At 29.7% G+C, this 72089-nt stretch overlaps 7 protein-coding genes across 8 annotated transcripts; 5 read left to right on the top strand and 2 right to left on the bottom strand.

Annotated features, from left to right (window-relative positions):
* Nucleotides 1-7345: 7345 nt before the first annotated feature.
* LOC137816259 (cation/H(+) antiporter 15-like) lies at nt 7346-10583 on the top strand. The gene is made up of 2 exons (XM_068619337.1): nt 7346-8388; nt 9053-10583. The coding sequence occupies exons 1-2, from the start codon at nt 7381-7383 to the stop codon at nt 10298-10300; spliced, it is 2256 nt and encodes a 751-aa protein (XP_068475438.1). The 5' UTR covers nt 7346-7380; the 3' UTR covers nt 10301-10583.
* Nucleotides 10584-12151: 1568 nt separating this feature from the next.
* On the bottom strand, nt 12152-18224 carry LOC137815069 (putative ABC1 protein At2g40090). The gene is made up of 11 exons (XM_068618100.1): nt 17978-18224; nt 17173-17327; nt 16909-17034; nt 16700-16795; nt 16476-16576; nt 16232-16268; nt 15127-15345; nt 14587-14698; nt 13357-13628; nt 12866-12979; nt 12152-12658 (listed from the first exon to the last, which is right to left on the bottom strand). Exons 1-11 carry the CDS (start codon nt 18153-18155, stop codon nt 12443-12445), a joined length of 1626 nt encoding a protein of 541 aa, XP_068474201.1. The 5' UTR covers nt 18156-18224; the 3' UTR covers nt 12152-12442.
* A 14867-nt stretch (nt 18225-33091) lies between these two features.
* Nucleotides 33092-35772, top strand: LOC137815045 (uncharacterized). The gene is made up of 4 exons (XM_068618066.1): nt 33092-33701; nt 33887-34161; nt 35299-35431; nt 35526-35772. The coding sequence occupies exons 1-3, from the start codon at nt 33389-33391 to the stop codon at nt 35362-35364; spliced, it is 654 nt and encodes a 217-aa protein (XP_068474167.1). The 5' UTR covers nt 33092-33388; the 3' UTR covers nt 35365-35431; nt 35526-35772.
* A 1887-nt stretch (nt 35773-37659) lies between these two features.
* Nucleotides 37660-43292, top strand: LOC137815044 (nuclear pore complex protein NUP88). The gene is made up of 9 exons (XM_068618065.1): nt 37660-38075; nt 38157-38308; nt 38770-38892; nt 39558-39702; nt 39826-39887; nt 40153-40369; nt 40502-41410; nt 41803-42052; nt 42534-43292. The coding sequence occupies exons 1-9, from the start codon at nt 37809-37811 to the stop codon at nt 42812-42814; spliced, it is 2406 nt and encodes an 801-aa protein (XP_068474166.1). The 5' UTR covers nt 37660-37808; the 3' UTR covers nt 42815-43292.
* A 1954-nt stretch (nt 43293-45246) lies between these two features.
* On the bottom strand, nt 45247-50885 carry LOC137815043 (3beta,22alpha-dihydroxysteroid 3-dehydrogenase-like). The gene is made up of 8 exons (XM_068618064.1): nt 50065-50885; nt 48659-48808; nt 48277-48525; nt 46228-46314; nt 46005-46083; nt 45802-45908; nt 45585-45718; nt 45247-45493 (listed from the first exon to the last, which is right to left on the bottom strand). The coding sequence occupies exons 1-8, from the start codon at nt 50578-50580 to the stop codon at nt 45391-45393; spliced, it is 1425 nt and encodes a 474-aa protein (XP_068474165.1). The 5' UTR covers nt 50581-50885; the 3' UTR covers nt 45247-45390.
* Nucleotides 50886-64867: 13982 nt separating this feature from the next.
* LOC137815066 (chlorophyll a-b binding protein CP29.3, chloroplastic) lies at nt 64868-67155 on the top strand. The gene is made up of 2 exons (XM_068618097.1): nt 64868-65546; nt 66633-67155. The coding sequence occupies exons 1-2, from the start codon at nt 65034-65036 to the stop codon at nt 66951-66953; spliced, it is 834 nt and encodes a 277-aa protein (XP_068474198.1). The 5' UTR covers nt 64868-65033; the 3' UTR covers nt 66954-67155.
* A 1827-nt stretch (nt 67156-68982) lies between these two features.
* On the top strand, nt 68983-71832 carry LOC137815068 (protein yippee-like). Of its 2 annotated transcripts, XM_068618098.1 has the most exons (6): nt 68983-69119; nt 69198-69297; nt 70735-70778; nt 71210-71318; nt 71404-71459; nt 71563-71832. In XM_068618098.1, the coding sequence occupies exons 2-6, from the start codon at nt 69202-69204 to the stop codon at nt 71645-71647; spliced, it is 390 nt and encodes a 129-aa protein (XP_068474199.1). In that variant the 5' UTR covers nt 68983-69119; nt 69198-69201; the 3' UTR covers nt 71648-71832. The 2 variants fall into 2 exon arrangements, with proteins under 2 accessions (XP_068474199.1, XP_068474200.1); XM_068618099.1 differs by lacking the exons at nt 68983-69119; nt 71404-71459 and having other exon boundaries at nt 69126-69297; nt 71210-71351; nt 71534-71832.
* The last annotated feature ends 257 nt before the right edge of the window (nt 71833-72089 follow it).

The raw sequence follows: 72089 nt of genomic DNA, 5'->3' as shown, positions 1-72089 counted from the left end.
TCCTTCAATATTTTCCAACCTTTTTTTATTGATTCAATATTGTTTGGTGGTAAAAGTGTACTTTTTAGGCCATCACTTAACCATCTCATCCTTAATTATGTTATAAGAGAAGAACAAAACATGTGCAATTACTTCAAGCTCTTCATTACATAATGGGAAACTAAATACAAATATGAAGTTTTTTTTTGGAAAAGCTAGTGTCTTGTTAGCAATGTATTCATTGTTAGTCTTTATAATAAGGATTTTGTTTTTAGATAGGCATATGTTATTTTATAATTTAAAAGTCTATTTATTTTAGTAAAGCTATTTAAAAGTGTATTTTGGTTAGTTTTATAATTTAAAAGTCTATTTATTTTAGCAAAGCTATTTAAAAGTGTATTTTGGTTAGTTTTATAATTTAAAAATCTATTTATTTTCATAAAACACCTTAAAAAATATATAATTTTTTTCAGTGTAAGTGTATATATATTTTAACTTTGACAAAATGGTATCTAAAGCTTTTTTTTATCATGTACAAAAATTTGGTCCATATAGGTTGGATAACTCTCGAAAGCAAGAAATTGAGATCAATATAGGTGTAATGTAGATGAAACTGGTTCATGAAAGTGACAAAAAAGACTTAGTAGTAAAAAAAATCTAAATGTTTCAATTCGATTTCATTACAAGCATTTGTAATCTGAATATGAGATATATCTATTTTACCTTAATAAATGATGTGAAACTAATTAATTACGAATAAACTTTGTATAAAGATGAATGGAAGAAGGTCATGCTTGAAGAATTGAGAAGAAACATGCTTCGGAGTTGACAAATTTATTGCCTCACAATGTCATATGAGTTTTCAAACTAAAAGTGAATAACTATGATCAATAATAAGACACAAAGCAATGTTGGTGCAGAAGACTCAAAAAGAACCCAAAGGTGAATGTTAATTTTTACCATTATATTTAGTCATCTTATATTAACAAATCATCAATTCTTTAACTTTTAACTTACTTAGTTCCTTTTTTAATCCCTTATTATAAGTATTTGGATATTGATTATTGTCATCTAAATATACTACTAATTCCCATTATTTTTTTATAACAATTGAACTAGAGACACTTGGATCAAGTGAAGCAAGATTGGAATCAAGGAAAGTGTAAATAAAATGATAAATTTGAAATTTTCACAAGATTACATGCGTTGGATTTTACTTGAATCAAACTTGGACCTTCTCTTTGTTTCTTCAAGAGGAAGAAGGGTTGTTGGTTTTCTAGAGAAAAAAAAAAACCACAATTTTAAAGACCTTTGAAGCTTTGTTAGGGTTTTCTTTCAGTTATCATTTTTTTCTCTCTTTCGTATCTTCTTCCATTGTTCATCTTTTCTTTTCAGCCTCTTTATGACAATGGAAAGTTAAACCCATTTTGTCAAAGCTAATGTTTGTTGTGGTTTGAACATCCATAGTTTGATTGGAAAATATTTCTTTTGCATAACAACAGTTTTATATATATATATATATATATATATATATATATATATATATATATATATATATATATATATGCTTTGTTGCTTACCCAAACAATGTGGATTAACTTAAGTGAAAAAACTTGTAGTTTGTTGCTTACCCAAACAATGTGGATTAACTTAAGTGAAAAAACTTGTAGTTACTTGTGAATAAAAAAAGATGCAGTTAATCTATATAAGAACTCATTTTTCATGAAAGAATGAAACATATTAAGATAAAAATTCACTTTCTTAAAGAGAAGAAAATGATGGAAAAAATTGAAGTTGTTTTCTATAAGATTGATTTATAAATAGCTAATATATTAACTAAGAATTTGAAGATTGATAAGTTTGTAATTTTGAAAGAAACATTGGTTGTTGTAAACTGGAAGAACTTTTAAATTAATTTAGAATGTTTTAGAACTAATTTTTTTTTTTTATCGTAAAACTCCCTGTAAAAGTGTAGTTGGTGTACTTTTCATACAAGAGAATATAATATACACTATTTTATTTAGGTGTATATTTGTTTTAAAACTCTAACAACATATAGCTTAGTGGTTGGTTTGATCTATATTTTTAACTTTTTGATACAATTATATATGAATTTAGCAGAGAATATGCACCATTATTTTTCTCCTTCCAAATCTATGAATCCATGTGTCCTCTCTGCACCTTCTCTATATCCAAATTTGACATAAGATCTCATAGTAATTCTTTCTCCCAATTTCTCCTTCATCTAAAACTCCATTTGAGCCTTTCACCTATCCATATCTCCATCATGTTAAATTCATTTTATTTTTGTTTGAAAATAGCAAACAATCTGCTAATGTTTGTTTGATATTTTGTTGGTAATGCTTATGACATGTGAATCCAAAATTTCAATATGTCATTATGAAACCTCCAATCTTATAAAATTCTTCTAAAAAAAAATAATAATATTGAAGGATAGTGTTTGGTGGTTTGTTTATGTCTATATGTGTTTCGATGTTTGATATGTTGGTTTTTCCTGACGAGTCAGGATGAACTTCTTTGGTTGGTTTTTGGTAAGAAATAGTTCGTAGTTTTTTGTTGGGAGTTTAGAATAGGTTGGGATGAGAGGTACTATCTTATCTCTCTTCTTAATTCTTGTATAAGGGTTAGGTCATCCCTTAAGTGATCCATATTTATTTATTATTTTTTACTGATAAAAAAATGTTTTATATCTTTATTTTTCTATTCTTTCATATATTTTTCACCTTCATACATGTTCCATTGACCAACATATTTATTTTTTTCCCAAAGGATCATTCTTTTTCCTTCCCAAATAAAGTTGTTTTTGCATGTGTTAGCTTCCTTGACACTTACTTTAATATTCTAAAAAAATACATGTAATATAAAGAAAAATAGATGTCACCAATGAGTAAATAACAACCCTTTAGGGTTTGCTCTATAGGTATGACTAGGTACTTGAAAGGGTAAGAAACATAGTAATTCAATAGTTATGCATAAAAAATTACATACTTTTTTCTCAAGTCCAAAAGCACCAAATTTTCCTTTCATGTAATTACTTTTAAATTTTGATAAGACTTCTCATAGTACTTTTTAATAGTTTCCAAAAAAAAGGAAAACACCAAATATGCTTTTTAGTGTAATACTTAACTTATGAAAGAGTTTTGGCCTATTTTAGAAGGTGGAATTGTGACCTTCCCAAATGAGTTGTTTATTGGTGAAATTTTTTCAATAAGAAACCCAAAAATGTTAAGGGACTATAGGTCTATATCTTTGATGGGTTGTGAATATACAATTATAAAAAAAAACTTAGTAATTAAGGAGGCTAAAGAACGTGTCGCTAGATATTATAAATCAAACCCAAAATACTACATTTATTATTCTTAGAATTTTGTAGGTTATTAGACAAACAACTCCACATGATCTTATAATAATAAATTATATGTAACAACTTAAAATAATTTTATATTTTCATTTAATTATAATTGTATATGATAATTTTTTAATTTAATCATAATCATAATCATCTTAAAAATTATTTATTACTCATACACTAAAATCATATCACCTTAATATTTAATATTGAAGTAAAGCTGAAATTTAATAATACGCTATCTGATACTACTTACCTATTTTAATAATTTTTTAAAATTTTATTTATTTTAATAATCAACCTACAAAATTGGGTTGTCCTTCCTTCGGATACAAAATTGAATTTTTAATAATCTATTTTACACAAAATTTCATTGTGCTTCCTTTGGTACTATAATTGGGTTTTGAACCTAGTGGATTGTATGAGGATTGTTGTTTAATATTTTTCTGTGGTTAGTTTGGTTGTTCCTTAGATAATCAGATAAGTGTTTTGTGGTAGGAGTATGATAAGGTGTTTTGCTCTTTATGATAAGGGCTGAACTATCCTGAAGTGGTTCCTATTTATTTATTTTTTATTATCGATAAAAAAAAGTTACAAAATTATTCTATTTTAATTAAAAAAATCCTAATTAAGAACATTAAAATATTAGAGGGTAACATTTTTTCATAACATTCTTTTTTATTGATTATTTAAGTGTGATGTACACAATTTTTTTTAATGAGAGGATAACCTACTTCCATCACTTTCATGTCTTTTATAGCACTGACATTCATTCATTTCCACCTTCCCACCTACCTACTCATTTCTCATTATATTTTTATATTCTTAGAAAAACTGAATATCTGTCACCAATTGCTATTCACACCAATCCTTATAAAATATAGTGCTTTGTTAACTCTCTTGTGCTTTTCTTGTCACTTTCTGTAAGTTCTATTTTCAATAACTGGAAATTAATTATAAATATAGATGGTATATTATAAAGCTACATGATGTATATACCAAAAAAGTATTAAGATAACTACAAGTTAAAGATAGAAAACTAATTAATAATTGAAAGTTATTGATGAAAACAAGAAAGTTTATCACCTAACCTGTTAAATTTTAAGTATTCAAAAAACTAGTGTTAAATTAATTTATTACACATAGACATAAATAAACGTGTTTATATGATAATTCATACAAATTATAATTTTATTTTAGAAATAAAAAAAGTATTTTTAGATAATGAATGTGACTTAAACTATTATTTTTCATTGGAATTAATTATTTCAAATAATTTGTTATTTTTCATCATTATATATTTTCATATTGCTTATTATAAAATTACTCTTGTGTCCCACAATTATTTATAAACATTATATATTTTAAATTTAATTTAAATATAAATAGGGTGGAAATTGAATTATTACCGAAAAGGTTGGTGAGGTATTTATGGAACAACATAATTATCTCTGTCACGTCTTCAATCAACAGGGGATGCCTAAACCACCAATAAGGTCTTTTAACAAGTATCCTAAATAAATTAAAATTTATTTTTTGAAAATAAGTATTAAAAATTAAAATATATTACATATAATAAAACTATTAAAAACTCTAACCATTTTTTTTTAATTATTCTAAAATGTAAAAAAATAGTTTAGTATTAGTTGATTGTGTAAATATTTTTGTGATTTTAATAAACAATAACTTATTTTGGAACATTTCAAGAATTTTGTTAGAGTCGGATTTTTGTAAATATTACTCATTCCATTCAAAATAAATAAATTAATACAATTTTAGTAAAAATTATATATCGGAATATTATTAGGAAGGTAAACAAAAGTAATAAAAACCATTAATAAGAGAAATTAATTTAGTTAGTTATTTGAATAGATCCAAATTATAGGGAGAATTATGTAGTAAGTTACATTAAAACATACGTTATATATTATATATTTGGATTTGAGAAATGTTGAAGTGGTCTAAAATAAACTTGACTTTGAAGATATTGGAAGCTGCAGTCAACTGAATTGTTTTGAAGAGAAATAAAAATTAAATTTTGAAGAGAAATAAAAATAAAAATTTGAAGATGAAGTAAAACTCATTTTTTTTTGTGATTAAAAAAACAAAAAGTTAGGTGTATGGTTAATATTTCCATTAATAAGACTTTAAATCTAACTTGTTTCGTTCTAATTTTTTTAAGGATTAATTTAGATCCTGGAAATATTATCTCCATCATATAAATGTAATGAAGACATTTTAATAAACCATTAATTATATAATTATTAAGTTCCTATCCATTTATTTATATAATTTATTCAAATTGAATTTATATATATATATATATTTAATTTGATTCCTAAATTATTAAAAAATCTAATTTGATACTTTTGTCATATTGTTTAATAACATAATTGAAAAACTAAATTGATGATAATTTTAAAATTAAGATACTTAATTAAAACTCTAAGTAATATATAAACTAAATTAAATTAAGTATATATATATAGGGACTTAATAAGCAATTTAACTTAATTTTTAGAATAATTATTACAAAATAAACAAAGTTATCATAATTTATTTTAAAACAACATATATTGTCAATGCGTTGTCTATTTTTTCATATAAAGTTATATTATTAGTACGTTTTAATTAAATATAAAAAATTCCAGTAATCGAGTATTTTCATATTCAATTATACACTTTTAATTAATTAAAAAAGATTAAAAAAGATATTTTAATCCGAGGATTGGATTATGATTTGGAATGTTTGAAAATAGACTTAACTTTTGGATTGTTTTGCTGAAAATTCTCATTTTATATTCTATTACACAATAATGATAATCTGTTTCAATATTCAATTAGTGATACGAAGAAAAGTTATTATTATTATTATTGTTATTACTATTATTATTATTGATAATGATTATTATTATCTCTCTGAAATTAGTCATATTAATTAGTAAACACTTGCTAATTTAAACCGAAGTGATGTAATTATGGATTATTTTCTATATAAGTATAGTTGTTCTTAGTTGGCAGTTAAATTTAGGTTTTTTATAAAGCTTTTTGAAAGGTAGGGATTAGAAAATCCATAGGTATAACAGCTAAAACAATCGTTGAAGGTCGTTTACTTTCTTCATAGGAAATGTGACAGAAATAGGGAAACAGTTAAGATTTTGTAAGACATCGATTTCCCAACACAACGTAAACCCTAACATGAAACATGGCATTGTTGTTTCTGTTTCAACTCATCCCCTTATCATTCGGTGATTGATCAAAGGTGTCTAACTTTCTCTGCAAACAAAACCAGTGTTGAGACTTGAAAGGAAAACTCAAAGAAAGCAGCTATGGCTGATAAAGGAACGGAAGATCAATACTTGAAACGACGCGTAACTACAGGATGTTACGACGTGGATGTGTCAAATGCGAATGAAATATGGAAAAGTGAAACCGTTTTATTCTTTTACCTTCCTACCTTGGCAGCCCAAGTTGCTTTCATGTTGTTATCCACTCGTATTTTGTACTATCTCCTCAGACCCTTAAACCAACCACGTCTTGTTTCTGAGATTTTGGCAAGTGCATCATCTTCTATCCCTCTCTTTGCTTCTTTCAATGCTCCCAACTTGCATATGAACCATGCATCCATACTATATATATACATAATTACATGCAAAACCAAATTTAGATGATTATTTAGATGCTTTTATCATTCATTTACTCGATAATGGCCCGACAGCATCCTGTGGTACGATAGATTCAACAAATCTTTGATAAGATAGACTTTAAATGACTCTGATAACAGGTTAAAGAAAGAAGGAACTTTAAACCTAAGTGAATCTCATAAAACTGACTTATAATATGAGTTTTGCACCCATTTATAAAGAATAAAATATCGTATCTAACAATATTTTTTCAATCAGAATTATAGTTTTGTTTTGATAATCATGTAAAAGTTTGGATTAACGGATTATGTTATAATTATCACGATGAAACTTTACAGAAATTGAGGTTGTGCATTGTGATTAATTTGTGGGTAATTATTGTTGCAGATGGGTATTATGATAAGTCCAGAACTATTTGGATCATCAGCTTTATCTGAGGTTCTGACCCCTTTGAAGTCAATCCTAACAACTGAAACCATATCATACGTGGGACTCATTTACATGGTCTTCCTGGCTGGTCTGGACATGAATTTCGACACAATATTCCTACGAGGAAGAAAGAAGGCCACAAGCATTGCCATTGCTGGCGTTGTGATTCCAATGTTTTGTGGGGGTTTCATATATGCTCTGGCTCTAAAAATGTACAAGGGACCCTCAGAGTATTGGGCAAATTTCGACACCCCAAAGGCTTATATGTTTTGGACCTTAATTTTGAGTGTCACAGGTTTTCCTATGGTTAGTCACATTCTTGCAGATCTGAAGCTCCTCTACACAGGACTTGGCAGAGTGACCTTAACAACAGCCATGATCAGTGACTTTTATAATTGGGTCATGTTTGCAATGTTGGTTCCGTTTGCCATAAACGGTGGAAGTGCCATCTACTCGGTGCTGAGCACTATAATTTATGTGCTTTTCTGCTTCGTTCTGATACGTCCTTATTTGGTGGATATAATAGTGCGAAAAACCAATCAAAATGAGTGGGACAATAACGGGTTGTTCATTGTGGTGATGGGAGCATATGCTTCTGCAGCAGTCACGGATCTGCTAGGGACACACCCTGTTGTTGGGGCTCTGGTTTATGGAATAATGATACCTCGTGGCAAATTTACTCACTTGCTCATAGAGAGGTCAGAGGATTTTGGGGTTGTTTATCTGGCTCCATTGTTCTTTGGTAGTTGTGGCATAAGGCTGAGAGCAATATATGTCATAAAAACTCAAGGTTTGGGCCTGGTGCTCTTCATTTTGCTCCTCTCATTCCTCCCAAAGATTTTAAGCACAGTAATAGCCACTCAGTTTTATGGCATGTCTGTTCTTGATGGTTTGTCTATTGGACTGCTCATGAACACCAAGGGCATCCTACCAATATTAATGCTCAACAGTGCCTGGGACAAACAGGTATCCAGTAATTTCATTACATAAATTGTTTTTGCTTTCATGAATGAACATAGAGTAAGCCTAATGAAGATTCAAAACAAATATTGAAGTAGATAAATGTATATTAGCAACGAGGTTATAAGATTGACAAAAACACTCATTAATCAATGTTACTAACTCGACCAATTTAAAAGCAATGGACGAATACTGCAACGCAATACTTTTCAATCTCCAATCCTAACATCGCACAAAAACTACACAATGGTCAGAAAATACAAGTCTCAAAACACCAAACTGAGCATTCCAACAGAACCGCAGACACACCTAATAGAAAACATAAAATCCTTCCACCCAAATGGGCCAATGTAAAAACAATGCAAAGGAAAGAAAACAATAAACTTCATTCCTTCTTCATTACCCGGATAACCATCTCAAGAACCTGCAACAAACACCAAATCTCTTTGTTGGCTAAAGGCCAACGTTATTAGCATTCAGCCTGAAAACATAAGAGATATGCAACAACAAAAAACCATACATGCCGAATCTTAGGAACTTACACCACTTATACCCCCAACTACACCCTTACTTTTTAAATTTTTGTATCATACTCCGTTTTTACTCAGTCATAGTTCCTTTCTTACTCAATTACAGTTGCTAAATGACCATTATTTTTGTTTGGTCTCAGATTTTGAGTGTGGAGTCCTTCTCAATTTTGACAATAGCTGTTCTGATAATGACCATGATGGCGCCTCTTATCATAAACGCTATATACAAACCAAGAAAGCTATACAAACAAAACAAACTCAAGACCATACAAAACTTAAAGGCCGAAGTAGAGCTGCGAATTTTAGCATGTGTCCACAACCCTCGACAAGCCACAGGAATGATCAACATGCTTGAAGCATATCACACCACAAAGCTCTCCTCTCTGCGTGTGTTTGCACTTCAGCTTGTTGAACTAAGTGGACACACCGCATCCCTTTTGGCTTCCCACATCAACAAGTACAACCAACAGCAGAGTGGTGGACAAGCCCTCACCAAACCACAGGAAGACTTGGAGAGCATCACCAACATTTTCAAAACATTCGCAGCCATAAATGAGCACAGCAACGTGGAGATCATTGCAGCAGTATCCTCCTATTCAACCATTCACGAGGACATATACAACGTCTCACAGGAGAAACAAGCAAACCTGATTTTCCTTCCTTTCCACAAGCAATCAAACATAGAGGGCATTCTAGAGACAGCCAACACTGTTTTCCAAGAAATAAACCGCAATGTGATGAGAGATGCACCATGCACCGTTGGAATCTTTGTTGACCGTGGACTTGCATCGTTGTTCAAGGTGAACTTGCGAGTGGTTATGGTTTTCATCGGAGGCCCTGATGACCGTGAAGCCTTGGCTGTTGCATGGAGGATGTCAAAGCATCAAGGGGTGCAACTGTCTGTGGTGAGGATTCTCATGTTTGGTGAGGCTGCAGAGGTTGATGTTATGTCGCAGGTTGAGTCTCATGGACTGTTATCTGTGGTGGTAGACAGTGAGAAGCAGAAGGAGTTGGATGATGAGTACGTGAGTGCATTCAGACTGAAAGCAGTGAGCAATGAGGATTCTATAAAGTATTCAGAGAAAGAAGTTCGGTGTCGTGAAGATATTCCTGAAGTGCTTAATCAGATTGACCAAATTGGTTATGATTTGTATATTGTAGGTGAAGGAGCAGGTAGAAACTGTTTGATATTGTCAGAGTTGATGAAATGGACTGATTGTCCTGAACTTGGTGTGGTAGGGGACATTTTGGCATCCAATAGTTTTGGTTCAAGCTCTTCTCTGCTTATTATACAGCAATATGGGTTTGGGGGAATGGCGTTTGAGAACACTAATATCACACACCATCCTAAGGAACATGATTCTGGGACAGTTTTTGGGGAGCTATAGAATAGCATCAGTGATGGTTGTTTCTTGGGACTTGACTTTTGCTTGGTTATGGCTTAGGCGATAAACAACTATTTTGTAATTGTTTGTTTGAGTAGGTGAAGAATTAGAGGATTGTTGATAAGGAACGTAAATTTAATTTTCAAGAGATGTTACCTTCAGATCATTCTTTCTACTTGTCAACCTTTTTTCTCCGACAAGATATAAGAGATAAGGGTAACGGTTCTAGTAATATACAAATATTTTTATTCATATAATAACTTATAGTAGAAAAATATTATTTTGGCAACTTAGTTAACTAGACCATTTTAATCTTTCAAAATTTCATCACCTACATTTTACTAAAAAGATTATTTCTTTTTTTAATTTAGAGCAATTCAACATATCAACACTCTATATAATATATATGGTTTTGTTAGGATTAAAAGAAGAATGATATAATATATATGGTTTTGTTAGGATTAAAAGAAGAATGATAATATATTGACAACTCGAATTAGATTACAACTAAACAAATAAATAAGAGATAAAACAAAATTATAAATAGGATGTCTTTCGCTGTGCAATTGTTAAAGTAATATTTTCCTAAAAAAATATAAGTATAATTATTTTGAAATTTAACTTTATATTCCAATCATAAGATAAGTGTAGTTTATAATATTATTTAAGAGATAATATATTTGAATAGTTAAGAAAATGTGAAGAAAAAAAGAATATATATATATATATATATATATATAAAAAAGGATTATTGGGGATAGAAAATGCATAGAAATTTTCTCTGGAAGAAAAACATAAAAACCACTTTTAATTTACTTTGATGTTCTCTATTGGATGAAAAGTAAGTGAAAAAAATAGTTAATGTATCAAAATTCTACTCATTAATAAAATTAATATAAATAATCATGTTAAATAAAGTTTTAAAAGGTTAAAAGTTTACCATCTCACTAAGTAGTTCAACTAAAGAAGATAGTTTCTACTATATTCCCTTGATAACTTAAAATAATATTATTTTAATATATTTTTATTTTACTTTTTAATTTAAAATCTTAATATATTATTAAAGTTGGATGTTAAGTAATAAGTAGTGTATTTGTTTTAGGGTTGCAAAAGTATTCTTTCTATTAGGCCGATACGTTTAGAATAATGATTATTGCTTAGGACAGGAAAATATTCTTTTGAGACTACTATTAATACTTAATTTTATGATGATATTCATTGAGGAAAAAAAATATATTCTTCTATTTTTGTTTATTTTAGCTTTATTTTTTATTTCTTAGATTTTTTGTAAGTCAAAACATTAAAATATTTTAAATACACTATTTAAGAAAATTAGTTATATATTAGCTATAACAAAATATCCATGCTCCATTTTCACTTGTATCAATTTTATTCTTAAAAAAAATTCAGATCTTAATAGTAATAGTAATTATAATAATAAAATAGTATTAACATGTTATTTTAATAATAAAATATGATCAATGATATTATTATTTTTTATAATAATAACAATATTATTGAAATCATAATTCTTTATATTATTTTAGATTCACTATAATAATATTAGTTTTAATTATTATTATATAATAATAATCGATATTATTAATTATAATATTTTTATAATATAAGTATATTTTTAATATTAATTTTATTATTATAATTACTATATTTTATCATAAAAAATATTTATTAGCTATAATTAATGCTTTAAAAAAGTATTACAAAAATATTAGTCATAATAATAAATTATTAACTTCAAATATCTAGTAGAGAACTGAATTTCTTTGTCACAAATACATACACAAGGAACGAAAGCATGTAAAATAGCCATTTGAATGGACTCGAAGACAACCATTGAAACTATTGTCAAAAAGTAATCTCTATATTTCACAGTTTCCCCATAAATTAATGGGAGTTTACAACAATATTCTGCGTCACCAAATACAGTAAAACCTACATGCTAACACAAGTATGACTTGCTCCTTTACTTTCACCCTCTTCAACCTTCAAAGTGCATGTTCTATGTTTTAGAGATTCCACAAGCTCAAACAAAAGTTACATATTTGTGACCACGGACACAAAAAATACAAGAGTTTATTTCCCAAAAGAATAAAATGTAGCAAATAATGAGGCAGATCAATTCTTCTATAATGGTTGGTTAGACCAAGACAAAGCCTTTCTTAGTTGCAAAACCCACAAGGCCATCTGCATTCCCCAGAGTCGTACTTCTAGCAAAATCTTATCCAATTTAACGTTTAACCATGTTAAAAGTGATTTGCTTTGCAACATCTTTGCTTCAATGACAGCCTCCGAGGAAACTTTTCCAATGATAAAAAAGGTCTCCAAAGATGATCCCTGTGACTGATCATGATACCCAAAAAGAAAAGGAAATCTATTATAAACAGACACAGCAAGTAGGACAATCTCAAGTTTCCATTGCTATTTTTACTTCTATTCGCCGGACTGGATATTTTACAATTAAACACAAGATACATTGGTTTGAAGAGTATTCATCAATCAAATCACATGCCATGCAATGTAGCAAACGGAAAACATAGTTGTATTTACCAGAGAATTATTGACCGCTCGTAAACAATCATTTGTCTTCAGCATTAGAAGAATCACGCGTGGTAATCTCCTTAAAAGCTCTGAGATCTGATGGAAATATTGAGATGCGTACATCTGCAAAACAATTAGGAGAGTCATTTTAGAGCTTCTTTTCCTTCAAGGGCATGCTAAGCAAGGAAGTTTGACCATGCAAAACCCTAAACCGTAAAAACAGACTGACTTTTTATTTAAATATTCAGTAAAAAGTGAACCAAGCTGTAGTCGACCAATTTCTTAAAACAAGTGGTTAAACTGCAGATCACAGGATTCAGGAGACAAAAAAGAGAAGAATCAAGAATTTTACCTATTTCTGTAACAAAACCAGCAGGAACATGAGTATTACTTACAGTGGTATTAGGAAATGTAAAGTGCAAGCATTGTAATCCAAAAAAACATGAACCTGGGACTGAAATACAACTCTTACGAAATTTTTCCCTTAAGCTATATATTACCTGCAGTTCTAATCGTTCATTCTCATCTCCCTGTATAACCAAATGATCCATAGATGGGTCAACAACCCTATTCCATGGCCTCATAGTTAGAACTCCAGCAAAGAGTGCATATAAATCCTCCCCAGCTCCCAACTTTGCACTGTATTCTTTGATTGCATTAGCATCAGCAAATACCAACCCCTTCCATAATGAAGCATAATTAGTTCTTGTTTGGAAGTCAAGCTCTTTATAGAGTCCGTGGTCTAAAAGAATCAACTGTGGTTTTTTCCTGCCTATATGAGAAATAAATGGCCGAATTAAAAAAAAAGCACTGACATCCTAGTAACCAACAATGCAGTTATTGTAAAAAATCAAACAAAAAGTTGGAGACAGAGGTGAACAAACAAACCAAAACCTTTAATAGAACAAGAGCATGGATATTTATGGAGAGAGTAAATATCTGCATTTGGATGGTTGATAATGTAAAGCGTGCAAAACATTATGGTATATTCAAATTGAAATTGCAATTTTATTAATTTCGAAATCAGAAATGGTACTTAAATATTTTCGTTAACAGTTGAAATAAACAACCATTTTGCTGTATAATATTTTCAAATTCATAATCACATATTTATACATGCATCTCAATTTTCAATTTTAATCTAAACAGACAGCATGGGATGGTCTTCATCCTTCTGCAGTCATCTTATCTTCCCAAATGTCTCTGCAAATAACAGTGGAGAACCATTGGTGCAGCCTGTTGTGGGCCATTTATTGCACCCCCTTATCAAGCTCCCCCATTTTGGTGCATCAGTGATGATAAAATTTTATTAGTCTAGAGTCTAGTCTTCAATAGAATAGTTTATTAGTCTTCATATGACATTTGTTAATGCCAACCATAGCTATTAATTTTTCCTTGGATTTTTGCCAATGCCACCATAATTCTAGAAAACAGATATGAATTGCTCATCCCATATTAAATTAGGGCTTGAAACTTTCTCTTAGAAAAGCCAAATTTATCTGGTCCAAGATTTGGCCATTAGTATCCAAATGTTAAAGGTGACACCATCTCATACGTAAGGGGAGGAATTTATAGATTATTTTTTTCTTTCTTGTGGTAGATAAATTAACAAAACAAAACAATAGTCTAAATGAGTCGAAAAGAAACAACTAATCTATTTCAGGGCCATAATGACTGATAGAAAATAGTTATAGTTCGGCAAGGGAGGCACGAAGGGAAGGAATAATTACCCCAAATGCTAGTTTTACTGGAAGGCAATGGGCGAACCAACAAGTTAGCAGAATGCGGATCACAATGTACAAAACCATGCTTGAACATCATTTCAGCAAAAGTTTGACTAACCTGCAAAAATGTTGATCACATACTAAATTAATAAATGAAAGGGAACCTTGGCGTAAAAGTTGAAGTTATCACCATATGACCAAGAAATCACAGATTTGACTCGAGAATCTTGAAGATACAAAGAAAAGGCGGCCACATATACAGTTTAAACCCACACAGAGATCGCACAATTCTGTGTGTAGGAGCTTTATGAGTTTATGGTACCATGGTGCCCTTTATTTTGCTTATAAATCATATATGGAATGGAACTAATTGCATGAGGCAATCAAAATGCTCATCATTAACTCTCCTAACTTCATGGACACATGTAGCCGTATCAAAGATATCTGAACGCAGACAATAATGTCACGAAAAACCAACACACTATCAAAACCTATTGTTGACCACTGTACAAGTGTCCATAGTGAAACCCATAAACATGAACTTACCAGTGTTGAAAGTTCATGCAAGTCGATCCCAAGTTTCTGAATGGTTTTTACATCATTTACATAAGCACCATCCATGAATTCCATTGTCAGCAGCTTCGAGGTACTCAGATTCCAATAAACTTTTGGTGCATATACATAATTCGCAATATGAGGAGACAACTTGTGGAAGTTATCCAAACACCTCTCACTGTTCTTTGCCTCAGTTAAAAAATCTAATTCCTGCAATAATAATATTAAGAAACTAAATAGCAAACAGGGAAAACATGAAGCAGAAAATAAAACAGAATTTAATAATGATGAATGAAAAACATAAAATTCCAAAATCCAATACATCTCAAGCAATTTTTACGAGTAAAAAATATTAATCATGCTAGCACATCATATCTCGTAGCCAAAACAATTAGGGCATGGTTATACATGTTTCTCAAAAAATTCTTACGCAAGTAAAATATCGTAAATGTCATGTCATGAATGAATGAAAAATAATAAGGTTAGCAAGAAAAGTAAATAAATTTTAGATAACATCTATAGAAAAACAGATCAAGGCTTTAATGCAGATCCCACCTCCAGCCTCAAAAGACAATATAGAAAGTCAATAGAAACAAACAGACACTGAAGATAAAATACCATCCTAACACGAAACCTGACTATAACAAAAAGTGAACTCATATTAGGTATATTATCAAACTTAAATCCACAAATTTTAAACATTTTCCAAACCAACTAAAGAAGTAATATTTTACCCTACATGACTTCTTTTCTTAGGGGAGGGGGGTAAGCATAAAAAATTAGAATTTTCTTTGACCCATATGATTTATTGGTTAAACAATTTACACATTGGCTTGTAAAGAGGAAAATGATGGCTTTTTTTATTTATATGATCATGATATAACTGAATTTAACATGTATTTAAGGTTCCCATCAAATTTTGATGAAATGGTTTTAACTATACACCAACTTTATTCCAAAATTAAAGATGTACATAGTCATAATATACAATGAAATCAATCTTGAAAGTTAAACCAGTCCACTAAACATAATCCACTAATAAGCATGCATATATTTTTAGGCATAGATATTTCTTCAAAGTTAAATAGCAACTTGCCTTGGGCAAACTTTCACTAATCTCATCAATCAACCACCTGTAGACAGAAGTAAACAGAACATCAATAAACGATCAGTGCATAGCAACCGATGGAAACTGAGGACATTAAAACTATAGCTATAGAGACAACTTAGACCATTATTTTTTTCCAATAATTAAATGCACACATCCATCAAATGGCTTTTAAAACTTCCCACAATAATGATGATGGTAAATTTCACTGCCGATGGCATCAAAGCTGTACCTATAATCAAAACTGGGAAAAAATCTGTGCAATGTGTTTACAACCAATTCCACAGTGGCATGATCAGCAGCTGCAGTATCCGTCATGTGAGTATGCTGAACCTGAACAAACATTGACAGATACAAATATGAAACAAATATTAATAATAAAGCATTAATACTGACATAGAATCAAACTGATCCAAATTTGCACATATATAACAAAATATTAGCAACAAGCAGAACCTTGACAGCAACTTTTTGGCCATCATGCATGCGAGCTACATGAACTTGTGCAAGGGAAGCACTTGCTATTGGAACTGGATCAAACTCAGAAAATATCTACATTAAAAGGAAAAACTCATTCACCGCTATAGACAAAATCAATGACCAACGGAACTAATTACACAAAAACAATATCTTTGTCTATTAGGAATGAAACACATAGTATATACTTTATCTGGAGTATCACCAAGCTCTCTCTTGAATACGTTGCATACTTGCTCATACGAAGAAACTGGACACTTATTTAGCATAGATTCCCTCATTGTCTGAACATATTCCTCAGGAACTAAATATTCCTGTAAATAATTGAATAATCAAACAACTCATCATTGCCTATTGTGCAAGAGATGGACAACACCAGCAAGTAATGAAGTTGGTGGTCTCCGTATCTATTTTTCCCTTTAAAATCAATAGGAGGGGAAATTAAAGCATACCAATTGCCCAAGATGTTGTCCAAGCTTTATATAAACCCCTCCATTCTTAAAACAAAGGTGTTGAAGTTTTTGTGCTGACCGGAGGTGAACTTCATGCTTGATTCTCTCCCTATCAATACTCCCATCCGGAAGTCCCCACAGTGAATATTCATAATCTACAAATAACACAAAATCATAACCAGCTTTACTAATACAAGCTTCATTTTCACATAACTAACAAGTTAAAAATATGTTTTCTACCCTACAGACACAATCACACAAATCATAATTGAGTAAATCACCACTTGGTCCTTGAAAGTGTAACGCACTGTTACATTAATTTACAAAATTTAAGAAAAATCAAACTAGTGCAAAAATTGATCAATTGTTTCATCTAAGTCCCTAAATTTAACCGCTTATTATTACTTAGCCTCTAAACATATATAATAACATCATCTCTTAAGGGATACCTTTTTTGAATTTTGGATCAATGTGATTGTAGGATTTTAATTTCGTTAGTTTTGGGGACTGCTTTGAAAGCGCGGTAAAATTTGAGAAGCTAGAAGGGTAGTTTACTCAACAATCCATAATTCAGAAAATAATCGTGCATAAATTTAACTATTGAACCATTTAGCCTAAAGTGTAAACGTACATACATTTCCAACAAGTTCAATTGTCTTAACAACTGATCAGTAATCACGCTTCAGTAATCGATTCCATGAGGCGGTAAATAGAATTGAAAAAGCAACAAAAGAACACGCGGAATATTGAATGAGCGTTCATAGAAAGTTCGAGAACAAAGGAGGTTAAAGTAGATCGAAAGTACCGAAAGCAATGCTAGCAGCCGTGACCGCGTCGCTGAAGAGGCGATGGGGGACGGTGGTGCAAAGCTTGAGAGCCGTCTCGGGGTCGTCGGAAGTAGCAATGAGCGCCGTAGTGACGCCGCCGCCAACGGCGGAGGCAACAAGAGAGAATTTGGCACCTGCGCGCCATAACCAGGCCATGTGATTGGGAGTGACAAAGAGTATTCGATGGATTTACATGCCAATGCCATCCCTAATGTATCAAAGTGTAACGAGAATACGCATGGGTATTACCGTAATAAGTCAAAATACGATTTAATCTATGTGTTCTACTTTGTTTAGTTTCAATATATTTTAAAAAATTTGCTCAATTTGATATTTGTGAAATAAAATAAAATTACAATGTTCTATAATTCTAATCATTTTAAAATTTATTTAATATCCTTTGCAACTGTATATTTTTTAATGGTCTTAGGATTTAATTCTTTGAAAATGAAAATATGTGTTATAAAGAATATAAAATATCATGATTTTTTAATACAAAATCAATTGTCCAAATTTTAATGAAATTAAAAATAAAAAAAAAATTAAAATTAATTATAATACATATCTTAAAATAAAAATAATAAAGAAATATAATAAAGGTTATGATAAATATGTATATTAATTATAATTTTTTTCAAACAAATATTTTGGAATTAAACATCAACTTAAAGATACTTATTATTATTTTATTTTTCTTTAAATTTCCAATTTATAAAATAATAGAATAATTATTATTTTCAGATAACCTGATATAGATATCGCATATATCACAAAATTTTAAATAAATAAAATTTGAAGCAACCGAGACTATTATAAACATAATTTGAACTTTAGAAATGAAGCTTCTTTTTTTTAGTAAAGATTGTTCGTTCCAAATCTAGAAAAGCCGAAGTCAAAATAACTAAAGTCATGGTCCAAATTCATAAACATGCACTTCATAATACTAGTAGTCTGAAATATTCTAACAAATTAATTGTTCTTTGCGTAAATAAAGATAATCTAAAATCTAGTTCAGATAAATTTTTAATTACATAAAAAGTTAATTAATTATTTGAAGTTTATATTTGATAAAAAAAGGTCGAAGTACATACGTATATTTTATTCTTATACACAAAAACTTTTTTTTAAATGAGTTGATAACTAAACTAGATTCAATGAGATGTTTCTTGTAATGTAATGTTGAATGGAATCAATGAGATGTTTGTTATATTTAGCCAGTGTTCTTAATTGAAGTAGATGTTATTTAATAGAATATTTAAAATTAAAAATAACATTTTCTTTAAACATGTTAAAATAACAATAAGGTGACCATAATTTCACAATAAAAGAAAATTATAAACTACATGACCACACAACACATGTTATTAAGAAACTTTAAATTGTTTATTCTTTATAAAAATATATATTTTTTATTTTTCACTTATAATATTTTACTTGTAATATTTGGTAGATATTTACGATCTAATTTTTTTTTAATTGTTTTTCAACTATCCAATTATCCGTAAGCAACTCATAAACTTGTTAGGAATTCACATAAGTTTAATATAAGTTTGAAGTTTCGAGTAGAGAGATTATTGATTAATAATATGAATAATATATAAATAGAAAAAAAATCTACAAACATTGGAACTTCAAATTTTTAAATTGAAGATGATGTATTAAACTCTTATATATATTTGTTTATGACTCATTAAGTGTAAATCCTTCAAATGTTTTTTTTTGGAAGAAATTAACACTACTTTAGTGTAATTTTTCACTTGATTCTTTGTTTTCATCACCTTCAACTAACATATAAGAGGATCATAGCACATTTTCCTTTTAAGAATACTTGTTCAACCTCATTCGTTAAACCATTTTCACTTAAAGACATAATTAACGTCATATCAATTAAACAACCATTTATGGTAAAGTCCCAAACACATGACTCATTACTAGGGTCATGGTCATGTGAATCTAAGAAAAGTGGAACATGTTGAGCTTGATAAAAAAAATATGTTATTGTACTGATAGGTCAAAACCGAGAGGTCAGGCCGAAAGCTAATGGCAAAATGACCTCTCGGTTGTCACAATATATATATATATATATATATATATATATATATATAAGATAAAACTAAAATATATATATATAGCAAGGTCGGAATTTACATAAGAAACCTGTGAAAAGGGGTGTGAAAATAATAAAATGGTGTAGAAAGAAAGTCCAAAAGGTAAAGTGAAAAGCCCATTTGGAAAATTGTATAAATAGGAATTCGACATAAGAGGTAAGGCAGAGTGATTTTTTGTCTGATGATACATAAAACTGTTTATGACTTTGGCATCGGAGCGCCTTGCAGGTCCCCCCCCCCATCTGTGTGAGGAAGAAGCCGAGAGCACCTAGCCGAGGAAGAAGCCGAGAGCACCTAGTCGAGGAAGAAGCTGAGAGCACCTAGTTGAGGGAGAAACCAAGAGAGTCCAGCCCAAGAGTAGAAGATTTATATAAAGTTGAATCTTGTCAACCTGCTTTAAGTATTATTGGTCCTTGTTGTAAGAACAGTTATCATCTTAGGTCATGACCTAATTGTATATTAGAATATGATTTATTTGTAGGACCTTACTCCATAGTCTATCACAAACTCTCAACAGAAACTACCAACAAATATTGATTTTCAAAAAACAATCAAAGAGACCCGTTGACAACAATCATAGTATATCATCATATCAAACTTCAAAATACATAAAAAAAACATAAATAGTTCACCAAACAATAATCTCAAACCATAAAAAAAATCTTATTAAATTTTTTATAAAAATATTTTTTATAAAAAAAATAATACTTTAATAAATCACGAACACAATAAGAAAAAAAAAATACATAATATATGTACGACACAAATATACTTTCAAAGAGTGTGTGTAGGGTTGGTTTAATATGAAATATGTTTAAGAATTTTTTGTTCTTGCTTACATGATGTGTTGCTTATGTGTGATAGGTATTCTGAATTTGATGACTTCACTTAAGAATATGAGGGTTAACAGTGTTAGGAAGAAGATGAAAGGTAAAAGAACAGTGTAGTCTGTAAACAACCATAACAAGAAAATGGTGGGTGTAAAATTGAAAAAAAAAACAAGAAGAAAAACAGAAAAAAAAATTGAACCATTAATTTAAAATTTAACCAGTCCCATCGTAGTGAAGGCCAATGTTTGTGTTGGAGTCGTGAATGTTCTTTTGGCAGTTGTATTAGGTTATAGACAATTGGATCTAATGTGTAAAGTGGTTTGTAAGTTTGAAAACAGTGTGGTCCCTTCTCGAATGACATATGTGTTATATTATGATGTGACTAATATCTTAATTCTTTTTTAATATGGATGTTGTTTCCTACAAGTTATTCATGATCTTATTTTTATATAGAAAATAAATAAACATGTATTTTTTGCACAATTGAGATATTGTCAAAAAGATCAAGAAATAAAGAAAATAAATAAAACGAATAGTGTAGTAAAAGAGTAAAATATATTTTATATTATTCTTCTATCACAAACACGTCATACGTTTACTGATTTTATAATAAATAGCATAAAGATATTTTATTTTAATAAGTGAAAGTTTAATGTTTACATTAATTTTAATTTTTAAATTTTTAAATAAAACATATATACATATAATGTGTAATTTGGTAAACATGAAAATTTATCTTCATTACTTTTCAGATACCATGTTAGCTTCTTTTCGTTTTTCATTTTTTTTTACATTAAAAAAAATTATTTTGTAGGTTTTATATGTTGATATATAAGAGTATTTCTAGAGTAACTTTCTTATTTTGCACAGTAGAGTAGAGATAGTGAAATATTTAATAAAGAGATATTACCGAGTCAAATTGTTGCTATTTTAATATATATATATATATATATATATATAATAAAAACTAAAAAATATTTTGTATACAAGAAAATTGAAAATCTCATTATATATTATGAATAATTATCTTACAAATCATACGAATGATTAGATAACAATATAAGTCCATTTTATATCACCATTAAATTATTAAATAAATAATTAAAAAAATGAATGGAATTAACTTTAAAATTAAGCAACATTTCGTCTACAAGCTATTAATTTACTTGCGGTGGTTATGTTCGTTTTCTTTATTTTTTTGTGTAGTATTGTACTAAATAGATTTAGTATGAATTCATTAGTTATTTTCAAATACTTAGATTATTATTATTTTCGAATCTCTCTGTCAAATTGTTTTCTCAAATTAATTATTTTAATCTCATCATAAAACTCAACCATCTTGGTAAGTATACTCTCGATTTTTTTTTATTTTTTAAAAGTATGCTGCTTATACTTTTCTATTTATTTATTTATTTGAATTAATTAATTATATTTTTTTGTAAATTAAAAAGTCAACACTCTGTACACACTTAGTCTTGTTCGATCCTTTTCAATAAATAAATAAGGGCCCTGTATAACGTTTTATTCTCTTTGAAAAAACATTTTTTTCTTTTTTTTAAAAATAACCTAGTGGTTTTTTATTTCCAAAAATTAAAAAAAATGAAGAAAATTATTTTAGTATTTTGAAATATCCTTGTTGAAAACTTAGAACTTTATTTACAAGTAACATTTGAGATGTAAAATAAATAATTTTAAAATTATATTCAAATTATAATAAGTAGTTTTATAGTAGATGGATATATAATGATTGGATTTATACAATACTTATATTAATACAAATAGACTTTTCATTTGAGTGTGTCTTTGCATGATATTAATAGATGAATAATTTAAATTAACTTACTCATCAATGAAGAATAATTTGACGAACAAGAACATTATTCACATGATAGGTGACTTCATTTTTTTTTTCTATCTTTAATCCTTCAACCAGTTTTTCTATAACTAACAAAAACTGTAAAAGAAAAAGTGAAAAAATACTAAAAATTTCAATTAAATGTTAAGCAGCCACTTATTCAAAATAAAATAAAATAATGCAATTACAATTACAAAATAAATAATCAGTATAAATTTTTTTGATATATTTCATTTTTTTAGTAATAATGAAAGAAAATTAATTTTAATAAAAAAAATATTTTTCCATTAATTTTAAGTCAATTGCTTTGATTATTTTGTAATTAATCACATATTTGATGTTTGATATTCGCGACATATGTTATTTAGAGACAATTAACATTAACTTGTTTTAAAATTTTAATAGAGTTTTTTTTATCTTTTTTATTTATATTTTAAGGTTTTGTTCGAAAGAGAGTGAGGTTGAAAAAGAAGGAGAAGGTGGGGTTGATTAGATGTAGAGAAAATGAATAGATTCAAGTAGAAAAATGGCATTGAAGTTTGTAAATGATTTTATTGATGTGATCAAATAAAAAATCATAATTTTTTCATTTATTTGTTATTTTATTTGTTTTTATATAAAATCATATGTTAATAAATATTAAGTTAATAAATTAAAATATTTTTTGTATTCATAATTTAATTATTTATTTTATTAAAGTATTAAAAAAATATTAATAGTATGATTATTAAAAAACTATCCGTTATATTTATAATGTTGTTAAACGTAAAACTAGTACAACATTTAAAAACATAATCGATTATAATTTGAATATAACCGATTATGTTGTAAATATTTTATTATTATTTATATAATAATTGATTATACCAGAAATATAATAGACTATTACTCATTTTCTTAGCAGATATTTTCTAAATAGTACAAAACGTTTGAGAGAAAATTTTTATTGTTTTTTTGTAATTTAAGAGATGAAACGATGATGGAACATTGCGTATTTGAGTACATTGTTGAATTTAATTTTGAATGCTTAACACACACAACACTTGTATTATTGGAAGTTTTTTTTTAAATAGTGAGCATGTAAAAAGCATCACAACACAAAGGAGATATTTTATTGTGGAAAATCATCTGAAATTCAAAACGACTAAGTCTTGTGTCGTATCCAACACGTCCCTTTCTTGAAAAGAAACTTGTTTATTTTTATCTTAATAAAATAAATAAATAAATATACTAATTAATCAGATCCCTAACTTCTCCGTGTTAAATACGTGTGTAAGTCACGCTATTACGTGCATGTTATCCCTTCCAAATTCGATATTAAAGGGACCACGTACACAAGTTTCAATTTTCAGGAACCATGTGTATACTTTGTGTTTTTTTATGATCCTTCTTCATTTGGATTTGTGACAACACTGTTATTTGGTTTGGTTTTTTTGCTGGTCTTTCTCCATTTTTCTTCTTTGTTGGCTTGCCTAGCAGAACAACATGTAGCATTGGGCCATGCTTGAAAAAGATTGAGAAATGACGCCTTTATATAATTTATCTTAATCTATTATAAATATATCAAGGAATTCTTTTAGTGTACACGTTTAATACTTTTAATTTATTTTTAATTACATTTTAAAATTAAAAAATTATTCGAATATTAAAAGTAATTGTCATCATGTATTGTTTTTATTCATGTACAAAGGAGATTCAGAAAACTCGACCAACTGAACAATTAACTTTTTCGTTTCGATTCGATTGATACTGACTTTCTACGCTTTTTTTTCTTCTAACTTCTTAGGTTCGACGGACTTTGCTTCCTTCGTTTGTTATCGATTGGGTTGGAAAAACACTTACAAAAGGTGTTATGACGCTCAAGTAAGTATTCAGTGTAATAAATGTATAAATTTCTGACACTCAAATAAGTATTCAGTGTAATAAACATATAAATTTGTGCTTATTTATATGGTTCTGATGGATCATGTTACTGGGCCAATATTAGCATATGAAAAGTGATTGAGAGCATATTAATTAGCTCTCCATACAACTTAATGTTGTTAATTATCTCTTGATCTTAATATAATTTTAAACATATTGATTGGTCGATATACCAAGACGTTTGAAACTCGTTTGGTCCCGATCATTAGAACTTCTTTTATAAAACTTATTATTAATATGATATAAAGATATTATGTTTTTTTTCCTTAATAAAAATAAAAAAAGGTTATAAGATTAAACAATTATTTCTCTTAATTAAAAAACACTTGTTTAAATAAGACTTATTAACAATTAAAAAATCCTTTCATCTGATTTCCTTGATATTTCTACTCCAGCTTACTCTTGTAAATTTCATGTTTCAATTTGTATCAAAAAGGTGTTTTTGCAACTTAAGCTTATGTCTTCGTGGTTAACTCTATGTTTAGTAAAGTAAAAAAAGTAACGGAAATGAGAAAATTGTAATTGTTATTCCATTAAAAACACTTATTTAGCAATAATATGATCAGAATAAACAAGTTACTCACATATATGTGCTAAAATAAATAATGTGTTACTTAGGTCACTTGTGAGTCTTTATTAGAAACAAAACCATTTATCTGAGTAAGAATGAAAAATAATATGATGTTTGTAAAGAGATGTATGCTTTTATGAATATTAGATGACAGAATTTACGAATAATAAGAGATAATATTGTGCTTGCAAGTTATTCAAGGAAAGAGTGATACTCAAGCAGTGATTTTAAATTTTCTTAGTTCAGCAAGAACAAACTTATATGATAGTCTACTTTTACTCTATAAAAAATTCCAAATAGAATCACTGGATACAACAATATTTAAGCTAAATTTTAATATTACATAATTAGTTTATTTTTACATGTTTAAATTGATGTTTTGATGCTTTTAATATATACTAATTGTATGTAATTGTTAGATATGAAAGGTTTAAGCCATTCTTTATTATTATATTTTGTGTTGTTTTGGACCTCTCACCATTATGTTTAACACTTCATTAAATAATGAATGTTCATATTAACAACAATACATCAATAAAAAGTTGTTTAAAAGTATTTTGAACCATACATGTCAAATTTCTAAAAAATGAAATTTTATAAATTTATATATATATATATATATATATATATATATATATTCCTGACCTTTATTAAAAAAACTAGCCCACACAAATAGTACAGATAACAGAATTAACAACTTCATACTTTTTTATATTTAAAATATTTCCATTTGTAATATATAAAAGTTATCGATGCTATGAAACAGTGTTAATCTAATTCTTTCTTAAATTAGTTAAGCAATAAATAATGCAAGGTTTTAATTTATATATATATATATATATATATATATATATATATATATATATATATATATATAACTCGTCTATTTGTATTATATTAAGGTCCTGGATAATATAATTTTTATTTATTTATAAAAGGATTGTTTTTTGACATCATGCATTTCTTTAGAGGTTTAGTTTGGAAATATATTTTATATTTATTTATCTTAAAATATTTTTAATGTTTATTTTTAATTTTATACACCTTTTTTTTAGACCTACATCCATTCTTAAAATATTTACATAAGAGTTGAAATATCTCTTAATTATCTCATTTTATTTTATTTATTATTCATTGAAAAAAAAATATAATACAATACAAAATTCATATTCAATTTCTGTACAAAAACATGAGTATCCCATAAACTGGGAAAACATGTGATTGGAAACAAGTTTGGAGATTGCAATTTATTGTTCTTAGTTCTCACACACTAATGAAAACGTCTTTTTGTAATCACTTTCAGAAAGGGATTTTCATGGAATGCAAATATGCTATAAAGAAGGCCATCACAGAGACAATGAGGGATTGAAGTTTATCATCTCTTTAAGCTAATGTTTCACAATATATTACGTGCGTTTGGTCATGGGAGTTGCAAGAAAGTAGAAAGCACCAAATTAAGTTGGTAACACATAGATTTTGGATAAGGATCAGAGGAGGAACAATCTGTTTGGTCAACCATGGATTCAATAACTTTTTTATATAAAAAATAAGAACAAGAAGAAGTTAGGTTTGAGCAAGCCAAAAGGTGTTTCAAAGGATTTTTTTTTTCCTTTCATTGAGTTGTCACGTTTTTATTAGATTTTCTCAATATGATGATGTATAGAACAAGAAAAATCTCTTTAAGAAAAACTCCGAAAAGTATAAAGTTAAACATGACGCTAATAGATAGATCACGGTCATTCAAAACTTTCCACGCAAAATTTTCCAATTTTTCGTCCTCAAAAACAAGAATTTGTTCTATAAATTCTTACATTTGACATTTCACTATTAATATGTTGTCGTCAATTTGAATTTAAACTGTGTTTTCTCAGTTTGAGTGAAAGTCAAACATATTAAATCAACCTTCTAGTTGAATATTCATGTCAAAAAAAATGAAGTCATAGTAAGAATGATATTGACAATTAAATTATATAAACGTTGTATTATTTACGTAATATATTTTTATAAAACTATTTTATGTATCTTTTTACCACACAAATTCATTGTTTTGTTTCATCTCTCTGTTGTGTTAATTTCTTTTGCAAAAATTGTATAATATAATTTTTCATTGCAGAATTATCTTAATTATGTATAGTCCAAAAGCTAATTTTTTTTTAAAGAGAAACTCAATGACTTCAACAAGTATTTTATTTGTGACGACGCTTGCGTGTATCACCTAATCCAAGCTTTTAATTCAAACTTTTGGGTCACAAACTATTTAAAATAATGCACTATACAAATGTTTGCTTAAGATTTTGAAAGTTCTGATATTAATAAATTTTTAAAATATAAATAATAACATTTACAAAAAATTAAGATTGCGTAAAAAATATTTTATAAAATTCTTTCGTGTCGGTAAAAGTTTCCGTATATTTAATTATAATCATTAAATATAATTTATTCTCAAAAGTGATTTTAAGTTATTTAAAATAAATATAAAAATGTTTTTCCTTAAAAAATTACAATCAATGAGAATAAAAACTACTTTTACTTTTATGCAATGGTTAAAGTCTCATGGCTGACGTAAATGACACGAGTTATATATACCTAAGAGTAAAATAATCTGTCCTGTTCAAATTTTAGGTTTAGATATAATTTTAATCCTTTATATTAGAAACATTATTTTCTTTTATTTTTTAATTAGTTGTTTTTAGTCAAATGATTTTTTAAAAATTTATTTTCAGTTAGAAGATATAGTGACGTTTTGATGTGAAAAGCAATGAGTTACTCAAATTTATTTGAGTGTTATGAATTTTTAAGAGTTTATTCAAATTTTAATTACGATGTAATGTTATTTTTAATTATTGGGGTTAGAAGGTGTTAGTGCTGTTGTTGATGTGATAATGAATGATTAATCAATATTTGTTATAAGATTTTTTATTTGATCTAATATAAATATTTTGATTGACAGAAAGATTTTGAAATGACAAGTAGAACATCATTTACCACATTACTAAATGTTACTAACGTGTCTAATTTAGACTGAAAATGACATTTTGCCAAATTAAAGGATCAAAATTTGTTAGTTTGAACACAAAAACATGAAATGTACCTATTTTTAAAAAACTAAAAGTATAGTTTTATTACATAATATATTTTTAAATAATTTTTCACATGATTTTAACATTTACGAAAAAGTTACTATTGTTGTCTAGATCTAAAAACTAAAAATAACATTTAGAAAAATTAAGGGTTTTTTTTAATTGGGTGACTAAACGTAACATTATTCTCAAATTGGTAGACTAAAAATACATTTCAATTTTTATAATTTTTGTATAAAATATGTCAAATATACATGAAAAATGTCGAATCTATTTTTTTTAATCATATTTTAATGTTATTAATATTGTATAATTTTATAAACTATAAATAACCCTTTTCAAAATGAGACAACTAACTTTAAAAAATTAAAATACAAAAATTATACCGCCAATTTAGAAAATTAAATACATACTTTTGTTAAATAATATATTTTTAAATATTTGTTCACATTAATCTAACACTAAAGAAAGTGATGCCATTCCTTATAAATAACTTATATTACGTAAACAAATTAATCTTTGTTTCTTTTAAATTTTTGCTATGTTTGATTAGGATTGAATTTTATTGATTAAATTATTGTTGTTTCATGTTTTTTTAGTTTAATTTGTTTGATATTTCTACATCTGTTAATTTAGAAATAGTAAGTGAGATTTGAGGATATCGGAATATTTTTAAAGGATAAACGATTAATTATTTTGAAATTTTTTTCAATTGAAAGTTTGGTCTTGAGTAACCTTCAATGTTTTTCTTCAACTTGTTTTTCCTTTTCAGATTGGTATTTTGATCCCTAATTTGTATGCTTTCAATTAAAAATAAGTGATACATGAGTATTTTGCTGTTTGTGAGCATATGTCGTTTTTGTTTTGTTGAATTGAAATATAGATGTTCAAGATGTATAAGAGTTAGACCACCCACTATCCCTAAAATGATTCTTATTTATTTATTTTTTTCAATAAAAAAAACTTAAACAAATGAATTGCAAGTATACACTCCAAGAAAATCATGAAATAGAAACCATTTTTTATAAAACAAAATAATTAGTTACAATAGAAACTAAAATAGAGACCATTTTAGAAACTAAAAAAAATTGGTTTCTAAATTAGTTTTTATTATTTTCTATTATTGTTAAATAGTTTCTAAATTGGTATCTAATTAACAACTAAAGTTTTAACTACCAATTATTTAGTTTCTAAATTTGGTAGCAAAAACCTTGGTTGCTAATTAGATACCAATTTAGAAACTATTTAACAATAATATAAAATAATTGAAACTAATTTAGAAATCAAATTTCTTTTTAGTTTATAAAATGGTCTCTAATTTAATTACTATTGCAACTAATTATTTTAGTTTCTACAAATCTCATAATTTTCTTGTAGGGATAGTATAAAAAAACAAAAATTTATATATTTTTTTTAAAATAAAGTTGAAATTAGGTTTCTATTCAACAGATTTTGTATGATTAATGATAGTGTAACAATGTATCTAGAAGCATGTGTAAACACAATCGCTCTCGTAGGCTGCTGCTAATGGTCCTGCTGTGACGGCTAGAGTTCCTCACACTTCATATTTGGCGCGCTTGACTTAACTGCTCTCTTCATTATCTTTTATGAAAAATCACTTTTTTTTTTCAATTACAAAAAAATATCATTATTTTGTACACACGTTAAAATTAAGTGATCAATCTGACTTATTTCTTATTTTTAATAGATTGATATCCTCAAATCCTTAATTTTATTAATTAATTATATTTAAACATTGTTTGTTTTAGTATTTAAGGATTCTTTCACGATTTTGTCATGATAGAAATTCTTATAAATTATTCTTAACTTCAATTATTCAAAGATATAAAACGTCAGTGTAAATTTAATTTGGGAAAGAACTGGTCAACGGGTCTAGGCGAAATTGCTTTGTCTATCTCTGTTAGTTATATACCTTTCACATGTAAGCAATTTACTTTATTGTCAAAATTAGACTGAATATTATACAATAGAGTGAATCTTGTTTTTTAAAATAATTTTTTCCATTTTTTTTAAATATTTAAATATAAAGTAAATCAAAATAATAAATTTAATTCATTAACAACAAGTTTTTTATTTATTTATAACTAGTACAAAAATAGATGCAGTATTTTTTTATTTTACTCAACTTTCACGATGATACAAATTTAACATACCTATATAAATAGTTTTAGTTGAGTCAAAATTGAAAAGTAAAAAACATGTAAAAAAACCGATGAATTGATTAATCAATTTTTTTTTTCTTCTCTGATTTGAGTTTCTCTTCTTCTTCTTCAAGTTTTTTTTCTTCTATTGGTGATAGTTTTGGAATCGAAGAGTATGATGATCATGTTAAAGTTAGCATTGACTTGATGGTAAATACAAAAGAATAATAGTTTTACCAAAGAATAAAGTTGCTTTGAAATAGAGTGGAGTGGAGACACTGATTAGGAATGAAAGTTATTTTCGTTGATATGTGAAATTTGGTCTAGAGGGTGAGAGTACTTATTTTTTTGTTGCCTTAAAATAAAGAATTAAGATAATTAAATATATTAAATAAAAATAAAATCAGAAAAAATTTATGCATACTATTTTTTTTATATATATAACTATAAATAAAACTCAAAATCACACTATATTTAAAATTTGCGATTCTCATAAATCGTAACTATCCGTTCGAAAAGAAATCTTCAATAGCCATGTCCCTTAATTAAAAAAAAAATCAATTCAAATCAATATATTCAATTAAAAATCAAAACTACAATTTTTTATGTAATTACAATCATTTAATAAAAAATATGTTAAAAATATTTTTTATTATTATTATAATTAGTGGTATCTGACTCCAAGATAAATTCAAACAATGAATTGATGATTGAGAGTGCCTTGACTCTTTGAAACCTAACTCTTTTCATTTGGTCCAGGGGACATAAGAAAATAAAAAAATATAATGTATTACTAAATAAAACCTATTAAAATAGAAAGATGTGTATATAAGATTTCTCATCATTTACTTATTATCTATTTAGAAGGAATGTTTTATAGAATAGAATTGAGATGTATTATAAAAAATCCAAATTATAATATACACATTAATAAATCTGTGTTTTCTCGGTGACTATATATATTAGTGTCTGTTGCCATAATAATGGATTCAGAATCTAAATCTATAACTGCAACAAAAAGAAAACATTTAAAAAAGTGTATAAAGAGAATCCAATGGCAACGAAGAACATGGTAAAATGATTGAGTGATGGCTCCAACAGCTGCAATAAGGCTGCTTGAACAACACCATCTCAGCATCGTCTCAGAGTTCGTAATTGTTTAGGTTTTCTACTTTGAATATGTTAGATGAATACAGAACAAAACAAAATTCATTGTATAATGCATGTTTTTTAAAACAAAAAGGTTTATGACTCGAAAAGACAAATGCAGCAGCATGTGATCACATGCCTACAATCTTTCGGTTCCACCATACCCGCAATTACCAGAAATATATTGTAATCACAAACTTTCTGACTCCCATCTTCAACCTCTTTCTTTCAGAGTATAACAAAATAGTCAAATATTAAGAAAGGATACACATGACTTAAATATTAAAAATGCTTCTTATTTGTTTCAAAAGAAAGTGTTTTTTCTTCTTTCTGTTCAATCATTACAAATCATTCTAATATTATTTTAAATAATCAGTCATTTTTGGTAACCAAAAATACTACATTAAAACATTATTTCTAATTATATCAAAATAGTTTTATATATATTTCTTTCTTTCTATTTTAAAAACATTTTATATTTTTTCTTTCTATTTCTATCCTTCCAAACTCGGTATATATTTTTATTTTTATTTTTTTTATGGGATGTAAAAATTTTATTTTATCGTGTTTCTTTTCTTATCATTTAAATCTCGTGTAAAATGAAACGGGATGTATTCTTGTATTTTTTTTTTCTTTTAATAATACATTTATATCATATAATTTTCATAAATATCTATTTTATTTCGAAAAACATGTACATTTTGGGTTGTATATTTTTTTTATCGGATGTACAAATTTTATTTTATTGTATTTTTTTCTTGTCATTTAAATCTCGTTTAAAATGAAATGGGATGTATTTTTATATATTTTTCTCTTAATTATACATTTATATCATATAATTTTTCATAAATATTTATCTTTATTCGAAAAACATGTACATTTTCTGTCTATATTTTTTTTATCGGATGTACAAATTTTATTTTATTGGGCTTTTTTTCTTATCATTTAAATCTTGTATAAAATGAAATGGGATGTATTCTTGTATTTTTTTTTCTTTTAATAATATATTTTTAATGTGATAATAAATAATTGTTGTTATTTAATTGAAATATTAAATTTATAATAATATCTAATATAATAACTTTTATGAAAAAGAATAGAATGGGGGTGTATACTTTACCCTTCACTCTCTCATTATGGAAGCCTTTGATGATAAGTTTTTAATACGGAAAATAGCAGAAAAAACTTTTTTTAGAAAATTCACATGATAAAGATTCAAGATTCATGTTTTATCCCAAATCCCAGCACAAACATATTACATATGGGATGACGTGGTACATCACCCATCAACAAGCACCAGCAACAATCACGGGACACGTGTCGAAGAAGTAGAAGTGAATTTCGTAGGTGGTGCATACACAGGGAATAAGCCTCACCAAATAAAATAAAATAAAAAAACAAAACATGAAAACATAGATATAAAGTTAATTGTGCGTTAAGGTTTTAGGTATTGCCGTTGGTTTGGAGAGAGAAAGAGTATGATCAGGGTCCCTCTACATGTTCGTGTAAAGTCCCAACCTAGCATTTGTCATCACTCAAATAGTGGACAAGTCCGGTCAACTTTGTAACCTTGGCCTGCACCTTCCTTCGTTTCACCCTCTTAATTAAACCCTTCTCCCTCGTTCCCCTTGTCATCACAACACAACAACAACACACATCACAGACTCTTCCTTTCTGCAACAAAACCACATATTACAAGCTCTCAGCCACCATGAGTGGGAAACACTACCAAATCACAGGATCCACCATGGGTTTCTCCTCAAAAGAAGACAAATCCAAGAGAATAATGAGGGGCTTCAAGACTCTGTTCTTCTTGATCACTATGGTTATATCGCTTCTTCTGTTCTCTGCCCCGGTTCTCCTTGTTATTGCCGATGCACTCCTCCCTTCGGCTCTTCTCTCAACCATTTCCCCCTCCTCTTTCTCCTTGGAAAATCTCGCTTCCCATTTCCACCACTACGATTTCCGATCCTCCCTCATTGATATTCCCCTTATCTCCATAATACGATCCTTCATCATCTTCTGTAAGTACACACACTACAAGAACTATAATTACCCACCAAACATTTTATATGTATTTTTTTCTTGAAAAAAAATATCATTACCAGTGATCATAGTGACCAATTTTTTTTAATCAAGGTGAAGTTTTGTAGTGATTTTCGATGACCCTTTTGAAGGTTGTTTAATGGGTTGTTAACTTTTCTTTCAGGTGTTTATAGTTTGTGTGATGGACCAAGGCTTTCGCACGGACCTTATTTGGGGATTACGACCATGTGTTCTGTTTTGTCTCTGATGTTTGTGTCGTTGAAGGCTGTTTACATCTTCAGTGTTTGGGGGTTAGATCGAAGTGGGCATGTTGGAGGAACCGAAATAGCTCTGTTCGTGTGCTCTTGTGCGTTGGCCGTGGGGCATGTTGTCGTGGCCTACAGAACAAGTTGCAGGGAAAGAAGAAAGCTTTTGGTCTACAAAATTGACATTGAAGCTGTAAGTGTCTCCTCCCCTTGCACACGCTATTTTCCTTTCCACCAAAGCTAAATTCAACTTTAAAATTAAAATTATTGCGTGTGTTAGTGGAACAAGATAGTTTTGCAAAACGCTGTGCTTTTGGAAATTCGTATCCTTTTGCTAGTGAAAATTCAAGCTAATTCCTCTTTCTTAATCGTTTTTGGTGACGCGGGGTTTACACGGAGAGAATTTTTGTGTGGTGGGAAGGACCCACTAAGTACCGTTTTTTATGATCAAGGAAACTTCAGTGAGTGCATTATTTATTATTGACCTTAGTACAGTAGAAGAACAATTATGGTATGTTATTAGTGTATTAATTGATGGTTTAGAATTATCTTCTGCTCTAAAACTTTTCCTACACAGAAAAGTATATAAGGGTTGGTTTTGATTTTCCCTGCCTCTCTGGAAGGTCAATGGTTTGGTTTGTTGACAACTCCTATTGAATGCAGAAAAGCAAAATTCAAATTAAGTCATGCATTTTATTTTATTTTCAGCTTTGGCAACATAGTTCATTGACTTCTCCAAACAGCCAAATTGAGCTGGTTGGAAAAATTGGGCAGAAAGTGGGTCATATGGGGATGTTGGACTCCTCATATATCGTCTATGCAAATTATTCTTCCAAATGCTTGAATCCTAACAAAAATTTACCAAAAAACTTTTTGTTTCTTATACTTGATTCAAATAAGACTTGGTCTCACAGATATGAATCCTCTTTTGAAATCTCCTTGAGCCTTAAAATAACCAAAGTCGATAATATAATATAATATAGTTTAGAAATATCTAGATATGTATTTGATCATGTGCGTATGCAGAGATATGTTTAATCGTTAAAAAATATTAGTATTATTTATTTTCTTACCTAAGATCATGGCCTTCACTGTTGGCACCCTGCAAGTTGAGGGTTCCCCACTACTAACAACTGTTGCTGATAGACAGCTTTCTCTCACCTAGTCACACGACATAAACAAGTTATTCCCACGTGCTTACCTCATACCATATGTAATAATAATAATAAAAAAAAAAAACAATTATTCTCATATTTTTACATGTTTATCTGAAGAAACAGAAACAAAACGATGAAGACATTTAATCATGTTCCACTTTTGATATCTACAGATTTCAGCTTGCAAAAATGGGTATCCCAGGTATCTCAAGATTCTTCAGGAAGAACGAATCAAATGAACTACTGTGCCGCTCGAAGATCTAAGTAAATATCATATATGTTTTGCGAGGGTCAAGAGTTGCTACGGTAATTATTTTTAATTACTTTTTTTGGTAAAATTAAACAGTGATTAGCGAAATTAAAAAAATCCTAAATGTTTTTTTTTTTTCTGTTATGTCAGGTTTATCCAAAGGATGCTAGCAACTTTGGCACCTAACTTTCTAACCTCGGATACTGTCAGTTTACTGCTACCAGGATACATAAAGTTGTTGAATGGTGTTTAGGTATAATTATAATCGGTATATGTAATAGAGCTTCATCTTTAGCCATTTATATGTATCTATTTTCTTTTCTTATTTATATTCTTCCTTTGGAATTATTTCCTGTATATCTTATTGTGAATATATATAAACACTTTTTAATAAAAATTTATGTTAAAATGATCATAACAGTTTTTATTCGAAGAAAAATGAGGTGAATAAACTTTATATAGTTTAAAATCTGCTCATGTCGCACACATGTATTGAAAACTGATACTTGTGTAACATATATCGGACACGGACAGTTGTAAGACATGTATCGATAAAGTGTTTAAATTAGAAAAAATTGTTGGATTTCTGACAATTTTAATACAATTTTAAAAAAGAGAAATACATTAATTTTCTAAAACCTAAAGCTTATTTTATAAAAATAAGGAACAAATCTTTTTTAACCAGCAATAAGAAATATCTTTCTGTTAAAAAAAAATTGAAACATATTTATACACATAATTTTTTATTGTCAATTTATATAAATTTAATGTTTCCATATCCTGCAATTTAGAGATTATACTATATTCGTTTTGTGTTGTATTAGTGTTCTTGTTAGTATTTTACTACATAACTTTAAGGGAATGTGAAAATGGCTTTTCAGCTCAGTAAACATTTATTTATAATACTTGTGTCACTTGAGTTTAAATATATTGCTCTGGGTTAATCTTTTCAATATTTTTTGTTTTTAGAGAGGAATAAAGTTTGTCTGAAAGGTTCTCTTCACACATTGGAATATTTTTCGTACATATAAATATGAAAGAGGAATTTCAGCAATGTATTGTATATTATTCGGTAAGTGAGAAACTTATTTATTGGAATATTGTCATACGTTAAAGTTACAACTCTCTCGTTTTATTTTTTTGTATATGATTTTTAAATTGAACTCAAAATTAGATGTTTTAGAATCTGAATCTCAAACACCATTATTATTTTTAATACATTGCACCCAACTTTCATCTACCACTCCTACACCATAAAAAAATAATAATATCAAAGTGTGTTTGTTATAACAACTAAAAAATAAAACTATATCCTAAATCAAATTATCCGAAATATTCATGAATTACATAATTTTAAAATATTTTTAAATTATACAATCTGAAAAAGTTTAATATACGAAATAACAATATATGTTTCGTTACCTTATCGAATATATCATTTTTGGATTTTTTATTATTTTTGAATTAATTATGAATGCAATTAATTTGTTTTAAAGAGTCATTTTTTATTTTAAATATAAATAATTTATTTAATGCAAATATTTTTTTTAATAAGAACAATACTCACTTAAAACAAACACAATAAATATTGATAATATATAATATATTAATGATAAAAAATTATGTATAAAATCATAGTCAAATTTAAAAATATAAAACCTAATTTTACAAAACCTAACTACATTGAAAATTGTCTAAGAACTATAATTATGTCTCTTTCGCATATGTCTTAGAGCATGTGAAATGACTTCTTATCCATGATGTCACAAGCTAACTGCAATATATTATGAGTTTCATCCTAAATATATATTCATTGAAATTAAGTTAAGAACTTGAATATTTTAAATAAAAAACAATGATAACACAATAATGAAAATAATTTACCAGGCAAGCAAGCTCCTATTGTGATGACGATCATGTTTGATTGTAATTTCCTACATAAAATTCCAACATATTATTAAAAACCAAAATCAAACATCAAAATTTAAAAATGTATTATAAATTCACCAATTCATAAGTCAAGAAAAATGTATTTTGGATTCACTAATCCATAAATAAAAACAAATGCATTTCAAATCTATCAATCCATAAATGCCACAAAACCCAATTTTTTCTAAACCTCACAACGATGTCTTTTCAAATAAAAATGATAAGACTAATTTTGATATTTTAAAAAATGTAGGACTGCAAAAAGAAGTACCATGAAAATCATCCAAAGCTCATGCGGCCTTTTGGGCCTCTTCAGTCCAGTAAGAAAAGAGGGCAAACAAAAAAAAAGTGTTCAAAATTTTAAAAAACAAAGAGCGAGTACGACGTCGTTCTTACGCATCGAGGAAGCACCCCGCCGGAAAGAAAAACAGCAAGGGTTCGAACTGCGAAAGTGAAACTCGAAGGAAGAAAGAACGAAGCACAAAGCACAAAGCAGCAACAACCATGAGAATCACGTTGGAGCCGAGCTCGGAGCCGAGCCCAAGCCACTCCCAAACTCCCAAAGACGAAGTCGAGTGGGTCCCGCTTCCCAAGCATCCTCTCTTCACCGCACACGGCGGCGCCAACATTGCCGCTTACCGGAATCTCCTGGCCTGGGACGGAGCCTCGCGCCTCTACTTCTGGGACGCCAACAACCGCTTCCTCCACCGCCTCTCTCTCCGACTTGGCGACCCCGATCCCTCTTCCGTCCTCGCCTCTTCGCCCTCGAAGGTCTCTCTCTCTCTCTCGCATTTAGATTTTCGTACAAACGGAATGCAATGATATGCTAATTCGTTATTGAATTTGAAACAGGTGTTGCAAGCGGACGCGGTGCTCGATTTCGACGTCCACAAAATCTCCATCAACAGGAACGGAACAGCAATACTCCTTTTCGGTTCCGAAACGCTCTCTGTCATGTATCTCTACGGACGCGCATCTAAGAAGGATGTGAACTTGATTTGCAGGTACAATTGCAAGTTGAACTTACTACTATAATATGCTTTTTCTCTGCTACTGGATAATCTCAGTTGTTTCTTAAATATTTATTGTTTTTTTATTGAAATAAATTGTTTTCGAGTTATGTTTATAGGATTTTCAAGTTTATTCCCGAGTTGCATTGCATAGGAAGAAGGTTATGGTTATAAATTATAGGAAAAATGATTGAGGGACATGTATGTGCTGCTTGAGCTAGATACCAAGAGAGGGATAGAGATAGAAGGGAAAGAAATGTAGGTATGATATGATGAAAAGGGAGATAGAGAGAAGGGAAGAGCGTCTATTAGGTATATACACTATTCAGGTTTCTCAGCGTATCAATACTCTGTAATGGGTGTGTGCATTTTTTTTTTATGTTGCTGGAGTTATGAGCTTTTCCTTACCATCATAGAATTTTTAACCCTTTTTTTTTCTTGACATCTTGTTGCAGGACTATTACTGTTGGTTCTCATGCACATTCCACTGGTGGCAATGATATTCGGGTGTTACAAGTATTATGGCACCCTTACAGTGATACTCATTTGGGAATTCTTTCTTCTGACTCAGTTTTCAGGTAAGCTTTTTTTATAATGATGTAGGATAATCAATATTATTTGCAGTGGTGTGGTGTGACTTATAAAACATGGATTTTGGTTATTCAATGGGTCATCTTGGTTTATGCTAGACTGAACTGAAAAGATATTGCTTTTGGAATGGCTTCAAATGCAATGCTGAGATTTAGAAAATGAAAGGCTACAATTCTACAAGGGAATAAATATATCAGTTTGATATTGTAATAGGTTAATTTTTTTTTATGGCAAATCCTGTAGTCTTTCTAATGTTATTATCTACATTAGTATGAGAATAACAACTTAACAAGCCTTGCTGATATGGGCTCCCATCCCATTTTCACCAGAAAATAAAAAATTCCATCGAGCCATTTGTTTTTAAGTCTGGGTCCTAATTTTGTTCACCCTTATATCTAATAGTTAAATTTTATAATTACGTTTGAAATTTCATTCTCTTGGATTTTGATTGAATTATTTTCGTGTGCATAATATGTCCCGTAGTCATATAATAGTCATGTACTTGTTTTAACACCAACATGTCGTACTGATGCCATTTATTTATTTATTTATTTATTTTGTGTATATCTGTTCTTTCTTGGTTGGATAAGACATTATTTAACTGTGAGTTATGTTGTCATGTTTCCCTCTAATTGCAAACTCATCTTTGTAGACTTTTCAACCTGGCTGTGGATCCTTTGCAACCAGAGCAAGAATATTATTTACAGCCTGTTGAGCCGGGTAGATCTAGAAATGCCTCATCAGTGTGCCCAGTTGATTTTTCTTTTGGGGGTGACCACTTATGGGACAGGTTTAGTGTAAGTTCTGGTGTTATTTTTATTTAACGGTTTCTAAATATTCTTTTTTGCCCATTTTACATTATCTACTACTGCATTTCTTTAATTAGTTTTAAACATTTTATTTATTGTGCTACTTAACAGGTTTTTATTTTGTTCAGTAATGGGGCTATCTATGTACTCTGCCCCATTGTTCCATTTGGAAGGTATTTTATTGCTCTTATTTCATCTGTCTCTCTTACTGCAGAAATGTCACCAGTACTTCCTGGATTATGGTTATGTTTGGAAAAGGCATTTATAACGACATAAGCACTTGTATAAATAATATGAAAAAAATTAACCTTATTTCCTCTTCAACTATTGATAAGCTGTTTACCCATAATAAATCTTGATATCATCTAGATAGAGTTATTTATATATAATGTTTGTACCCTACTCATATTTTTTTATTTTTTCTCTGCTTCTCCACAGTCTCTTCAAATGTGAGTCCTTGGTAGAAATATATAATGATGCTCACACATTTGGAATAATATCAGCCAACTCTGTTGCTGCAAGTAATTCAAAGTTGGCAATCTCCTGGTTAGAAGCAACATTTCCTGAGTTACAGAACCAAGACACTGAAGGAGACAGTCTGTCCTTGCTAAGAGCTCATGCTTATTCTTTATTTGATGCATCTCTTGTCTTGCAGGTATACATATAGTCTAAACTAGACTTTTGTCGGCTGTGTTATCAATTGATGGAAAAGTGCCTGTCAGATTGTTCCATTCCATCAGTTGCAGTGTTATGCAATATGATTTTATGTTATGTTTTGAATTTGTAGGGACCTCTGCGAAGAGTAGGTCAGGATGGAAATGAAGATTCATTTGGTTGTAGTGCAGAATGTGAAGGTCGTGCAGTTAGTTTTCTGTACAATTTAGTCAGTAAAGACTCTATTTTGGTGACTGCCTGGAGTGGTGGGCAATTGCAGATAGATGCTCTAGCCGATGAGATCCAACCTGTCTGGTGTGTTGGTAGTCCGCCTCGTCTTCGTGTTGATTCCCATGACCAAATTCTTGGCCTTGCTATGATTTGTGAGTCAATTACCTGCAGTAGTCTGGGGAAGGTTGATCATAATGCCTGGTTGGGTAATCCACCCCCTTTACTGAGACTGGCTATTGTTGATTTGGCTCTGCCACGAAGAGCAGAAAGTGGTTATAATATTTCTTTGTTCATTGATATGCTTATGCCAGAAAGAATATATTCCCTTCATGATGGAGGGATTGACTCAATAGTTTTACATTTTCTTCCATTTACTAGTCAGTCAAATGGCAAGGATGATACAATGAAAACACCGTCTGTGCACCCTGTGTTAAATACTTGCCAGAGTCGATACACCTCAGAGCCCTCAATTTGTGGCTTTGCGTCTTTATCAGATTCATTTGGATATTCATGGATTGTAGCTATTACACTTTCTCTTGAGTGTGTTGTGCTTGAGATGAAAAGTTGGAACCTCTTGCTTCCAGTAAGCATTGATTTGGAGAAGAAACCCATTTCATCAGAGGGGGAATCAAAGGAGAGAGATATACCAACAATAATTAGCAAAGAACTACTTAGTGGACCCAAGGAGGTACTTGTTCCCCATGCCTCTCCAAGTTTGCGTTCTGTTGCAGCTGATTCAATTGAAGGTCGATCAACATTACATCAGTATTTCAAGCTGTTTCATGAAACTTATGTGGAGTATGGACATAAGGTATGACTACCATAGTGTCCCAGCCTTTTATGCTTGATTCTGATTTATCCGAGTCCTTATTCTGATCTTGTTTATTAATCATATTTGCTCATTCAGTAGTATTCTCAAATTTTGGCCAAAACTGAAGTAATAATTTTAGGCCAAGAGTCATTAATAAATGTTATCAGATGAAAGTTTTTTATGACTACTTGTGCAATATATTTGCATGATAAGATCGCTTTAGAAAAAATTAGACATTGTATGTTATTCTGTGAATTGACGCAGTTCATTAAAATTTGATCCATTAGTTCTTTATTCTATGTGCTATGTACGCTAAATGAATGGGTTTCTAAAATCAGCTATGATTTTTATAATAACTGTTGGATCTCTTCCATTGCATTTTGTCATAATAGGTGTACTTGGAGCTCAAGCATCACGCACCTCAGTTGAAGAAAATCATTAATGACCAACATTCTCGTTTAGGCGATGCACAACAGAAACTTTTGAACGGTGAGGAGAAAGAGGCTATATTAAAGAAAAGGTTAGATCGTGCTATTCAAATGCACAATTCTTTGGAAGAGCGCTTGCAACAATTAAGGAACATGCCTTGTGCTCACAAAAAACCACTGTCCAGAGCAGAGCGGCAGTTTAAATCAGAGCTTGGTAATGGATGTTCGATCCCTTACTTATACTATTTGTCTGTTAATGAAATTTTTGAATACCTTTTCTCAAAGATTCATATTTAAATCCGGATCAAATAAACATTTTTATTAATACTTCTAGAAGAAAAAAAAAGATAAAATGAATGAAGTTTTTCTCATAGACTAAAATCAGCTTATGTATTGTAAGTTCTAAAACAGTTTAGATACAAGTTAATTGCACAAGTTGATTTTAGTTTATAGATGTTCTATTCATTTTACTTTCTTGTTTTCATTTTTTACAAGTTGTTATAGAAGTGTATACATATAAAAGCAATAATAGTATGCTTTTAAGAAGAGCTCTGCCTGAATCTAGACATATTTATTCTCTAGCTGTCTCTTTTCTTTTCCTGATACACCATTCCCCATTCTGCATCATCATCTTTGGTCATTTCTATCTACTGAGAATTTTTTTCAAAAGCACTAAATCACTCCTTTTTTTCCAGACCGCTTTAAGGAAGTTGAGTTGGATGCTTTGCATTCTTCTGTTGATGCACTAAGTGCAAGGCTGAGAAGGCACTTGCAAGCTTCGAAAGCTAATCAGCAACAGAAAACAGCTGGGAAGAAAACTCATGCTGGAGACAATCAGATATCCATGCTCAAATCATCTCTTGAAAAACTCTCACTTGTAAATACTGAGAATTCAAAGAAAGTTAAACTCGTGGAGTCTACATTGAGAAACAAAGAAAGAAGCAGCGGCAGAGAATCAAGTCTGCCTTTGGTCTAAAACCTTCCTATGGTATTTGCTTTCTTATCCGGACTTGTGAGGTTTGAATTATGATCCTGTTGTGTGCACTCCACTAGTATAGTCACCTCCAATTGTCTCGCCAAAATTTGGGAGTGAAGTTAACATATTTACATTGGAAAATACATTCATGTCAACACCAATAGGAAAAAGAAGGTAGCCAACTTTGTTGTACACTTCACCGAACCCCCCTTATCAACATGTCATTGTCAGAGAAGAAATGCCAAGAAACCATGGTATTTCCATTCTTAGTTGAATGGAACATGCAAGAGACCGGCTTTTCAGTTGCCTTCATTGAAATTAGAGTTGTCCAAAAAATCATGTACTTGAATTTGTTTACTGTATGAGCTGCAAAGGGGTCCATAACATACCTTGGTGAAAATCCCTGGCTATATATATTAGTGTAAAACCAAGAGAAAAAAAAGTTAAATATCATGCATAATCAACATCATTGTCATTAGGAAGGAGTGAGTAAAATGGATGAATTAAACAGAACTAACTGAATTAAGTAATTCGGACCAATTGAATTTAACTGGATTATTAAAATTGGTTGAACAATCTAAATTGGCGAACTATTTTAAACATATATCTTATCTTAGAACAGTTTTTTTTATATATATTTTTTAATTACACAAAGTACAATTAAGTTTGAACAGTTTAATTTAATGAAAATTCAATTTTAAAATCTGGACTGGAGTAGTTTGGTTTGGATATTTTAAACCAGTTCAATTTTTTAATGCACTTTAGTTTTGTTTTGGTTTGGTTTAGTTTTATTCTTCTAGACAGTCTTTGTTTAGTTCTATTATTTTACAGTCTAGCTGTAACTGAAATTGCTGATGAATACACCCGTTCTGTTTTTAGAAATTAAGTAATAAGAAATTTCTGAATAAAAAACTTCCAAACTTTTCATAAGTTCTTGAAAAATGATGACACAAACTCGAATAGTAAAACACACTGGCAATTCTAATTCTAAGTGCAAAAGAGTCCTTTTCAATAAATAAGGCAGAGTAGTTTTCAATGTTCAGTATAGAATAAATTATAACTGCTTCAATATCAAGTCTACAAGACAGACTTGTTAGGATAACTTACTAGATTTGAAGTGCTTTGATTTTAAAATAAAGTTTCACAAAATTATGGAAAAAAATATAAATTATTTTTAATCTCGATTTTTAAATTATGTCAGACTAACAGATTGGTCAGAACAACGGATGTAATGATTCCTAAATAATGCCAAAATTGGAAACATTGCCTTTATACCTTTCTGAATAAATTAATCCTTTCCAAAAAAGTTTAAATGGATTTTCTTAAAACTAAATAATTGGTGCATAAACTAATTGTTATTAATTAGATTTAACTTTAAAAAATATTTTGTTTTTTTTTCTGAGAAAAGTATTTATGGATAAATTTATATAAAGATGCCCTTCTGTTTATTTTCAGTGGATTAGTCTTCAAAGACGTACAGGTCCAATACCTTTCCATTAATGTTGCAATTCATAAAACATAGCAGGCCATTCACAAAGTTTTATTTATTTAATTCACAGATTTGTTTGTGGAAATTCTTCTTGCATCTCGTGCATTCCTTGCTGCACCCTCATATTTTAAAAATATTTAAACTAACCTTTAATATTTTTTATTAAACTTTTTAAAAAAATAAAATTGGAATGTGGAGATTTTTAGGATTAAGAGTTAAAATTTGTGTTTTTTTTTTCTGAAAATAAAAATTTTATATTTCCAATTGTATATTCTTGATCATAAATTTAAAAATTTGTATTCTAAAATTATATAATCCGAAATAGATTCTTATTATACTTTTGTGCAGAAAGAAATCACAGGGTACAAGAATAAATCGCTTTTGTCTGTTTTGTCCCTGTCTATAAATTAGCACGCTAAGGCCTTTTTTGTTTGGCCCAGTATAAGAGCGCTCTTGCAATGTTGTATTATCGTGTTAGAAAGCAATTGAAAGAATGAAAACTGTGTAAATTTCAAATATAATTTTGTTATCATTTGAATAAATTTCAATAAACATTTGTATTTCAATTTTATTCTCAAAATAATCTTTCAAATTGTTTTAAAAAATAATATATTTATTAAAAGGGTAAGATTATTGTAGTAAAAATTTTACAAAAAATGTCATTTATTATTGCTCGACACATGGGATAGAAATCATAAACTGCTGTCATTATATTATAAATCAAATATAGTTCCATTTTTTTTAGTTCTCTTACATGTATTGATGAGTGATCTTCATGATACTTTTCTTTTTATTTTGATACCTCTGGTATCGATGAAACCTCTGCAGGATATGATTAAATTAAGTTGAATCGAACTATTTGTGTCTTTATTTTATCCAACAATACCTTTTAAATAAAGTTGAATAGTGCTAAATTTCTTGCAAAGTTTTCTGAGAGAAGAACTAACTAAAATCATACATGAATTGCTAAAGTGAAATATAATTTTAATTATTTATTCATATATGATGAACATGAACTTATTAAATTGATCTACGCTGAGCTTGCTCTGTGCCTTCTCTATCTGTTATGCTCTTAGTTTTGATGTTGCTATACATGGTTTGCACTTCTATGCTTCACAATAATGGGATACCTCTTCTGCGTCCTAGTTGTTGGGAAAAACACCAACTTATCTTCCTCGGCAGGAACCCAACTGCCATGAATTGAAAGCACGAGATTAGTGACAGATTAAAATTATGCACCATAATTAACATATGCATAGTAACTATACAAAATGTTTGTACCTAAAGCGGGTGACAATGCGGTGAAGGAAGACAGAAAGTACAACTCTGGCTAGCTCATAACCAGGGCACAACCGTGGCCCTCCCCCAAAAGGTGTATAAACATTCCCCGGGTTTGCTGCTTCTGATGAGTTACTCTGATAAATTTTGAGCACTCACTGGTAAGTGACAAGAATAAAAATTTATTGGAGACTGAACTTAGTAATAAGGACTGAAGTACCTGCCATCTCCAGGGATTGAAGGTGCGTGCATCTTTGTAATATTCAGGATTCAGATGTACAGCACGAAATGATGCAAAGACCTTCCATCCCTTAGGAATAGTGTAACCTATTACAAGTGAAGCATTCAAAATTTGTTGTGAGTAAATTGCAATGTGCACTTTCTCATAAGTCTAAATTTTACAACCTTTTTGTTGTGGGTTACCTTTTATGTTGATGTCTGTTGTTGCTCTTCTAAATATCCCACCAATTATGTTAGCCACCCTCAAGGTCTCATTCACAACCTGTATTGCACAAATGATTAAAAAACAAGGAAAGGGCATGATTAAAAGCACCGACAAAATCAATAGTAGCTGTTGCTCCACATCCTCACTGTTAATGTTATGAAACATTGAGCATTGAGTTACACATGTATACTGTATACTTACACATTGGGTAAAAACCATTGACTTGTAATCCGTCCATTCCAGTGGTGCCCCTGGGTCACTCCTTGCTCTGATTTGGTCATGTTCTTCCTGTAAATAACACAATCAAAGTCTAAAAAGTGTCATTCACAGTCACAGTTATATTATATGTTAATTGAGTTTTATTAACGCCAACATTAAAAATCACTGTTATAAGTCGTTTATAGATGGGTCTACAGTATGAACATACACTAATTTGAGATTAAGGAACAATTTATCCTGATTAACATGCTGATACCAGTTTAAATCTAAAAAGATTTACTGCCATTACAAATAGTTGAAGGATTCAAAGTTATACTCATCCACCACGTGGGGTTTGGGACTAATATGACACTGTCACCTTTCACTTAATTGCGATCGTGTGATCATAAATAGTCATTGAAATTAGAGCCACACGACTTCCCATGCACGGCCATGGGACCGAGAGGTCCAAGGAGATAAGTCCGCGGCAAAACAAGTTCTGCAAACACAAAAAGTACTTTCTGCAGAGTGCAGCAGATGATGCAGACGCACGGTGGCAAGGGCCTTTCCGTCTTTCCACACCACACAGCCGTGATCAGGTCAAAAAGACCAACACCAAGCGTGAGCTTTGAATGTAATAATTTTGCCTCTTGGTTCCACCAGTGTCTCCTATGACTTTTTTTTCTTGTCTACTTTTCTATTACGTTTTCACACCATCATTTATTTCCCCTATTAAATCAAATCCTGGCTATTAATATTTTTCTTTTCTAATGAAACATTATCTCTGTACGTATATAAGAATCAAAATCTTTTTAATATATTTAGAAGATCCAATTATTTGAAAGCACTTGTGTTGGGATTTTGTTGCGATGTGAAGTTAGTATGATATGGATCATGTCATAAAATGACAAAAGACTTGGACACGGGCGGTGAGCAAGAATCATTGATTGGTGAAATGAATATATGGAGTCAATGGTGAAATGACCCTAGATAGATCACCATCTCAATCTGACCACTAAAACCTGCCCATATTCCTCCCCCCTCTTTTGTGTCTGCTCTCAGACATGACAAGCGTGATTGGTCTCAAGTTTTCAACCATATTAACTACGGTGATAATTTTAAGGAGTCAGGCTTTAACTACAGGGTTTGAATTCAGTTGAATTGAGTATTAATTTAACGTGCACAAAACAACAAAACCAGACATAAAATCTTTTCCTGTGTCTGGCAGTGTCCTAGGGAAAACAAAAAAAGGAATCCTACATTAATTACCACTTCATAGTCATACTTGTCCAAATTTAGATTACTAGAATTAACCATTTTTTATAAACAACTTAACAAAATTTGGTTTCCTAATGATTGTCATAATAGTCAGAAGTATGATGAACGAATTTTTTTACTACTTCATTCTTTTTCTTTTATATTTTTAAGATTAGTGCAGAATAAAATAAAATAAAAATAACGTTTTTCAATAAAATGAGTATATAGTTTCTTATTTTTACTTTCATCTTTCCATCTAATAACGTTTTTTTAATAAATGTACGTTCAAGTTATTTAAAATTAGAAGACACATAATAGTATAATACTATATATATATATATATATATATATATATATTTAAAATTCAACGTATAAAAATAATTCCTTTTCAGAATTAAGTCGGGTCGAGGTGGAGACAATGAGTATAAAGGATCAGATAACGAAAACGAGGTTCCAACGGAAGCACACCACACGGTGGAGTGGCGGTGGAGTGGTGGTGGTCATGGACATAGACAGGGTGGTGGGGTTGCTTGCAGCTACAACCATTCGGTCCAGAATGCCCAAATGAAATCATATCATAAAAATTCCAGAATTATAATAAAGACACAAATTCTTAAAAATTAAGCAAAGTAAATAAGATAGCTAGGTGATAGGTTTTTGTGAGGTAGACCACTAATTTTGGGAATCATGTTCTACGTAAACAAACTTTAATTTGTCACATATAAAGAATATTCTCATGATCATATAAATAAATAAGGCACAGTACTATAGTGCTTGCTTAGGTTTGCTACGTACCTTGAGCTGTGCCAGGGCCAGAGGAGTCTCAGTGAGGAACTTGACTGCAAGAGTCATTATGGTAGAGGTGGTCTCGTAACCGGCGACGAGCAAAGCCAACAAAAAATCCACTATTTGCTCGTCGGAAAAGTGGTCACCAGAGGCCAATAGTGCCCCTAGCATGTCACTCTTTTTCTCTTTCCCTTCATTATACTCTTCTCTCCTCTGCCTCACTACCAACGTTAGTGCCTCTGCCACCTTTGTTCTTGCCTGCAAAATCAATTCATATTCACTAATCACGTGCCACGTTATTCACACCCCACATAATTTATATAATTATAACTAAATAATGTTATTAACCCATGAAACGTATTGAAGGAGAGGGAAATTTAGTTGCATGCACCTTGATGGCTCTGCGGTATGTGGTGGAGAAGAGAGGTAAAGGGAGAGTGAAGAAACCTTCAATGACAAGAACATACTCTTTCCTCAAACTCTCAGTCCATTCATCAGGGTCAAAGCTCATCAACTGCTTCACTGTTAGCTCAAACGTAATCTGCAGAAGTACTGTTGTCAAAACAATTATCCATAATCACTCGCATCATCATTGCACAAACATTGTTAGCAATTTGGGGAATAAAAACATGAGTAGTTGAAAAGGAATTACTAAAAGGCAAACAACCCTCCTTTTCCACATGTCTTATATCATACATACAAACATCTTCATACATGTGCATGCTCACCCTACATGATGATGACCAAACGTTTAATATGCAGTCGTGATTATTATCCTTTGTAGCCGAAGAAAACCTTTTTCGTTTAAATTAACGTGTGATGCAAAGGCTCATGTGCAAGGAAATTGGACACATTGTACCGAACCATGGAATCTGAGTCACCGTCCCCATTTCCATCACGCACATCGCTATCACATGCTAACACGCCCCTATTACTCAATTAATTAGAGACAACTTTCTCCAATTAAACCAAAATTAAATAAAGCAAAACAAAAAAAAAAGAAAAAAAATACTCAAACAGAGACATGAGAGAGAAAGCTTTAAAACTTTCCAGTGCTGGTTAGACACATACACAAAAGTCGCTAATTAGCTTTCAACTAAAAGTAAACAAACAAAACTAGATTTAGATAATAAAATCAGAGAAATTGAGGTGCAGAAACCCAGTCCTGGTCCACCACTTTTCTCTCACTCACAGCCCCCTTATGATACATTATGATGATGAGTCAACTAGCCAAACTCGCCCGAGACATGCTGAGTTGATTCAGCAACACACATACGTATGCCATTGCCCGTAATGATTTGGGAAAGTTAAAACACTATTAATAACACTTTGTCTAATCAGAATTCAAAATTTCACCTTCGTAATCCACAAAGTCATAAAAAGCGCTACACAAACATAATATTCTTGAAATATCCACGACTACAACTATTGTGATCGCATATTTTCTGCAAAATCAATAAATGCAAAGAAACCGCGACCACAACCATATTTAAAACCTTGGACTAATCCATACTGTAGAATAAACGCCACATAACTGTGATCACGACAGAAATTTAAAACCTCGATAATTCAAATGTGAAAAAACTAATTTCAAAAGTCGAATAAAACTTCAATTCTCACAAGGAAACCACAAAACACTAAAACCGCATGGGTTACTAACAGCATCAACAACTTAAAAAAGTCCACCCAAATACCCAAGTGATAAAATTTGTACAAAACTTAAAATATGCAAGTTGGTTTATGTAAAAAACTTATAATATTATTTTATATTCTTATGTTTCGTTATAAGTATTTAACCTTTTTTGCCTGGTCCATGAGAGTAACACGATCGGACCAGGTATCGAGGTTGAGGCCGATGAGGCGGTCGATATGGTGGAGAAGGTGATCCTTGATGATGGAGGAGTTGGCGAAGCTCATGGTGAGCGAGTGCATTCTCTTGTGGAGAGCGCCTTTCATCAACAGAAGAGAGTGTTTTCCAAGCAGGTTCGATATGGAACCGGGGTAACTGCAATCCAACAGCTTCCCTTCGTTCTGCAGAATGAACCGGTTCAGCTCCGGGTCCGCCGAGAACACCGTCGGCTCGCCAAACACGTGCGTCGTGAAGATCGACCCGTAGCGCCTCACGCGCTCGTCCATGAACGGCTCCGGATTGGAACTCTTGTACGCGGATATCAGCTGCAAAGTCTCGCCGATGAACGGAAGGCCGTAGCTCCCCGGCGGCAGCCGAAACTTCCGACGGTTCAACGCGCGGCGGAGGAACATCGCGGCGGCGAAGGCGGCGATTAATAAGAGGAGTGTTGGCAGAGAAACCATTGTCGTAACAGAAGAAGTAGAGAAAAGAAAAAAAGTGTTGTGGATATAAACCCAACGAAACCGTTTTGAATTGTTAGAGAGAGAGAGAAAGAGAGAGAGTGAGAGGGTATTAATAGAAGAGAGGAGGAGCGCACGAGGGGGTGGGGGTACCTCTGTGTGTGAGTGCCCAGTGCTCAGTCTCTAGAAGATGAACAACAAAAGGATCTCTTGTGGCCAAACAAATTCTCTCTCATCACTTTTTTTCCCTTTTTTTCATTTTTACACTCTTTTTATTTTATCTTCTAATTTTTTATATTAAAATAACTAATTCATTAATTGTGGAATTAATTCATTAATTGTGGAATTAATTCATTAATTGTTTAATTAATTCACTGTATTTATTATTTTTTTTCAAAGGAGAGCAAAAAAATGCATGAAAAATTATGTGGGATACATATTAGGATAAGACTTTGGGTGATAGAGGAAACTGAAGAAAGCATTGTACAGTTTTTTTTTTTTTCACGTTTTCGTTGTTGAAAACGAACAAGCCATTGAACACGGTCAAATTTCACAATTGTCAAAAAAATACACCCCTTACAATAAATTTTAATAATATATATATATATATATATATATATTATATTTTTAAATAATAAATAAAAAAAATATAATTGAAATATTATTATTCTGAGTTGTCAAAACACAGAAGTCTTAAATGAAATTAAATTGATAATGAATATTTATTTAATTGTAATTAAATAATAAATACATACTTTAGCATTCTTAATTACATAATAAATATATCTATACATATGTGAAAATAAAATGTAAAAAGTTCTATCATCTATAACATTTTCTTTTTATGTTCTCATCTAACATATAATTATCATATATTTAAACAATCAAGCTAACATTTTTAAAAGATTTCAATATAAATTTTAATTTTATTTTAAACAAGTTACAAACATCTCAAATTTTATTATTATTTTTTTTAATATACTAAATAATTAAGTGTTTATAAATAACTATTCATGCGAGAAATTCAATATACATACAGAAACACTTAATTATGCTTTTAGAAGACATGCTGAATTTGACTCAAAAATATGCACATGTCATATGATCTTATATGTGTTCTCTCTTCACATAGCTACATGAACACAAGAACTAAGTTCTTTCATATGACAATATAAACTTATATGATATGTCATATCAATTGATTCTGAAATTGCGTACTCGGTCATATAAACTTCCATTGAGTCTCACCACTTGATAATTTTTATTTATATGATTTCAATATACCAGAAGTCAGTATATCTCCTTCTAAATAAATCTCTAATTGAATGCTTATCTTAAACAATCTAGACAACATTATTTTCTTTCTTAAAAGTATTGTCTTAATCACACTTCCACATAACTCAGTTCATATCACACATTACTATATCATTCAATCACATAAAAATCTCGATTTTAAAATAATTAGAAAATATAAAAATCACATAATTACATTCATGACAAATATTTTCACCAAACGACCAACCCTCAAGCTGGAACTAAATTTGTCCAGTGAGTATGACTGGTCTAACGGTTAATGCTCTCGGATTTTTAATTCCTTGAATTTTGATCAACAAGAACATTGTTCACTCAGTGACCAAACCATTGGGACTAATTCGCCAACCAGGAATGGCTCGTCCAAGAACCAAGGTTTTCAGGTTTTCTAATTTATAATTTTTGTCCAACGAGTCTCCATAATCTACACAGATTTGCAGAATTCTTAATTTAATCATAGTGACTCAAACTCGTCATTTATAGCATTTTCTACTTGTTTTTGAAAACTTATTATTCTGGTTTGAATCACTAACTCCAAGTTTGGAGTTATACTATCTTACTCAGAAACATACATCAATAATCAAACAACCATCATTTTCTTAAATATGTCATAAATCAATTTATACATATACACCACCCATGAAGAATCACACATTTTATCAACCGATTAAATTATACTTTCACATTCGTAACCAACCATCAAAAGATGCTCAATCGATTCTAAACACTTAGCAATTTTCTAGTATCTACTAATTCAAGTAACAATTTGGTCCACGGGACAAAACAATCCTATTAGACAACATGGGACATGTGATTATACCACTTTCACATCCAATTCATCTAATTTAGGATGTTATTGATAGATAAAATTATATTCGTTTACCTAAATATAAGCCCTAACTCCAAAAGACACAAAGATGACTTAACCTCCACTATAGAATCATGATCAACAATAAAATCACATCACTAGAATCCTAAACTAATAAAGATTAATCATAAAGTCAAACACATCACATGCAATTTACATGTATCTTCTACGTACACAGAACGACACAAAACAGACTCAAAGCAAAAATGAGTAAAATTGAATGTACTTTAATAAAAAAATTGATTAGACAACTTTGTTTTATTTAGTTTTAGAAATCCATAAGTGATCTCTAATTATCAATCAAATTAAGGATGGGATCAAAATTATAAATAAAATAAAATAAAATAAACCACTTCTCAAAATAAATGGTGGTCATTAAAATAAAACATAAATAAAAATAAAAATTATATAAACTTATTTTTAAATAATAAAATATTTAAATATCATTTTAATTATATATTTTATATCTTTACGTGAAACAACGATCATTATCATCAATGTGTGATAAATTTTTTCTAAAGACACACATAATTAAAATGATAAAATGAAAATAATCAATATAACCGATTATTGCGGTTGTATTTGGCAATTAATTTACAATTTTACTTTAATTAATATTATAATGAATGTAAGCATTTTTTTATGTTTAGAAATTAATTTGTTATGAATTATTGCCTAACACGTAAGTAGAGAAAATAAGTAAACAGATTTGGTAATTTTAATAATTAAACTGATGGAATTATAATTACTTGTAATGTACTATCATAGTATTTATTCATGATAATATACAGTTAACTTAAATGCATATTAAATATAATAAAAGCACACACGAGTAACAAAACCTGAAAATTTGAATTAAGCAGTTAGAACACAATTAGCATTAATAATATAAAATATTTGTTCTAAATAGAAAAATAATTAAATAATAAGTAATTGAGCATGCTTTTATTTTAGGAAATTAATTATGAAGCTGTTTTAATTGACATTAACGATAAATATTAACTACATAACTTAAATAGAGAAAATAAGTAAACATATTTGGTGATTTCAATATGAAAAAATGGTCAAAAAAATTTACAAATAAGTTAAAAATTGTTTTCTATAATTTAATCACCACAATTTATGCAGATGAAAGTAATAAAATTGGTCCGTAAGATTTAAGTTTGTAAAAGTATTTTACAATTTTATTGAGAAGACAAAATTCCAGTTAGAGTAGTTAATCTTTTATGTATAGAAAATGCTAAAGCGTCGATCCACTTATATTTGAACACTTCCTAATTTTATATAAGTATTATTTTTTTATCTAATTATAGATTATTCAGTATTAATCAAGATTTTTATAAATTTTGTTTTTCTGCTGTAATTTAAAATAATTACGAGATATTATTTTGTTTTGAAGTGTGAACGATTGTAAGTCATGTATTAATTTGAATTTTATTTTTTATTTATGCAAGTTATATTTTTTTATACGTATTTGACAAACTTTAAATACTTTAAAAAAAATTACAATGGGTTTCAGAATCTAGTTACTAGTTAAACATAATGGACTATTTAAAGACGTATGTTTTGACTTATAATTAAATATATTTGACCATAATTGACTATTTTAAGCAATAATAAATCAAATGAAGTTTGATTCAAATGCCAATTTAGCATGTAATTAATTATAACTATAAATAATTATTTTTTATATTAATTAAAAAAGAAAATAATTTGCATAAAAAATAATCGAATCTAACAAATTTTACACGATTATAAATCATTTATATTAGTTTTTAATAACTCTCCAAAAGTAGAAAGTTGTTTTTTTTCATAAAATTTTACTTACCCCTCCCTCCTCACCTCATGTTTACACTGTTTTTTACTAATTTGCAAAAATATTATTAGTATTGAATCATTGTAATTTTCATTTATATTTATAATCTTATATTTAAAATAGTAAAATAGTCTTAGATTATAGTTATTTTTTATTATGAGAATTTGTTTTACGAGAAACACATGTCACAATGTTAAAATCTAGTAAACACAATAATTTGTTGTTGACTTATAATATCAACTCTCCTTTTGATAGATGAGGATGAATTTGTTCAAAGAAGAATGTTATGGTTTCGACCATATATCTCACAATTTGTTCAACAATTTGTTAGTGATGCACCTAAGGGTCATGTATAAACTGACAGACCTTGTTCATCGAGTAGAAGAGCTCAAGTCTAATGAATAAAATGTATTGAAGAACACCTACAACAAACCTATGGTGTGTAGGATCGTAAGAGGTTCAAAAGAATATTGTTGAAGATGAGAGGAGGAGATCATAGGCGTGGGTTGAGGTTTTGAATGCAACATGTTGTATTTGTGTAGAAGATCCCGTATATGAACTTGAGAGAGATGCATACTACCATTTGAAGTACATGAAACTTGTATTCCCAAAAAATGATGAAGATAACTTAAATCTTTCAAAGTAAAACATGAGTATAAGTTTATTTACTTCGAACAAAGAGAAACCAGTGATTATAATATCATAAACATATATAAAAACTATTATAATATATGAATAGGCAATACAAAAAATTATTCATTTACATACTGATTATTACATACGGATATAAATCCGTATGTAAATTGACGTTATATATAAATATTTACATACGAATTTAACTCAATAATTAAATAATCATTATATATAGAAAAATCCGTATATAAAATAAAAAAAAATTACATACTAATATACAATAAAAATCTTAAAAACACAAATAAAAAATATATATAATATACAATTGACCACTCAAAGATAACGTATCATCAATATGCCTAACAACAATAAAAGATGAATAGATTGTGAGAAAATAATTAATTCTTGAAAATCTGATTTAATATATAAAGATTGATGAAATTAATTTTGTCCATATAACAAATGAAATAGTAAAGAATTGTAGAGCTTAGCATGTTCTGAAAATATTTAAAAACTAAAAAAGGTTATTGGGGATAATGGGTTTGTCGAGTGGGCATATGGGTTGATCGATGTCCCTTTACAAGGGTCCATGCCTTTGTCTTTTTTTGTTACAAAGGGAACATGTGGTTCAACCAACACATTATCAACACACATCACCTCCTATGATTGCCATAATGCACATCATTATACTCTTCTTTATCCCATTAATTAATTAATCATAATAATAATCTTCAAGACACTTCCTACAATACGGTTCATCATATGGATAATTTATATTTAAAAAACAGAACATTTTTTTTTAATTTCTTAAAACTTTATTGATTTTAGAAAAAAAGGTGATACCCCACACACTTTAATGAAAACACATTTGTTCACGTTTTCTTTTGTAACAAATTACTTTTTGAAGCATCTTAGGGTTATTTTAATTTAGTTTATGGAGGAAGAACATTCTTAGCATATTGCATGGTTGAAGAATAGGGAATATAGAATGTAGTAGTAGGTACGTTAGTGGTTTTGAGACAGATTAATTACTTTCTCAGTTTAAATATCTGTAATAAAATGACGATTCCTAAAGTTTCAACAAGGTATTATAATATCTGTATCATCTTTTATATTTATGCGGATAATAGTTTTATTTTGTTATCTAGTAATATTTATATATTTGTATTGGTTATTTATATTTTACTTAAAACAAATCAATAAAAAAACTATTAGTTGAAAAGGTTTATACAACTAACTGTGAAACTTCTTTTTAAATTTCAAAAACTTTGAATAATCCAAATATAATATTAAATAAATTCAAATGTTACTTTAAACAGATAGCCCATAACACATTACAATACAATTTCTAAAACTAATACATGACATGACACGATAATTAAAACAATTTCAATGATGAAAGGGAAAAGTAATGAAATTAAGAAGTTCATTTATTGGGTTTTTAAAGCATGGGGTTATTTTTTATTTTTTTTTTACCAAAATGGAATCCCTTTAAAAAAATTACAAATTTAGATAAATTTAGATAAGTTGTGCCAATTCGGCACGACTTCATATGCACAAATCGTTTCAATTAGGCACGACTTCTACCTTGTTATACTGAAGTCGTGTCAACTTGGCACGACTTCTACCTTCTAAACAAATTATGACGTGGTAGAAGTCGTGCCAACTTGGCACGACTTCAGTATGACAGGGCAGGAAGTCGTGCCAAGTTGGCACGACTTCAATATGACAGGGCAGAAGTCGTGCCAAGTTGGCACAACTTTAATATGACAAGGTAAAAGTCGTGCCTAATTGGAAAGATTTGTGCATATAAAGTAGTGTCGAATTGACACGACTTGCCTAAATTTGTAATTTTTTTAAACCGACCTCATTCTAGTAAAAAGAGAAAAAAAATAACCCCATCATGATCAAAAACCAACACTTGTTACTTTAACATTTTCTAGAGTAGTTCTTTTGTAATCCACTAATAATGATTTCTCATCCTTTATACTTATTTATATATATATATAATTAATTAATTGTTTTAAGGGTATTTTAACATGTTTTTCTGTTATGAAGATGTTTTTCTGTTATGAAGACGTGTTTTGTGCTTCAATATAAATGAGAAATAAATTGAAAAGTGATAATAAAACTTATTTTATATCTAAGGTTGAATTTAATTAGTTGTTTATTGAAGGTATGCATTGATGTGCGTGGGGTAATGTAATTTTAAACGTTTTAAGTTCAAGGATGAGAATATTAATTATTGGCGATAAATAAATACAGTAAAATTACACATGCTTTGACTTTTGGGCTGGAAATAAGGATGGTGAACTTAGTGGCAGAAGGTGACAAATAGAAGTTAAAAGAATTTCTTCCTAACTAATCCAAATATTTCTTTCTTCCTATCTTCCTTTTTCTCTTTCAATTTCAAAGTCATATTCTCTTATTTAATTTTTTTCATAAACTAATTTTACTGTATGCAAAATAACATTTCATTTTTCTTCTTCTTATTTTTATCTTCTATGAGGGCTTATTGAGAAACTTGTCAAAAACATTAAGTTATTTGGTGTAAGACCTGAATTTGTTCTTTTTATTATTGTTTTATTAATATCAAAAAAGAAAAATGAATATTTATTTTTAAACTATAATATATTGTATTTTTTTTTCTCTCCACAAAGTCAAAGACTAATTTTACTTGTGAAACTATAAGACATTTTAATAAAGATGAAAATAAATTTAATTTAGTTAAATCATTAATTTTTTCTATATATTTTTTTAAATTTTATATTCTAAAATTTATTTTTAATATTCATAATCTACTTATTTGTTTTTTAATAAATATTTTAATTTTTGAATAAAATAATAAAAAAGGAGTTTAGTTTGTTAAAAAAAACAAGATGAATATGATTTATTAAAAACATGGAACAGTTAGTATTTATTTTAAAACTAAAAAGATAGAGTATTATTTTATTAAATAAAAAAGAGATAGTTTATTTACAAATTAAAAAGAGTATAAATTTTATAATATCAGAAAAAATAATTGCGATTTTCTTTCTTTATATTCATATAATATCGAGGTTATAATAAATTTAATCATAATTTTTTTTAAAATTTTTTTTCATACTTTTGTCTATTTGATATTATCTAACTTAATTGAATCTAACTAAATATGTGAATTTGAGTCAAAATAAAAAAAAAGTAATAATACCAAGTCAAGTAAATTTGAGTTCTACTTTCATTTCCCATTTAATCCAACTCATATTTCCTTCTAATTTTAGGATATGATATCTTTCGTAATTCTATCTATTATTCATATTTTTTTATGTCATCTTCATCCTCAAATCTTTATAGACAAAAGAATTAATTAATATATGTAACTGAACGTATAATTATTGATGTATATGTAATTTTCTAATTGTTTCAAGTCTCATTTTTCAAATGTTAATGTTTGAATTGATCAGAAATTAGTGTATTATTGTAATTTGTTCTTATATATTTAAGTTTTAATGGGTAATGAATGTCAAAGTTTAAGGGATTTCATTCTTTACACAGATCGATTTAATTACAAAGCTGGAATTTACCTCATTTTAATGAGGTAAGATTATAGAATTCACAATTTTTTTAAAAAAATTAAAAAATACGACGAGACAAGGATGTCACATAGTGAAAACAAAGATTGTCCCTGGTGAGCAAACATGGTCACGTGTCCACTTTCCCACGAATGGCTATAGTACGTGTCAGTCCTCGCACGTGTACCCTAGTTTTCTTTTCAATCTTTATATTGAATTATTGTGGTGCCACTTCTTATATATGTTTCAGGAATAATAATAATCTACGTATAATCTCCGTATACCATCTTCACATGCCTGCAATTACCCAAGCATTTTGCTACTGCCATGCCACGTGTTACTGTCACTAAATATCCATTACTTTTTTTTTACCTTTTCTTTCTATTCTTTCTTGTTACTCTTTTCCTTATGGTGTAATTGTAACCTTTTTTTTTATATATTTTTTTATTTTTTCAGATAAAAAAAAATATGTATTGTTTCATTTCAGGCACCATTCAACAATGCCAGGTTAACACTTCTCTTGGTAGAGGAATTCGTACCTGAAGTACTACTATTAGCAGTGCCAAAAAATCATACAGGGACATGAAGTGATTTGTAAACTTTTCAGCTACTTTACACTTTTGTATTTCTCATTTATCTTGGACCATCCATCTCTATTTTAGATTTATTTTATGAAGTGTTAATTTAATTTTTATTATGAATTTGATATATTATTTTGAATTAAATATGTTTTTTTGTTTTTTTGTATTATTTAAACTTTAGACTTGAAAGCTAAAACAGAACAACGATTGCAAAGTAGTTTAGCCTTGAAAGCAAAGAAATTGAGTTTGCGTAAAGCTAAAACAGAACAATAAACAGAGGAACCAAAAACATCTACATCTTCGAAAAATATTAGCTTTTGTAATCTTAAATAAAGACCAATAGTTATTGGAAGACTTTCTGGTTAAACCAGTGATAATTAGATTAGCTGATTCACATTAATTGCGGGGTAATTTAGTGTTAATAGAACATTGGAAGAATTGAAAAATTGTTGGTCTCTAATGATTCTTGAATATTGAGAAGGCTAAACGAATAATAAAGTTGGTTATGAATTTAGAAAGAAAGTGATTAAAAGTTGAAAAGACTTAAAGTACGTGGTTACAGTTTAGCAGTGATGATGTTCTGAGTTGCAAAGATAAATGGGGGAACAGAGACTAAAATGAAAAAGTAGTAATAGTTGTAGTTTTATGGTATCCTAATATGCCATTCACATCTCTCACTATCATATCTCTGTAATGCCACTGTCATGTCCTCTCCATTTCTACTTTTCCTTTTCTTCTTTTCAAACCAATTCTCAATAATCAATCCTATTCTAACAAAACATTAAGCCCATCCAAATGCTACTCCAATTTACGTACGTTTTCAAAGAGCTCACTTTCACTCTTCTACTTCTCAAATTTTCGCTACAAATTTATTTTAATAATTGTTGTTAAGGAATTTAGAGAAATCCTTCCCATAGAAAAATTTATTCTTTCATAGATCGATATATTTCTTCCATCTATTTTTTTTGACTTTATCAAATTAATTTCCTTTATTCATCTATTTTAGTTAATTTTTCAATTTTGTTCTCCCACGAGACAATACTGGCAGAAAATGCTTCAATCCTCAAGTAAGTATTTAATGTTCGGTGTAAGCAATAAATACATAACAATGACGTATATTTTTCTTGAACATTATAAGTATTTATATGCTTATAATGAGTCCATAACTATTGAGATAGACTAACATTTGAATCATGATTAAATATGTATTATCTAATTTTGTCGTACGGTTTAGACATGTAATCTTCTTTTGATCTTAATACTTTTGAATATGTCGGTTAGTCATAACCGAATATGAAAGTGACTAGATCTCCTGATATAAATAAATTTATTTATTTTATTCAATAACTCAATAAATCATTAATTAAATTTAATTAGGGATTTATGTTGATTATCAAAATCGAATGATTAAAAAAATTATCGCTGATCTTAACAAAAACTATCTAAAAATATTTTTTTTTATAGCACGACAACAACACTTATAATAGTAAAACAAAAAATTAATAGACAGTTAATATTTTTATTATATAGTTGGTTGAGCTAATGTTTCAAATTATAAACTTGCCACTTAATCCAAATCTATTTGAACATATTAAAAAGTATAATTAAACCCAATAATTTAACCTAATTTACTAAAATGTAATTTGATTTGAGTTAATTTCGCATATTAATTGCAATTCAGTTACGCTCGTGTAATAAAAAAAGACTGAGAATAGATAAATAACATAGTATAATACTATTTTTTTTTATAATATTGACACTTTATTTTTACTGTCTGCTATTTTTTTATTTATGTTGGGGTGTTAACAATATTATTTTAATATTTTCAGTTTTGTTACTTCGATTAGTCAATAAATGAAATCCACCTGGTAAATTTTAGATTTAAATAAAAAGGAGAAAAAATGGAATTTTTAAAATTTTTGTGAATTCTATAATTTAACTTCTCACGCTCTTCTCATCAAATCACTTGAAACAAATGACTACCATGCACTCAAATACCCTCTTTTCCATCTTCATAAACAGTAATATCAGGATACAAATACAGAAAAAGAGAGAATGCAACATGTTTTCGTATGAAAGAGAATTCATAGAACTTGTATATGTTATTTTGTTTCTCTCTACTCGCTTCTTTTCTTTCTCCTGATTAACTATTTCACTCTATCTTTTTCTGTTCTCATTCATTCACCTTAAGTTCTAATTAAGTTCTCATTTTCTTTGCATGTTCGGTCAGAAGAACAAAATCTCAAGTAAGCATTTAGTACACAATGAAATTAATACACAATGATGTAAATTTTTTTTAAAAGTTATGACTATTTATATATTTATGATAGATAGATACATTATTATTATTATTTGGTGATATTAAGGTTTGAATCATGTTTAAAAACATGTTATTTAATATTTTCATATTGTTTAAATTCGCTAATCTTCTTGTCATAATGCATTTTAAATATATGAATCGGTCAAAACCAGAAACTTATGAGTTTCGAAACCCCGTACATAACAGGCAAAAAAAATATTAACATTTGTTTTTGTTAATCAGAAATATTTATATAAATTCTTGGTATAAATATAATTTATAAAAGATTAAGAATGATACCCAGCAAAGTAATGATAAATAAAAAGAACACAGAATATGGTTGTGAAGTAGATGGGAGGTTTAATTATTTGTGATGGATGATGATGGCAATTTTTGGGATTAATTAGTTGAGTGTGAAGTAAGCATTATTGTAGATGATGTAGCCGAAAACGATGAACAGCAAGAAAGAGTAACCTGGGAGTATTAGTAACAGTTTGGAAGTGACATTGGGAATGATTAATGTGGAGGAAAAATTGTAGGTGAAATCATGATTAGCAGCAAACAAACACAGCTGCAAAATGATAGTGTTGAATGTGTAGCCATTGTGGGAGGTATTCATTTCTAATTCCTGTTTTGACTTTTTTTCTTAATGCACAGATTATGGCCCCATCTACTCCACTTAGGCATGGCCCTTGCAACCTTTCTGCCCATCAACATTCTTCACTTTCCAGTGACACTCTCCGACACCCAACACGTGTACAATCATCACTCTCAAATATTTTATAACATAAACATCACTCACCACAGTTTTCTGTTCATCAATCAAGATCTCTACATGTGAATTCTGAAACAATAGTAATCACTGTTCATGCATGTGTATTTTGCTGAGTTATGAACCTATAAGAATGCATGACACATGTTAGAGTGAGAGTGAGTTAAGCTGAGGTAAAGGCTTTTTACCTCATGTTTGTGTGTGAGTAAAACATAACATTTACTTTTCTGTTTAAGCGTCACTCTTCCTTTTGCCATGTTACCTTCTATAGTTAAATTTTACAGTAAAATGTTGTTGGTTCCTTAAAGTTAAATGCGTGAACGTGGTTAAATAATTAGTCTATTAAAGAAGTAAAATAATATTGCACTGATAATTTATGCTTGTTATTATAAAATTCATCTCTCATTATTAAATCAATATTTGGTTTTGGTCATCACTTAAAATTGTCGTAAGCATGAAATATAATTATCAGATATTAATTGGGGATTCTTTTAATATAAATATGATGATGTTTTAGATTTAATTTGATAGCGTGCAAAACTTTAAAGACCAACTTGAAAATATTTGTGATTTTGCCCTTGGTGGTGGGGGGCATGCACTAGTGCATATAGATTCTCAACTTCATGGGCTTCATTTTAAATTCTGATATTTGGGCTTCATGGACCAAGAGTGATCAGATTTTGTCCAAAAATCTGAGTTCAGAGTCCATTAAGCTTTGCTTGTGTTACCTTGTTACGTCAACATGGGTGGGAAGAAAAGAGTACCCACAAAAGAACCACCCATATAGACAACAGACTATAGCAAATGCATTATGCATATGCAACATTAACATGAATGCAATGCAACTTACATGATACAACTACATAATTCTGATCGGTATTTGGGATTTTTGAGGCGATTTTATTAGGTTTTAAACTTTGATATACTTTTGTTTGAAGTTTGTTTTGACAACTTTTACTTATGTTCTCAGTACAAGAAAACAAGGATTTAGAATGGATAAAAAATAGACGCAACAGACTAAAAATGAACGCTTATGCATCGAATTTTCGTTAATCACAGTTGAACTGAGATATATATTTATATGTTAGGTGATAGTTTATGTTTATATTTATATGATAGGTGTTAGTTTCTTTATAGGTGTGAGATTTTTAGGCGTGACATGTTTATTTTTCGTTCTTTGTATAAGAATTTGATCACCGTTAAAAAGTGTTTCTTAACATAAAAGTCTCTAGTTATACCAAAATTTATGAAGTTGGCCATAGATATAACTTGTATCCTAAGTTTATAGACACATTGATCCGGTCTTTGAGAGGCAAATCCTTGTACATCCTTTTGTCTTTGTCGGAAGCCTTTACTGATACATCCAATATCACCTAGGAATTCACGTTAAATATATTTTATATACATTTTTCTCTTTCACACTCTGATGTGTTTTTTAAGAAAAAAATCATTGCGGCTTATTCATCACCATAATCCAAAAGAAACGAGAAGCAAGCCAACAATTTGAAGCTATTTCTCCACACAGCATTCTTGTTCTTTACAACTTGCTGATGTGTATAACAAAGCTTTATCTCTTACTATTTTTCAAACCATTTGTTCCGAGCTGGGATTTATAGTGTTCATTTCTGTTTATTGTATTCTTTTGTTACGTTTTTTGTTTACTGTACAACTGCTTATTTTGCTTCTTTACGTATATAAACAGTCATGATTCTATATGTAACATACAAATTTATAGCATATTATTCCATTTCTTATTGTTACTTTTTGTTACTCTGCGTGTTAAAACAACGTGGTTGATATTTCCTGCATAAGCATAAGCTAGATACACCGAATCTTATAGCGTAAGCAGTGTACCATTTGGGTTAATATTCAATTACTTAATTCGATAGCCCTGGGAAAATTATTTAAGCATTAATCTCGAGTTTAAATTATGAGTATGCAAGTAATGTTGATAATATTATTATAAGCACCCAACTTTCTCTGGCCAGAGCAACATGATGTTTCACTATATGAATTTTGCAGTCACAAATGAGAACTTATTAGAGGGTCTTCACACTCCACTACTATGTGCATGTTTGGGAATGTGTTTTGAACACAGTATTCATAATAACATCTAAGAATAGTGCAAAAGCTAAAGTACTGAAAATTCACATCACAAAAACTCATTGTACGATGTTCTACACATGACATACACAAACTATAGGTAAAAATTTGGTTGCGATCATAGATACATGATGATTTCAGATTATTTCACGTACGGATCATACTAAACCAAGTATTAGTTTTTTTATTTGGCAAGTAGAAAATAAGGAATAATTGCCAGACATAAAAAAAATCAAGAGAAACCAACAAGATGTGAATGTAAAAAAATGGTGTTTTTCCATTAGGACCACAAAATAAATGTGAAGCAGCAATCAACCAACCATCCAAGAACACCCATGCAGATAAGGCTGAGAGATAAGCCACATTTTATGCTCACACACTAACTCCTCACTGCATCATCACAAAACTTACCCCACACTGAAAAACCTTACTTAACCATATTCATTTATAAACATCCCTTTCCCACACTTTTTCCACCCATAAACAACACCTTCATACCTCACTACTCTTCCAAACTCCGACATGGCCGCCATCGCCGCCACCACATCATACCTCTTCGGCACCCAGCTCTACACCCCGACAACCTTAAACACCGGAAGATTCCACGCGCTCTTCAACTTCGGCACCAAGAAGACGCCGCCGCCGCCAAAGAAAAAGGAAGTGAAAGTGAAACCCGTCTCCGGCGATCGGCTGGTGTGGTTCCCGAAGGCGGATCCGCCGGAGTGGCTCGACGGAAGCATGATCGGCGACCGCGGGTTCGACCCGTTCGGATTTGCAAGGCCCGCGGAGTACCTGCAGTTCGACCTGGACTCGCTGGACCAGAACCTCGCGAAGAACCTCGCTGGCGACGTGATAGGAACAAGGGTGGAGGTCGCAGAGGTCAAACCGACGCCGTTTCAGCCCTACACGGAGGTTTTCGGGATTCAGAGGTTCCGCGAGTGCGAAGTCATTCACGGAAGGTGGGCAATGCTGGGTGCACTCGGTGCTTTGGCCGTTGAGGCTCTCACCGGAGTCGCATGGCAAGACGCCGGAAAGGTACCGTTTTAGTGTCTCTTTCCTTGAACTGATTATGCTTTTCAATACCCTTTTGCTTTCTGTTTTGGATTTCGCCATTTTTTAGAAACTTGGCGTCATTTTTTAACAGCCAAAGTTATCAAACACTTGGTGTTTGCGAACTTTGATTACTCTTTTGCTTGATTTTACATTTTGATTTGTTTGATTCTCCTTTGGTTAACGACATAGTGGTAGGATATCTGCGTGTGGAAACTTGGATGCTGAACTTTTTTGACAAGACCATAGAATTTGCATGGAGATGTTGATTCTTTTATTTTATTTTGTGGGATGATGGTGTTTCTGTTTTGTTGTATTGTGGTGTATGAGTTTCAGACAACGTAGCATGGCCCCTTGTCAGTGACCGCGTAATACCGTACTAACATACCTTGGACGTGTCTTATTGTTATCCACTGACACTATAGTGCGACCAGATATTTTCAACAAATCATTATAATATTTTACAAAATTTATTTAATACACTAAAATTGTTAAAGCAAATTACACTCTCATTCAACAAAATTAATATAGTAATAACTAATGTTTTTTCAATAAAAATGATATCGTAGGTTAAAATTGTTGATTTTATAATGTACAAAATAAAATTCTTTAATAAAGAAAATATATTTTTCATGACATTATCTTTCTTATTTCTTTTCATTATTAATTATTTTATTTCCCTCACTCTTTTGTTGTTTATTTTTATATTATAATGTTTTCTATAAAATTTGTGTAATGAGATTATATAGCTGAAGGACGAAGACCCTTGTGGCCGTGAAGGATGAAAATAAAGCTTCACATGATTACTTGATTTGTCGTATGTATAATAATGTTTTTTTTGTAGGTTCTCATCCTTAAACGAACAAAACGACACACAAGTCCCAGACATTTAGTTAAAATAAACTTGCATTGATTTTGTGAGAATAATATCAACACGCAACGATAAAAAGACTGATAAATATTTTAGATGTATGGATCTGTTATGAAATTGTTCTTGGTCGTTATTAGGTATATTAAAAATGTTGTGTAAAAATGATTGAGTTACGTGAAGAGTGTGTAATTGTTTACTAGGTAGAGCTGGTGGAAGGATCATCTTACTTGGGACTTCCACTTCCATTTTCATTGAGCACACTGATATGGATCGAGGTGATAGTGATAGGATACATAGAGTTTCAAAGAAATGCAGAACTTGACCCAGAGAAAAGGTTGTACCCAGGAGGCAAGTTCTTTGATCCTCTGGGTTTGGCCGTCGACCCTGATGAAAAAGCCAGACTTCAACTTGCAGAGATCAAGCATTCCCGGTTGGCCATGCTCGTCTTCCTCATCTTTGCCATTCAAGCTGCTGTAACAGGAAAAGGCCCTATCAGTTTTATTGCTACCTTCAACAAGTGACCTATATATATAACATAACTTTACTATATATGAAAATTTTCCATTATCCTCTAATATTTATTTTTTACACCTAAAATATGAAAACTGTTACCTATAATGGACGTATTTTATGTATGTTTGTATCTGTTGTATGTTTTTGAATGATTTTCAAAATTACATTAGTCATCAAAATTACAAAATTAAAAAAGTTGGGTTTTACTAATGTCCGGTTGGAATGTGACTCTGTCTTTGTTTGTATTGTGTTTATTGGTAGGACAAATGTTCCTTGGAAGCTTCGTAATCGATGAAATATTTGTCTTAATTATTGTGGAAAAATCAAGTTTAGAGTTACTCATATTTTTCATGAATGGAATGCATGTGCTGAAAAGTTGGCTAATTTAAGATTTATTCATAAGAGAATCCTCTCATTGGTATAATAGGTTTCCATCTAGTCTGTTCTTAGGATTTTTTATTAATAGGTATAGTCTACCTATGCATCGTTTTTGTTAACATATGAGTTTTGATCTCGTCTCCCATATTTTTTGTATTTTTTTTAATAATATTTTTTTTCTTCATGTGATGACAAAGGATTGTTGTTACTTGATGTGTTAGCCTAGGTGAGATGTCAAGTAGCTTAATAATATTTAACACGAAAGCTTTTTATAAAAAAATACATTTTTTTAAGCTATTCACACTAAATTAGAAATGAATAATTAAGACCTACCTGATTGTTTTTTAAAAAAGGGGATGTTTCTTATGATTTATTGCTTAAAATTATTCATCTAATAGGTACAAGGTACCAACAGAAAAAGTATTAGCATTGTTATTGTGAGATATCCAACTATAACTTAGTTTACACGAAAATAGGAATCTTCAATTGAGTATATTTAGTCAATCACGTAATCACTTTCCATAATCCAGAGATAAAGAAGATTTTACATTATTTTAAAATATCAACTTTTATTTATTTAAGTTTAACTTTGATAATAATAAAAATTGTTAACTTTTATTTATTTATAAGTTTAATTTTGATAGTTAATTATTTTAGTTATAAATTTAACTATTGAAATATATACTTGGTATCCTTTTGTACTGAATTTTACAATTAAAAGGTATTTTGTTATCTTGTAAAAAAGTGGGAAAAAACTCACATTTCTAAATTAGTTCATACTTATTGTCATTTTTCATTAATTCACAGTATAAATTTTTCATAATGGCATTATTTAATAATTAAACCCTTTAGTTAAAACCTAATCTTAATTTTATCCATCATAACTCACATTTCATTACGACAGTTTTAATTAAAAAAAATTAAATATACATTTCAATCACATTTAATTTTCTAAATCCAAACCAGTCCAAACATTTTAAAAATAAAACTTGAATGACCACCTAACCACTTTCAACGGACCAATTTCAATTTCAATTTAAATGTAAATGGTGTAACGCCTTTTGGAAATATTAACATACCTAACCTCTTTCAATTTCTAAATTTAATATTTATCTTATACTTATATATAAAAATATTTTTCATTATAGTTATTTTTTTATTGTATTATTTTAGATATTTCAGTTATTTTTTTATTTTTTAAATATTTATCATTATTATAATTAGTAAAACTATTTTTTTTATTTTTAATATTAATATACTATCATCTCCTAAAAAATTAGTTATTAACTTTAAATTTTTTAAAATATGAAATAGTTTATTAAACGTGAAACGAAATAGTTGATTAAACGTTTATCGACCTGAAATATATATATTCTTTTCATATTTTTATTTCTCTTAACAAGTATAATTTTTATCTCTTCTTCTTGATATTTGATTTAATTGTTATCCCTTTTTATTATTTATTATTTATTTTTTTGAAATATAAATATAAATATAAATATAAATATAATAATAAAAATAAAAATAAAAAATATAAATAGAGAATATTCTATCAAATTGATAATCACTATGAGAGTGAATCAACCATTTTATATTATTCATAAACGGTTGAAAATAAAATAAAATATAGCAACCAACAAATGAGCAACCTTATGCCTTGTGGCCTTTCACAAAATATGAAAATACAAACTTTAAAAAAACATAATAAATACAAATACACATTAGTATCTCACTTTTGAGGCCATAATATTATTTTATCTTTTGCAATCTATATTGTAGCAATTGTCACAACACAGGTAAATAATCTTCAACCATTATTCTCCTCTTCTTCTTGTTCCTTTTTCTCCTTTATCTCAATTGTCTTTACTGTGCAGACTAATGGGGAGATTGTTTGTGGTGAATCTGGAAGGGAAGATCTATAGCTGCAAACACTGTCATACCCATCTTGCTCTTTACGATGACATCTACTCAAAGGTTCCATCTTTATCCATTCCCCTCTTTTCTCTCCTCTATAGCTTTTCTGGGTATAACATTTTCAATCCCCTTCTTCATTCATCTGTTCAAAAATCAAATGGATCTTCATGCTGTGTGATGTTTTTCTGTTTCCTTCATTGGCTATTGCTTTGCCAAATTTCATTTTTGACTTAACCAGAGTCGGTTTGTTAAATAATAATCCACCCCTCAAGTTAACCACCACCAGACATTTTAATAACTTCGTGATTCTGATAAACCATAGCCATTTTTACAACATTTTAAACCTTTAGTCACAAGCACAATCGATAGTTGTATTCAATTACTCTTAACTGCTTATGAGATAAAATTAATCATGTGTACACGTGTAGTTAGGTGTCTTGGGTGGAGATGAGGATCTTGTTACTCTTTGTTAAAGGATATGTAGATTTTTGTTCTTTTTACCCTATTGTTTTCTTAAAGCGCTCCTCCTATAACAATCTTTGAAATGGTTATTTCTTCTTATGCCATGCTTTTGGTGGTTTTAGACTGTTTATTTAGCAACTTATGCCCCCCTGAAGCCATGGGGATCTTGATTATGATTTGTGTGTTTATAATTTTTTGTAGTAAATGAACCGAAGTGACTAGAGAGGTGTGGTGTTTCTCTCTTATCTACTTCTGAACCATAATACATTGATACTTGCTGTGTTTTTTCTGATTTTTTTTTTATGAAAATGGTGGAGAAGAAAGCAGATAAATTTCTGGATCTCTTTGTATGGAGAAATGATGAATGCCTTTAGATATTTTACCTTCTGCTGAGACGAGACATGGTTATTTCACAGGGAAACTGTAGAAAGCCATTTTGAATCCGATTTCTTTGAAATTTTGTTGCCAATAAATGTGATAGAGTTTTAGGCCTCCTTGCCACTTTTCAAAGAGTATTCCTACTTGTAACATTGCTCTTCTTCTCCATTAGAATTTGCACTGTATTTATGATTGTTGGAGAAAACTGATTGCATTGAGTAACTTGTGTAGCATTTTAATAATCAGGTATAGGTTGTGTTCACTCAAGTTTCCTGTTTACTGACTAGAACAAGGGAGACCTCAATCGGCTTTCACATCTTCAAATGTTGCAACCTGTTACCTCTAGTGTATTTAGTTATGTTTAGGCAGACTTTGGTTCCATTTGCATAGATGCATCTTCAAGTTTTGTTACCTGCATTTATAAGTGATATCAGATATAACTCTGTTTCTGTCAGTTCATAAGTGCCACTTATCTAGGCACCTAATAGATGTCATATGAAGTGCTACCTTTCAAATGCTGCTAGAGTTTAGTTTCTCCGAAATTTGATATTTTCATTTTTTTTGTGTGATTTTATTGCTAGGACCCCAATTCTGAATTGAGTTTTTTTTCATAAGAACAAATTATATGACTATCATTTTTTCCTTTGTTATATTCAGACATTCCACTGCAGACATGGGAAAGCTTATCTCTTCAATAAGGTGTAAGTTATCCTTGCTTTGGGCATCTTATCACTGTGTAATACTTCGAAACAAAAATAAACATTCGCTTGTTGTATCAAGACAATCATCCATCAGTAGAGAGAATATTGATATTTTGTATGTCCAAGAACTTGTTTGAAGATATACATCACTGTCCACTGGTAAATTCTCTTGTGTACATTTAACATATGTTAATCAAATTGGAAATCATACAATTGTATGTGAATCACAACTGCGTGACAAAAACATTGCATTACTGCAATCAGTTTTGTGAACTGTTCGGTTATTGTGTGTAGCATGTGTAAGAAAACTGGCAACCATAACAGTTAAGTTATTCATGACCACTTGGCTCTTGGACCTTTAAAGTAGTCACATTATAATATTGCAGTTGGTTCTTTTCTTAGATACAGTTTAAACTTTTATTCTCTGTCAGTGTGAATGTTTCTATTGGCGAAATGGAGGACAGACAGATGATGACTGGGTTACATACCGTGGCCGACATTTTCTGTGTGGGTTGTGGATCGATCGTGGGTTGGCAATATGTAAGATTATGAACCACTGCTTCAAACATCATGGTATTTTGCCTGTGTTTATGTAGTTCTTAGTTACTCAAATGATGTTTTTCAGGAAACTGCCTATGAAAAAAGCCAGAAGTACAAGGAAGGAAAATCCGTCCTTGAACGGTTAGTAGAAATGTTGTGAGAAAACATTGATGATAATATAATGAAAGTGAAGTCCTCTTTTAGTGTTTATGCAGTGGTTTAGATAATCTCTATTATTGAGCAGGTACAAAGTTTCAGGTCCGGATGGAAGCAATTATTGGATCAGTCATGAGCCACATGTTGGTGGAAGTGATGCAGATGATGCTTAGATCCTACCATTCACAATTGTACATTCCTCAACCCTGTGTTGTGCAATGAGTTTAGATTTATGTAGGAAATTTCACAAAAACAACACATTGCCAAATTCTGTTGTCAATAACGTTATTTAAGTACATCTCATTGTTGGTTTAATGCTTTCTTTTAAGAGAAATAACTGATTCAAACTTCTATTGAATCCCGTTTTTTCAATTTAGAAAGTCTTTCAAGTGCCCTGATTATGACTGTCACTAAATAGAATGTATTGAAATAAAAGACTGCTGAAAAAATATGTATAACTAAAATTTTGTTGGTTGAACTCGCTTTAGTTTCTTCTTGAAACAGATTTTCATAATAAAATATGTTTGAATATATATTGAGGGTGTGTAAAGACAAAATTCTCTCTTGCTGTAGACATACCCTTCTCATCGTTGCCAACCCCCTAGTCCCTGGGAT

This window comes from Phaseolus vulgaris, chromosome 1 (assembly GCF_000499845.2).
Source record: "Phaseolus vulgaris cultivar G19833 chromosome 1, P. vulgaris v2.0, whole genome shotgun sequence".
Classification (NCBI taxonomy): Eukaryota; Viridiplantae; Streptophyta; class Magnoliopsida; order Fabales; family Fabaceae; genus Phaseolus; species Phaseolus vulgaris.
This window is presented reverse-complemented; position numbering and strand designations above follow the sequence as displayed.

What these genes read in the sequence shown, in the direction of transcription:
- LOC137815045 (XM_068618066.1), top strand. Translation starts at nt 33,389, where the DNA reads ATGAGTGGGAAACACTACCAAATCACAGGATCCACCATGGGTTTCTCC. An exon ending in ACGATCCTTCATCATCTTCT is followed by an intron (nt 33,702 to 33,886) that starts GTAAGTACACAC and finishes CTTTTCTTTCAG; the next exon opens with GTGTTTATAGTTTGTGTGAT. An exon ending in ACAAAATTGACATTGAAGCT is followed by an intron (nt 34,162 to 35,298) that starts GTAAGTGTCTCC and finishes TGATATCTACAG; the next exon opens with ATTTCAGCTTGCAAAAATGG.
- LOC137815066 (XM_068618097.1), top strand. Translation starts at nt 65,034, where the DNA reads ATGGCCGCCATCGCCGCCACCACATCATACCTCTTCGGCACCCAGCTC. An exon ending in CATGGCAAGACGCCGGAAAG is followed by an intron (nt 65,547 to 66,632) that starts GTACCGTTTTAG and finishes ATTGTTTACTAG; the next exon opens with GTAGAGCTGGTGGAAGGATC.
- LOC137815068 (XM_068618098.1), top strand. Translation starts at nt 69,202, where the DNA reads ATGGGGAGATTGTTTGTGGTGAATCTGGAAGGGAAGATCTATAGCTGC. An exon ending in GCTTATCTCTTCAATAAGGT is followed by an intron (nt 70,779 to 71,209) that starts GTAAGTTATCCT and finishes ATTCTCTGTCAG; the next exon opens with TGTGAATGTTTCTATTGGCG. An exon ending in GGAAAATCCGTCCTTGAACG is followed by an intron (nt 71,460 to 71,562) that starts GTTAGTAGAAAT and finishes ATTATTGAGCAG; the next exon opens with GTACAAAGTTTCAGGTCCGG.
- LOC137816259 (XM_068619337.1), top strand. Translation starts at nt 7,381, where the DNA reads ATGGGTATTATGATAAGTCCAGAACTATTTGGATCATCAGCTTTATCT. An exon ending in ACAGTGCCTGGGACAAACAG is followed by an intron (nt 8,389 to 9,052) that starts GTATCCAGTAAT and finishes GTTTGGTCTCAG; the next exon opens with ATTTTGAGTGTGGAGTCCTT.
- LOC137815043 (XM_068618064.1), bottom strand. Translation starts at nt 50,580, where the DNA reads ATGGTTTCTCTGCCAACACTCCTCTTATTAATCGCCGCCTTCGCCGCC. An exon ending in TCATGGACCAGGCAAAAAAG is followed by an intron (nt 48,809 to 50,064) that starts GTTAAATACTTA and finishes GTACTTCTGCAG; the next exon opens with ATTACGTTTGAGCTAACAGT. An exon ending in CGCATTGTCACCCGCTTTAG is followed by an intron (nt 45,494 to 45,584) that starts GTACAAACATTT and finishes AATTCATGGCAG; the next exon opens with TTGGGTTCCTGCCGAGGAAG.
- LOC137815069 (XM_068618100.1), bottom strand. Translation starts at nt 18,155, where the DNA reads ATGGCCTGGTTATGGCGCGCAGGTGCCAAATTCTCTCTTGTTGCCTCC. An exon ending in TTGGTGATACTCCAGATAAA is followed by an intron (nt 16,796 to 16,908) that starts GTATATACTATG and finishes CTTTTAATGTAG; the next exon opens with ATATTTTCTGAGTTTGATCC. An exon ending in GCCAAAAAGTTGCTGTCAAG is followed by an intron (nt 16,577 to 16,699) that starts GTTCTGCTTGTT and finishes ATGTTTGTTCAG; the next exon opens with GTTCAGCATACTCACATGAC.
- LOC137815044 (XM_068618065.1), top strand. Translation starts at nt 37,809, where the DNA reads ATGAGAATCACGTTGGAGCCGAGCTCGGAGCCGAGCCCAAGCCACTCC. An exon ending in GATGTGAACTTGATTTGCAG is followed by an intron (nt 38,309 to 38,769) that starts GTACAATTGCAA and finishes ATCTTGTTGCAG; the next exon opens with GACTATTACTGTTGGTTCTC. An exon ending in ATGCATCTCTTGTCTTGCAG is followed by an intron (nt 40,370 to 40,501) that starts GTATACATATAG and finishes TTGAATTTGTAG; the next exon opens with GGACCTCTGCGAAGAGTAGG.